At 34.9% G+C, this 72,089-nt stretch overlaps 4 protein-coding genes, 1 long non-coding RNA gene, 1 other non-coding gene and 4 pseudogenes across 11 annotated transcripts; 4 read left to right on the top strand and 6 right to left on the bottom strand.

The window, feature by feature from the left end:
* Positions 1-17,160: 17,160 nt before the first annotated feature.
* Positions 17,161-17,278, top strand: LOC148575328 (U5 spliceosomal RNA). Its single transcript, XR_015906668.1, has one exon. It is a non-coding gene; the product is annotated as a U5 spliceosomal RNA (small nuclear RNA).
* A 41-nt stretch (positions 17,279-17,319) lies between these two features.
* Positions 17,320-21,711, bottom strand: LOC107625946 (disease resistance protein Roq1-like; annotated as a pseudogene). Its single transcript, XR_015904907.1, has 5 exons — positions 21,052-21,711; positions 19,639-20,756; positions 19,234-19,506; positions 18,322-19,125; positions 17,320-18,049 (listed from the first exon to the last, which is right to left on the bottom strand). The product of XR_015904907.1 is annotated as a disease resistance protein Roq1-like (transcript).
* Positions 21,712-24,750: 3,039 nt separating this feature from the next.
* On the bottom strand, positions 24,751-25,113 carry LOC148575329 (uncharacterized). Its single transcript, XM_088506173.1, has one exon. It carries the CDS (start codon positions 25,111-25,113, stop codon positions 24,751-24,753), a length of 363 nt encoding a protein of 120 aa, XP_088362299.1.
* A 1,818-nt stretch (positions 25,114-26,931) lies between these two features.
* Positions 26,932-33,351, top strand: LOC107625947 (uncharacterized). 3 transcript variants are annotated; one of them, XM_088503925.1, is made up of 10 exons: positions 26,932-28,052; positions 29,119-29,176; positions 29,688-30,023; positions 30,295-30,417; positions 30,718-30,865; positions 31,548-31,637; positions 31,823-31,877; positions 32,007-32,129; positions 32,763-32,819; positions 32,921-33,351. In XM_088503925.1, exons 3-10 carry the CDS (start codon positions 29,803-29,805, stop codon positions 33,058-33,060), a joined length of 957 nt encoding a protein of 318 aa, XP_088360051.1. In that variant the 5' UTR covers positions 26,932-28,052; positions 29,119-29,176; positions 29,688-29,802; the 3' UTR covers positions 33,061-33,351. The 3 variants fall into 3 exon arrangements, with proteins under 3 accessions (XP_088360051.1, XP_088360052.1, XP_088360053.1); XM_088503926.1 differs by having other exon boundaries at positions 29,711-30,023; XM_088503927.1 differs by having other exon boundaries at positions 29,826-30,023.
* Positions 33,352-33,522: 171 nt separating this feature from the next.
* Positions 33,523-36,005, bottom strand: LOC107627809 (uncharacterized; annotated as a pseudogene). The gene is made up of 2 exons (XR_015904908.1): positions 34,083-36,005; positions 33,523-34,002 (listed from the first exon to the last, which is right to left on the bottom strand). The product of XR_015904908.1 is annotated as an uncharacterized LOC107627809 (transcript).
* Positions 36,006-38,689: 2,684 nt separating this feature from the next.
* On the bottom strand, positions 38,690-41,702 carry LOC107627810 (uncharacterized). The gene is made up of 2 exons (XM_088503924.1): positions 39,349-41,702; positions 38,690-39,266 (listed from the first exon to the last, which is right to left on the bottom strand). Exons 1-2 carry the CDS (start codon positions 41,525-41,527, stop codon positions 38,917-38,919), a joined length of 2,529 nt encoding a protein of 842 aa, XP_088360050.1. The 5' UTR covers positions 41,528-41,702; the 3' UTR covers positions 38,690-38,916.
* A 1,389-nt stretch (positions 41,703-43,091) lies between these two features.
* On the top strand, positions 43,092-43,549 carry LOC148575330 (uncharacterized). The gene is made up of 2 exons (XR_015904910.1): positions 43,092-43,149; positions 43,251-43,549. It is a non-coding gene; the product is annotated as an uncharacterized LOC148575330 (long non-coding RNA).
* A 3,250-nt stretch (positions 43,550-46,799) lies between these two features.
* LOC148575331 (uncharacterized) lies at positions 46,800-51,671 on the top strand (annotated as a pseudogene).
* A 3,084-nt stretch (positions 51,672-54,755) lies between these two features.
* On the bottom strand, positions 54,756-57,592 carry LOC107627812 (uncharacterized). The gene is made up of 2 exons (XM_016330634.3): positions 55,637-57,592; positions 54,756-55,491 (listed from the first exon to the last, which is right to left on the bottom strand). The coding sequence occupies exons 1-2, from the start codon at positions 57,489-57,491 to the stop codon at positions 55,115-55,117; spliced, it is 2,232 nt and encodes a 743-aa protein (XP_016186120.1). The 5' UTR covers positions 57,492-57,592; the 3' UTR covers positions 54,756-55,114.
* Positions 57,593-68,934: 11,342 nt separating this feature from the next.
* Positions 68,935-71,375, bottom strand: LOC107627813 (uncharacterized; annotated as a pseudogene). The gene is made up of 2 exons (XR_015904909.1): positions 69,404-71,375; positions 68,935-69,321 (listed from the first exon to the last, which is right to left on the bottom strand). The product of XR_015904909.1 is annotated as an uncharacterized LOC107627813 (transcript).
* Between the last annotated feature and the right edge of the window lie 714 nt (positions 71,376-72,089).

The following is a 72,089-nucleotide window of genomic DNA, read 5'->3' on the forward strand; positions in this document are numbered from 1 at the left end:
AAGGATTAAGGAGGAGGCATGAATCATTCATCACAAAAGATCATTGACCACTTTAGGTGTTAGTTACCATTAGTTTTAGTTTTTTAGTTAGTTTCTAGAGAGAGAAGCTCTCCCTTCTCTCTAGGATTAGGATTAGGTTTAGGTTAATCTCTCTTCTTAGATCTAGGTTTAACTCATGCTTTGATTCACTTTTCATTTACCAATTCTTAATCTCCTCCTCTTCCTCTTTCTAGATGTGTACTTTAATAATTGTAATTCTTCATTTTGTTTTGGATATATTGTTGTTCCTTGGTTTTCTTTTAATAATGCAATTTGAGGTAATTCATGATAATTGTGATTTCCTTTATTGTTGTTGTTAATTCCTTTCAATAATTGTTGTTAGATTTCATTCTTGTTGTTGATTTACTATGTTTCTCTTTTGTGCCTTCCAAGTGTTTGATGAAATGCTTGGTTGGATTTTAGTATAGGTTTTGTATCTCTTGGCTTTGGTAGAGTAATTAGTGACACTTGAGTTATCTAACTCCCTTGTTGAATGATAATTGGATAGATTGCTAATTGATTTGAAAACCTCTAAAGCTAGTCATTCCTTTAGGAGTTGATTAGGACTTGAGAAATCAAATCGATTCATCCACTTGACTTTCCTTCAATTAGTGAGGGTTAACTAAGTGGTAGCAATGATCAATTCTCATCACAATTGAGAAGGATAACTATGATAGGACTTCTAGTTCTCACACCTTGCCAAGAGCCTTTTATAGTTGTTAGTTTATTTTCATTGCCATTTACTTTTCATGCTCCTTATCCAAAACCCCAAAATAACTCATAACCAATAACAAGACACTTCATTGTAAGTCCTAGGGGGAACGACCCGAGGTTTAAATACTTCGGTTTATAAATTTTAGGGGTTTGTACTTGTGACAAACAACTTTTTGTATGAAAGGATTAGTGATTGGTTTAGAAACTATACTTTACAACGAGATTTCATTAGTGAAATTCTAAATCGTCAAAAATCCATTCATCAATCACCATTTGAAAAGACTTGAAAAGACATGACCTCATTCAAGAAAGATTTTATTTGATTTTAAATATTAATTTTAAAATTTTGAAAAACAACAATATTAACCTAAAACACTTTTTGGGCCAAGAATAAATCCACTTGAAACCTTTTGGGCCACAAAACATTTATTGAAAACCTTTTATGAAACACAGGTCATCAAAAAATAACAAACAATATTGTAACATTCATGTTGGGACCTTGAAGTGATATGAGATTAATGAAACACATTTGGACCACTCTTGATCTGAATATTGAGGTTGGCCCAGATTGAGGTTCATTTGAAATAAGCCCAGAACACGTTGACTTGATTGAAACGTTCATCACCTGCCCAGAATTGTCTCATACCTGTTTATGAGACAAAAAGCTCTAGCAAATACATCAGCATTTTTCAAACAAGGAATCATAACTCAAAATTCCTAGACAGGTCCTAAGCATGCAGAATCTATCCTCAGCTAATGGTTTTGTAAAAATATCTGCTAATTGCTCCTCTGATTTAACAAATTGAATACTAATATCCCCTTTTTGGACATGTTCTCTTATTGAGTGAAATTTCACTTCAATATGTTTAGTCCTAGAGTGCAAAACTGGATTTTTAGAAATATTAATAGCACTCATATTGTCACACAGCAGGGGAATATTTTCAGCATTTAATTTGTAATCAGCGAGCTGTGTTTTTAACCATAAAAGCTGAGAACAACAAGAAGAAGCAGCTATATACTCAGCCTCTGCAGTGGAAAGGGCCACTGTTGGTTGCTTCTTACTTGACCATACATTTAAGGACTTCCCAAGGAAGCAACATAAACCAGAAGTGCTCCTTCTATCAACTCTATCACCAGCAAAATCTGCATCACAATAACCAACTGCAGAAAAATCATCAATCTTAGGATACCAAAGACCAAAATTGGATGTGCCATGAACATATCTAATGATCCTTTTAACTGCAGAAAGATGTGACTCTTTTGGTTTGGATTGGAACCTAGAACACAATCCAACGCTTTGCACAATATCGGGTCTAGAGGAAGTTAAGTACATAAGAGAGCCAATCATTCCTCTATACCTAGTCTCATCAACATCTTTCTCAGTTTCTCCCTTATCTAATTTAGAATTAGGATGCATGGGAGTTCCCATGGGTTTGGCATTTTTCATACCAAATTTCTTAACTAATTCCTTGGCATACTTCTCTTGATGAATGAAAATACCTTTTTCAGTTTGTTTAATTTGCAGCCCAAGGAAGAAATTAAGTTCACCCATCATACTCATGTCAAATTCACTTGTCATGAGTTTTCCAAATTCAGAACAAAGGGATTCATTTGCTGATCCAAAAATAATGTCATCAACATATATTTGGACTAGAATAAAAGAATCATTAGAGTTCTTAATAAATAGAGTTGTGTCAGTGGTGCCTCTTTGAAAACCATTTTTCAAAAGAAAAGAGCTAAGTCTCTCATACCAAGCTCTAGGAGCTTGTCTTAAACCATAGAGAGCTTTAGACAATTTAAAAACATGATTAGAATGCTCTTTATTTTCAAAACCAGGAGGCTGTTCCACATAAACTTCTCTATCTATCACACCATTCAAAAATGCACATTTCACATCCATTTGGTATAGTTTAAAACCACAAAATGCAGCATAAGCTAAGAGAAGTCTTATGGCTTCCATTCGGGCAACAGGGGCAAAGGATTCATCAAAGTCGATTCCTTCTTCTTGGTCATATCCTTGTGCCACCAGCCTTGCCTTGTTCCTTGCAATGCTACCATCTTCTCCCAACTTGTTCCGGAATATCCACTTGGTGCCGGTCACTTTCTTTCCACTTGGCCTTGGAACCAACGTCCACACTTGGTTCTTTTCAAACTCAAGAAGCTCATCCTCCATAGCTTTAACCCAAGAAGGGTCACTAAGTGCTTCCTTGACGTTTTGAGGCTCTATTTGTGAAAGAAGAGCAATGTTTGAACCTTCATTTGCCTTTCTAGTGGAAGACCTGGTTTGCACTCCATGAGGGACGTCCCCAATGACAAATTCCTCAGGATAATTCTTCAAGAATCTCCATTCACGAGGTCTGGTGGACTTGGAGGCAAATTCAGTCACCAAGGGATTCTGTGTGCTGCTGTCTGCAGAATTTCCTTCAGATTCATGAGACAAAATGGAATTGTCTCTTGAATTTTCAGCATTCGCTGTTTCTGGTTCAGATTGTCCAAAATTTTCTTTTCCATGATTCTGAGCAGTTTCATCCTCATTTTGAGCTTGATTTCCTGCATCACCATCTTCCAAAATGCTTTGCACCAAGTTAGTATCACAGAATGTAACATGTATGGACTCTTCAATAATTCTAGCATCTTGATGATAAACCCTATATGCTTTACTAGTTGTGGAATATCCTACAAACAAACACTCATAAGCCTTTGGATAAAATTTTCCCAAATTTTCTTTGTTATTCAAAACAAAACATTTGCATCCAAAGATGTGCAAGTAATCTAAGTTTGGTGGGTAGCCTTTCCAAAGTTCATAAGGGGTTTTCTTCAAAAATTTCCTTATGATTGTTCTATTTAAAATGTGGCAAGCTGTGTTAACCGCTTCAGCCCAAAGGAATTTTGGAACATTGCTCTCACAAAGCATAGCTCTTGTCATCTCTTGTATGCTTCTATTTCTTCTTTCCACAACACCATTTTGTTGTGGTGTTCTTGGACAAGAGAAGTTGTGAGATATTCCAAATTCCTCACAAAAGGATTCAAACAAATTATTTTCAAATTCAGTTCCATGATTACTCCTTATAGATGAGATTTTCAAATCCTTTTCATTTTGAATTTTCTTGCAAAAAGGTTCAAAGGCCGAAAAGGCTTCATTTTTGTGTGCAAGAAATAAAACCCAACCAAACCTAGTGTAGTCATCCACAATTACTAAACCATAATGTTTACCACCTAGGCTTTGAGTTCTTGTTGGACCAAATAAATCAATGTGTAGCAACTCAAGTGGTCTTTTAGTAGAGATGTCTTCCTTTGGTTTAAAAGAACTTTTTGTTTGTTTTCCCATTTGGCAAGCATCACAAGTGATGTCTTTGTCAAACTTTATCAAAGGAAGACCTCTTACTAATTCTTTCTTTACAAGTTTGTTTATTTGAAACATACTTGCATGGCCCAATCTCTTGTGCCATAACCACTTTTCAGATTCTTTAGAGTGAAGACAAGCTACATTTTGATTCTTTAGTTCATCAAGAGTAAGTCCATACATATTATTGAAACGCTTGGCAACAAACATCACTTCATTTGTTTTTTTTATTGACAACACAGCATTCAAGCCTTTTGAAAACAACTAAATATCCCAAATCACACAGCTGACTTATACTTAAAAGATTGTGCTTTAAACCACAAACCAAAAGTACATCATCAATGAAAGTAGATTTCTCATTACCTACTTTTCCAACAGCAATGATTTTACCTTTACCATCATCTCCAAAGGTCACAAAACCTCCATCATACTTATTTAGTTTGATGAAGTAGGTTGACCTTCCAGTCATGTGCCTTGAACATCCACTATCCATGTACCACATGTCCTTTTTGTTCTTGGATGCTAGGCAAATCTGCATGATGAGTTTCAAGTAGCCTTAGGTATCCAAATTAATTTAGATCCTTTGAAGTTAATCCATCTTGGTTGCCCAAGTGCATTGAAATCACAAACAACATTGTAGACTTTGTTTCCTACAACTCTCTTTTCAATGAAGCATTGTGCATATGAGTGACCAAATTTCTTGCAATTAACACAATGATTTTCTGGTGTGTGTTGCTGAAACTGATGTGAGTTATATTGCTTAAAATGATTAAAACTTTGAAATTTTCTGGTTCTTGGGGGAGATGCATTTCTTTTGACAAACTGATTTTTAGTAAAGTTATTCCTCTTTGCAAAGGCATTTTCACCAGAATTTTTTTGAATATTTTTGCCTTTCGAGAATGAGGTTTTGTTGTAAAAAGTTGGTTTCTTGAAAACAGCCTCATTTTTCGAAATATAACCCAAACCTGGCCGGTTTGAACTCGGTTCAGTTTTTGGTGAAGGGTCAGTTTCACTTGTGTATACTTCCTCAAATTTTTCTTCAATTGTTGGAGCATTTTCAATACCAGATTTGTTTGGTATGGTTTTGGTATTTGATGAAGAAGCCACAAACTTTATAGAGGAAATATTAGAAAATGCATCTTCCTTGGCTATGTAGCCTAAACCAGATTTTTCAAACAATGGTCTTTGACTTGCAAGTAATTTGTCCAAGTTACTAGAACCTTGAGCAAATTTTGCTAAGTCACTATTCAGCCTTTTGACCATATCATTTAATCTTTTATTTTCAGCAATTAACTCATGTGAAGGATCCACAATGTGCTTTCCTTTTAATTTTTCAAGTTCAGATTTTAGAAATCTATTTTCTTCAATGATGTCTAAAGCACATTCAGTTTCCTTCACTTTTTCTTTTAAAAAAATCATTTTCAGCTCTTAACACATCTCTTTCAGATCTGCATTTATTGTATTTATCAAGCAGTTTTGAGGTGTTTAAGGTGAGATCATCAATAATAACATGCAAGTCCTCAATGGTCAAATCATAATAATTTACCTCATCAAGATTGTTGTTTCCAGCCATGAAACAGTCTTTGTCATCTCCTTCAGATTCTTCTTCTTCATTTGAGTCATTCTCAAGATCCTTCCAAGCTGCCATGAGTACTCTCTTCCTTTCCTTCTTGCCTTTGTCCTCCTTTTTGAGCTTTGGACAGTTTGACTTAAAGTGTCCAGCCTCCTTGCAATGATGGCACGTCACTTTGCTCAAGTCTATCTTGTGCTCCTTTGAGCTTGAACTCTTGTATTTGCCTTTGTTCTTCATCATCCTTCTAAATCTCCTAGCAAAAAACAAAAGTTCGTCATCTGAAATACCATCACTAGACTCACTCTCTTTCGGTTCTATTTGTGACTTGAGGGCTATTCCCTTTTTCTTTGAGTCTGTGTTTGTGTGTGTGGCTTCATAGGCAAGGAGTTTTTCTCTCAGCTCATCATAGGTTATGGGACTTATGTTGTTACTCTCGGTTAGGACAGTGGCAGTGTTTTCCCACTCTTTTGTGAGGCTTCTAAGGAGTTTTCTCACCAAGGTTTGTTCTGCATAGTTTGTACCCATAGCATCAAGGTTGTTGATTATGATTGAGAATCTCTCAAATGCTTCATCAATGCTTTCTCCATCCTTCATGCTAAACATCTCATACTCTTTTCGCAGCATATCAATCCTCGTTTCTTTGACTTGTTTAGTGCCTTCGTGTGTAACCTGGAGTTTTTCCCAGATTTCTTTGGCTGTCTTGCATCTAGACACCTTCCGGTACTCTTCAAAGCTGATAGCACAGTGAAGAAGGTTGATTGCTTTAGCGTTCAGCTCTATCTTCTTCTTGTCATCTTCATTCCATTCAGCTTCTTCTTTCGGAGTCACCACTCCATCAGCACTTGTTTTTGTTGGGATCTTGGGACCACTCACAACGATCTTCCATAAGTTGTAGTCAATGGATTGGATGAAGATCCTTATCCTTTCTTTCTAGTAGGAATAGTTCTTTCCGTTAAAGAAAGGTGGCCGGTTGTTTGACTGGCCTTCAGTGAGGGTGTAGGCAATTGTGGTTGTGCCCAGATTGTTCGCCATTGGATCTTTGCTCCAAGCGGTTAAGCTTGATTCTTGAGACCTTCGCTCCTGATACCAATTGAAGGTTGTGGTAGGCTTAGAGAAGGGGGGTTGAATCTATGCCTTCCTTTTAATTACTGTTGTTACCCTTTTAAAACAGATTTGCAATTCTGATTCTGTTTTAACTTAGCAGCGGAAATTTATGAGACAATTTATTTTTGTCTCATGAATATCAGAAAACAGAACACAGCAGAGAAGAGAAAAGCTAACACCAGCATGTATCCTGGTTCGGTTGCCTTGTGCTATGCAACCTACATCCAGTCTCCTCCACAACTGTGGAAGAATTTCACTATAGTAAACAGTATTACATACACCAATAACACAGGATTGACCCAATCCTTTCACACTCAAGTTCTAACCTAACTTGACATTGGCTATGCTAATACCTAACTATACCTCTTAGTGCTAACCCAACTAAGAAAGGGATACCATTCAGATACTAGATACAAGACACTTAAACAACCTAAAGAAATCAGAAAATAACTCTAGGCTTTTCTCTCAAGTGTATCTCTCAGCCTTTTTCCACTCATGGCTTTTTCTCAAGCTTTCTCACAATGCCTTTTCTCTCTAGAAATTACAGAAAGATAAGCTTAGAAAAGTACATTACAATCAGTAAAATATGAAGGAGATTGACTTCATCAACAACCTCTGTGCTATGCGAAAAACCAGATTAGCAAGCCTCTGATTCAGTTCTTCATACTGGCGGAATGCACCTTTGATTAGGTTACACTGTCCAGTTAGATGAACTTCTTCAAAGAGCTCTCTCAGAACAATAACCTCTATTCACTGGTTTTCTCTCCTTGCTTTCTGAATGAACAGCAAGCTTCTTTTATCTCCTTGCATGTGGCTGAGTTCTTCTTCCAAGGTCAACACCTTGAGCCTTGAGCTTCACCAACCCACAAGCACACTTTTTCTTCTCAAGCATCAAAGTAGAACCTTTGCTTCTGACTTCTCCAACTTGACCGAAAGCCACAAAACAGTAACAATAGAAATCTTCTTATGGTCAACTTGATCTTAGCCATTGAAAAACTACTTGGTCCCCAAGTATCACTTGTGACCGTAGATGTGAAGCAGAATAGGGCAGAGACCAACTTTCCCTTGAATGCCATTTTCGGATATAGCAGAGAGTTGGGAAGAAGGGATGAAGATTTGATGCATGCAAGATGAGATGGATTACCTTTCTTAAGCTTGATTTAGCTTGGGATTTCTGTTTTAGCTTCTGTGCTTCAAGCTTCAACTCTCTCTCTCTTGCTTCTTTGGTTATTGGCTTATGGAGAAACCTTTTTCTCTCTTTCTCTTTCTTACTTTTCTGATACCATGGTTTGACTTGATTAGAGAGGAGAGATACGTTGCACTTCAAAAGAGGGAAGACTTCAATCTTACAAGAGAAGCTTTGTGGGATAGATACGGGTTTGGATTTAATTTCCATTAAGCAACCCGATTGGCCCATCAGTTCCTTAGGCTTCTTTCTTTTGGGCTGTTCTTGCTTCTTTATCCATCAGCCTTGCTATATTACTTTCATACCACTTGGGCTGCTTGAATTGAATTAGGCCTGCAACACAAAATAAATAATTAGCAACATATACTTATTAATTAAACAAAATCTAATTATTTATTTTGCCAAAAATAATGTTTGTCATCACTAATTAATTAGTTAATTTCTTAACTCAACAGTGATTCTAAATTATATATTAGACAAAAAAAAACTACTTATAGACATCCAAAATTACAAGAATGCACTCTAAATATTTTATCAACACATCTAAAATTCATGTAAAAAAACTTATATATAGACATGAAAACATAATAAACAACATAAACACATCCAAAATTAGGTATTGATACACCCACATTACGTTAACATTACAACTTCTAAGTCAAACATATGAGTGTAAAAAAAATTATAATAAAAAATACATTAAAAAAAAAAACTCAGACACTTCCAATATTAGGCATAAATAAAAAAACCTTTTATTAAATGAACAAAAAAGGATAACATATCTTCATGAATGAATTCAACAAAAAAAATTTAGAATTGTACAAGTAGAAATACCAGAGACAAAGAAAGAGCGCGACACAGTAGAGGAGACAGGGGAAGGCGTGCATCAATGGAAGAGGCGCGGGAGGAGGGACGGTTGTGCGTGGCGCGAGGGAGGAGACCAGCGATGGGGAGGCGCGCATCGACGGAGGAGGCGCGGGGTGTGTGCGCGGCGTAGGGGAGTTGCGCGTCGCTGAAGGAGGAGATCGTCGTAGAGGAGGTGCGCGACGCGAGAGAATACAAAAGCGGCTACATATGAGGAGGGGGAGGCGCTGCAACTCTGAATCTTTATGGAGGGAAGGTTTTACGAGTGAAAACTGATTTGTTAATCTATTTTTGTAGATTTGTATTTAAATTTAAAAAAAAAACAATAAATCTATTTCAATGTGTTTGTTTTATTTTTTTTAAATTAATGTAATAAAAAGCTGAATAAATGATCACTTTTAAAGGATACCTAGTCGTATTGAAATAAAATAAGACAAAAGATAAATAAAATAAGACAAGAGTGATACGTGTATATCTCGTTTATACAAGACTAAGTGTTTATATATACATGTCGTTCAGATGTTCTGAGCTTTATTTCCAACCTTTCTACCATTTTTTCCTCTCTTCTATCCTTTTCTGACCATATTGAGTAACACTAAGATGGTGCGCAGATGCACACGATCTGGACATCAATAGACTTAACGCGACATGGTATGTCGCCGGGGCAGCCGACTTCGCAGTTAGTTTTGTTATCTTCACGTTTATGTTATAGTATATATGTACAGCCATGGTTAGGATACTTGTCAAGAATTAGAATACAATTTAGAATTTAGGTGGCTGAATATATCGTTAGCAACAGTTGACTGATACGGTATAATTGTAGGAATGTGGTTCTGGTTTTTTTTTTTTGTAGTTAAGTTATTAAGAACATAATTATTAATTTAGATATTAAGTATTGCGATAGATGTTTTCTTTGAAGTTAATTTAAATATTAGCAATGGTTGACTGATATGTGGGAGCTAATCCTAAGCGGATTCATATGTGGGATCCAGTTATTAGAAAAGTCGAAGAGAGGTTGAAGGGTAAATATTTATCTAAAGTTGGAAAACTTGTCTTGATTAAGTCGGTTCTAAATAATCTTCCAAAGTACTATCTAAGTATTTTTAAGATGCTAAGCTCGCGAAGAAGGTTGTTTCTCTTCAAATTTGTTTCTTTTGGAAAAATGGTGAGAGTGACAATGGTTTAGCCACGGTTAGTTGGGAGGTAGTTCAACGTCCGAAATGCTAAGGAGGTTTTGGGGGTACGGGATGTGGTGTTTAAGAACATGGCGTTATTATTTAAATGATGGTGGATGTTTGATAAGAAAAGTTGCCCTTTATGAAAAAGAGTTGTGTGTTCTTGCAACAATCTTAGCCTTGATCAAAGGCTTATAGATCATAATAAAAGGGACTATGGAGGTGTTTGGGGTCAATTGATAGTTTACAGCAATATAATCCTAGATTGACAAACATTTTTGAGGAAGGAATGCAATTGGTGATTGGGAGTGGCACAAAAACCCAGTTTCGGCATGATCTTTGATTATAAGAAGGAAGGTTGCGGGAGATTTTTCCGAAGCTATATAGTATCTCAAGTAATAGAGAGTCTTGCATTTGTGATTGTGATTTTTGGGAAGGCTACAATTGGGTTTGGAGTTTATCTTGGAGAACGTCGTTGCGTGATTGGGAGGAGCAAAAATTGAACAACATGATGCAGTTCCTATCAAAGGTTACCATAAAAGTATATGAAGTGGATAGATTGATGTGGAAATTCGACAAAAATGAGGATTATTCTGTTAAATCCTTCCTTAATGTTCTTTATAAGGACAGGAATAGAGAGATCGGATTCTAACATGTATAATTTTGCTAAAAAGTTGTGAGTTGGCTTTATTCCTCATAGAGTGGAGCTCCTCACTTAGTTTATAATTCTAGGAAGGCTAAATACAAAGGACATGCTGTGAAATTTGAAGATGCTTCGGAGTGAGGATGTGAAGTGTGTGCTTTGTGGTTCTAGACTGGAGTCTGTCCACCACATTTTCTTCGCATGTGACTGGTCTTGGAATTTATGGGGGTGTGATCCTTCAAAGGTGGGACATATCTTGGGTGTGGCCGAATTTATCAAAAGATTACTTTGACTGCTGGATGGATTTAAGGCTTGGTAATATGCAAAAGCGTGAATGGATTATTTGCTTCTTTGCAACGGTGTGGGTTATATGGAAGGAGCGCAACTGCAGAATTTTTTGCAAGAAGGAAAGATCGTTTGAGGCATATGTAAGCAACATTCAATTCCAGGTCAACCAATGGTGTAACTATAGGCACAATAATTATGGTTGAAACTACTTGTTTGAGATTTTTAGTTGTTGTAGGTTTGTTTCTCAGGGACTCGTTGTTCGTAATGTTTTTGTTCTGTTGGCAGTCCTAGGCTTTTTAGTGCCTTCGAAGTTTTTGGCATTCGTGTAATAACCTAGATCATTAGCTTATGTCTTATGTTGTTTTATGTTTGGTTCTTGTTTTGTTTAGTTTAAGTTTCATTTTTTCTTGTTGTCTGTAGTTTGCTCTCACTTTCCTCTATGGGATTTAAGTGAGTTCTAAAACTATTAAAAAAAAGTTATTTTTTAAGTAAATAATTATGTAATTTTTTTTACCGAAATTAATTTATTGACTAAAAGTTTCTTAACTAGATTATTAATTATTGTAAATTTTTTTTAATTAAAGTATTGAAGAGATGTTTGTTAATTAATTTAGTAATTATTAACATAAAATCTTTTATTTAAATGAATTTAGTTAGTATATATTTTTAAATTTTTGTTAAATAAATGTATATAATAGTTAAATCAGTTTGTTATGTTAATGTTCATTGGGAGGTTATTTTCCTAGTTCCGATCATTTATTTTTTGTCAGAGGCCTCGCCTACTTCTTCTTCGGCGAGTAAGTCACACATTTTTACCACCGGACGCCATCGTCCTGTATTTGAGGGAGGTTGACTTCGGCGACACGGTGCCTCTCAGAGACTTTGTCTTTGACAACTCCCTGATCACGGAATTCGTGGAGTATTGACGTCCGACCTAGACGTTCCACCTGCCATGGGGTGAGTGCACCATCACCCTGCAAGACGTTGCATATCACCTTGGGTTACATGCGTACATGAAGCCAATGTGGGGTTGCTTCTGTGATTTCCACAGATGGTATGACACTGAGACATGGGAGTTAGTGGAGCAACTACTTGGTGCTAGGCCTCCAGTGGTTCAGCAGCAGAGAGTGCAGAGGTAGGAGTCTTTCTCCTTGAAGCTGACATAGCTCCGGGAGCAAGTCCGACATATGCCCGGCACCATTGATCCAAGCACCCTCCGACAGTATGCAAGGTGTTACATCATGTTACTGATTGGAGGTTACCTGATGACGGACAAGTTGAATAATCTGGTCCATCTCCGATGGCTGCCACTACTTGCCGACTTTCAAATGTGTTGTGGTCTGTCTTGGGGTTCGATGGTGCTTGTATAGACCTATTATTCCCTGTGCTCTGTAGCACACCGAGGCACAACAGACATAGTTAGATGTACTCCACTGTTGATGTCTTGGATATACTAGAGATGTCCGCAGTGGTGTCCACCTGACTGACAGGTTTACATGTATCCTATCATCAACCCTTAGTGCAGCCTTGATCGCCTAGGATCTATCAGAAATAATCAACAGGCATTCTTGTGGTGTGACATATCGTCTCAAATTAATTAGGAAGAAAGACAATGACTCCGTACTCTCAAACTCCACAATTGCAAAAGCAACAGGAAGGATATTGCTGTTGTCATCTTGTGCCACTGCAATAAGCAACACATCACCATATTTGCCATACAAATGCGTGCCATCAACAGAAACAAACGGCTTACAATGCTTGAAGGCCTCAACACAGGAGGAAAAGGCTCAGAATACTTTGTCGAACATGCTACAGTCGCGGACCATAAGGTTCCCATCATAGTAAGGTAAGGCCCTGAGCTCACATATTGTTCCGGGACAACAACTTTGTAGTGCTTGTAGTAGTTTCAGTATCTTGTTGTATGACTCCTCCCAGTCTCCGTATATTTGCGTGATTACCTTTTGCTTTTCCATCCAGACCTTTCTATACGAGGATTTGAAGTGATAGCTTTGCCAAATTCCACCCTGTAGGATTGAGATGCTAACGGATGGGTTGGACTGTATCAACGGTAGGATGATCAATGAGGTTGCTGTCCAATTGTCGATGGTCTTAGGACATGGTGGATGCTACACACGTATGCGCTCCACCAACCCTCCAGACCTCCCTGACAAAATAAAACATTCATGGTTGGTAACTACACCAGATATATCAATCTTAAATGAGTAAATACACCACAATTAAACTTGACCTCACCAGTATCTGATATTTTGTCGAAGGACTACATAGAGACTCTAAAGACATCCAGTTGCAGCTTGGCGACAATGCACATGGTACTTTAATTGGTTCGAATCGACCACTCGATACCCAGCATTTCTATGAATGTTATAGTTCTTCACACCTTGCATTACTGCATCACTTCTTTTGAATTTGTGGCCGATGCGAAACTCTACCCCACCGTCTAGGTTGTAATCATCTTCTTCGGTGTTGGAAAATGGAGATTTCTCATGCATTGTGTCCAGATCCAATACATGATAGTGATTTGGTACATCTGATAGCGCTGGAACCGGGTGGAGGGAGGAGGCAAAACATAGCGCACCGCTGCCTCGGTCGGCGTCTCTGGTACAAATTCCTCCTCCTCATCATCTTCAGAAGAACCACTATCGTTGCTATCTGTAACATACTCTTCATCAAAGTTTTCATCATCCACGTCCATGTCTTCCACTGGACTTGAAACATGAATTGGTGGTGGTGCAAGAGGTGGATCATCTTGCACAAAGGTCGAGTGGACGAATCCACCGCTGCCAACAATACCAACATCCGTAGAAAGCTCCATCACTTGTTCTGCCATGATTCTCCCATGAATATCAAACATGAGGCGTACATATAGGGATGTCAACAGAGCAGGGCGGGGGCGGGGGATACCGACCTGCTCCCCATCCCCGCCCTCAGATTTGCCCCCAATCTCCGTCCCATTTTCCGCCGTGGGGGAATATTGCTCTCCATCCCCATTCCCCACGGGGACCTATTCTCTGCGGGGATTCCATTCCTCATCTACATAATAATTCTAACTAATTATTAATTTCCATATGAATAGAGTTGCAAGTATCTATCTTATACAAAAACTGCAAGATTTTATACAAAAAGTCTAAATGACACGATGGTGACTTCTTTTGAAATGACGCAATGGGGGACGCAACGACGAGTCAAAGGACAAAGCAGTGGACGAGGTGGGAGACACGGCAACAGAGAGGAGAATGGACACGACGGCAGAGTTACAAAAAGGAATGCCGCAAATAGAAATTACGACGCGGTAAGGGTGATGGCATGGTGAGGTGTGACGATGCGATGAGAAGGGTGGCGAGGGGGTGGCTGCAGAGATGTTGGATGGAGTATGGACAGCGTTAGGGATCTCTGAATTGAAGAAGGGTTATGCAAATAAAGATTAGGAGTTTTGGTTTCTATATATATATGTGTGTGTGAGAAATGACTAAAAAACATAGATGAGAAATAAACTATTAAGGATTATTCAGGAAATTTATAAATTTTGGGAAATAGCGGAGACGGTGCGGGGATCCTCGCTCGGGTCCCCGCGCCTACTTCGGGAGAATTTTGTCCCCCATTTCTATCCCCGCGAAAAAATTCTCCACAATCAGATCTCCATTCGGGATAGTCCCTGCAGGGATCCCCGTGTCTCGAGGAGTTTTGCCATCCCTACGTACATGCTCGTCGCCATGGAGTCGAAACAGATGAAACTGAAAAACTCTGTTTTCCAACGATGCTAGCAACCAGTGACGTATCCAGAAAATTTTGATAGTGGAGACAAAATATATATAACATAATAATAATTTGGGTTTAGCTAACATGTTCCCTAAGGGCACATGACAAGCTTATCATTAGTGAAAGGTTTTAAAATTTTTATTTAATAACTGCAAAATAAATACATTAAAAACTTAAATTTTTTGTATTTTTAATAAAAATATTTTCAATGTGTAATCTTAATATGAGCCTTTAGGACACAAGATAGATAAACTCTAATAATTTTTATAATAAAAATATTATATGTGCATGAAAATCAACTATCAAATTATTCATTAAGGGTAAAGTATATTTTTTGTCCCTGAAGTTTAGCAAAAGTTTCAAAAATATCCCTAAGTTTTATTTTGTTTCAATTTTATCATAGAAGTTTTTGATTTGCATCAAATATACCCTAAACGGCTAAATTTTCAAAAAATTTAAGACTAATCTAACAATAATACATAAAAATTATACTTGATTTGCTTGTGTTGAGTGTTGTTCTTATGATATTGTTGTTGAATTGATCTTAAATTTTTTGAAAAATTAGCTGTCAGTGGTATATTTGATGCAAATCGAAAACTTTTGGAACAAAATTGAAACAAAATAAAACTTAGGGGTATTTTTGAAATTTTTGTCAAACTTCAGGGACAAAAAGTATATTTTACCCATTCATTAACTACTATGTATTTGTGTATAAATATATTTATTATTTAATTTATTTTTAATGTATAGTTTGTATTTCAATATGTATTCTATACGGATAGTTACTTTTTATATACATATAGCGTAATTATTGTTATAATTATATTTTATTATTGTAAAATATGATTTGTCTTCAAAATATATAATTTATAAATTAAAATACTAAAATAGTAATTTAAATAATAATATATAATTTAGAATTCTATTTTTTAAGGTTTCATATTTAAAAAAAAAATTGAGTAATCTTTTTTTTAACAATACAATCGAAATATTTTTCTTTCTATATATCACTAAATAATTATTTAAAAATTTACTTCTCATACAATCAAAGTCTAATTTTCAGTAATATTTATAGTTGAAATTTTTTTTTCAATTAATGTAGTGTTACTACAGAAAAAACTAAAACTAATTTTAAAAAAGGATTAATATTTTGAGTTTGTTTATAAGAAAGAACACCGATCTCATTTAAATTGAGAATTGATCATTCTAATAAACATCTAATATGAAATTTTTAAATTGACTATTAAGTACCAAAATTTGAGTAAAAAATTATTGTGGAGTCAAATTCAATAATTTAATAGAGACAAATAAATATTATTATCATATACTACTCAAAAAATTTCAAATTGTAGTTCACTATAATGTGTATATATCCGTCCCTGCTAGCAACCTAAACCACCAAAGTTACTCAATATCAGACTCTTTAACTCGAACAAGGAACTTACCCACTGAGTGCGGAACAGTAACAGATTATCACACTCAAATATCACCCCATTGTCACTATTTCTCATACGACAATTGGGTTACACAGACAACCACGTATCTGCTACTATTGACCATTTTTGCCTTTTTTTTTGGAAAAAAAACAGAGGAGAAGAAGATATGAAATGTATGTGGAGAATACCAAGGGTTGCGCATCCTTTTATAACTATTAAAAATTTGTCTTACTGTATCTCGTTATACTGTAAATGAGATATACACTTGTCATTTGCTCTTACTTATCTCATTTACAATGTAAACAAGATACGTGTAAACTTATATCGTTTACACTTTAAACGAGATAAGACATGCTATATTTTTTTATAATTATTTTTAAAATTATTTATTTTAGTAAATAAAATATTTTTTAGTTTATTTAAATAAAAAATTCTTGGTTGCATAGTAAATAATTTTTTTATTTTTTTAATTCATTTAAAATAAAAATCCTATGGTAAAGCTAGTTTTGTTACGCTTGAAATTTTAAATATACGTGCTTTTTTGAATTCACCCTTTTTTGGGTTTAACTAGAATTGTTAATCAAAGAACAATTTGACTTGAATTCCAGAAATCTTTGCTTTGCTTATCACATAACTTCCATTTTCCAGAGAAATAGAAGAGTTAGATTAATACTTAGATTATTCAGTGTTAACTAACATCTAGTATGAACAATTCAATAAGGAGGACAGTTTGTCAGTTTAGCAAATGAATGTCTCATGGCTGCGATGTCAAAGAATTTTTTTGTTTTTTAATCAATTAGAGGTGGTTTTCCTGGGTGAGCGATCTTGAAATTTGTTACATGTGATTCAAGATGGTAAGAGAGGATATTGTATGTCAAAAGAAACTAATTTCAAGAACCTTTGACACGAATGATGAATGTGTTTGCCTATGAAAAATGTCTGACATCGGAGAAACTGCCTATGGTTCCGGTGTGACAGATGCTATATAAACTGGTATGGGTTAAAATGAAATCCACGCAGCCATGCGATGTTCACAAAGCGAACTATTCTTTCGCCTTTTACTAAAGAATACCGTGTGAACGATGCTTAAAGTGGCATACGCCAATTTTTGAAGGATCCCCTATTTTTTAAGGAGTGGTTCCTGTAATTTAAGTCACAAGGTTTGATTCTTATGCTCTTAGTTGAGTTAATTCTACCTTGTATTATTCATGCGAAAGAAAAATACCTTTGATTCGGTCACATAAATTGGATAAGAACCTTGAAAGGGAAAAGCTTTGAGCATTAGTTCAACTTCCATTTCCATCCTCTCCCTCAAGACTCTTACCATTTTCACTAGTCATGCCAATGGTTCTCATCACCATTGCATTGGAATCTGAGGTCTCATTTGTGAGAACAAACTGGTTCTTGATCCACGGATAGCGAGCTACCAAATCATATGTTCTGTGTTGAGGATTACAAAATGAAACATCATCCATGTTATTTCCCTGCTTGTACACATGAACACCACTCCATTTCACAATGGCCATATCAAGGGATGATTCTAACACTGTTGGACTAGGCAAACAATGAATCTCAACATGATTCCATTCATTTTCAAGAACTACTTGGTCAAGTTGGTAAGAAGGAAGCTCCACTTCCTTCTGCAGATCGAATAGGAACACGTGATCCGTCAGCATTTTGAAGCTGTTGCCCTGGAATGATGGCTTGCCATTGATGAACACATGGAACTTGACCTCAAATTTCCTAGGTTCCTTGTCCAAGCCTCCGAAAACAAAACAAAGTGCGATTTCCGGGAATTTCTTTCGAAACCAGAAAGACAGTGAGGCTCCCTCCTTGTGTTGGTCAAACCAACCTGGAATATTTGTTCCTGGAAACATAAAGTGTGTCCCCCCAACTTCATGTATTTCCTATAAATTGTGAATGATTGGAAACACAAAATTTAGATATTGGAAGTCAACATATATTAATAATGAAACACAAGTTCATGCAGGTTTTTCAATTGTTTTTAGTGATGATTTTGTTTGTGCTTTTATGTAGTAAGAAAGTATTGCTCTCTACTATTCTACATTGGTCCTAACATTAGAAATACGATTAAGGTATGAGACAATAATTTAGCAAAATAAAGAACATAAGAGTTATGCTTACATGAAAGTTAAGCAATTCTTAGAAAGAGTAGCACCTGACTCAATAACATGCTTGTAGAGTGTGAAGTCAAGGATATGCAATTCCTTGCTGATAAAGTTTTGATGTTTGGTGGAAGTGCTGTGATGTGTTGAAGTTGCTTGCAATCGTCCAAGTAGACGCTCGTTAAAAAGCGACAGTCTTTGATGCAGGAAGGAAGGGTTGTGAAGTTATTTGCGCCCAAATGTAACATTTCTATGTTGGGAAAGCAAGTGAAATAAATAGGAAGAAATTCATCGGATACATTGCAAGATCTAAAGTGAAGATCCTTCACTTTTGAAGAGACTATGCTGCCCATATTTTCTTGTCCTTCATAATTGATTAATATTTGACACCCTTTACAGTATTCAGCTTCCAATGACTCGAGTTTCGGCAACAAGAAAATGCTACTTGGCAATTGACTAAGCCAGTTGCAACTGATCAAGTCGAGCCGTCGAAGGCCTACTAGATTTTGAATTGAATGAGGAAGCGCTTCAATCGCACTTGATCCCAAATCAACATCTTCTAGAAACTCCATCTTTCCTAAAATTTCTGGAAAGTTTCTAAGGCTTGAGCAGCCCCACAAAGAGAGAGTTTCAAGAGATGTCAAGTTGATGCTATGAGGAAATGTGCTGAGGCTAGTGCATCCTTTAACACTCAACTTCCTGAGTTTATGAAGAAATCCAATTGAATCATGGACTTCAACCAAACTTGTGCAATCATCAAGGCAAAGTTCTGTCAAATTTGGGACTCCAGATATGTCAGGTAGTTGTACTAATGTTTCACAACCTTCAAAATTCATGTGACTCAAACTCCTAAAGTTCTGCAAGAACACAGCAAAAGCAGTTGGTACAAACAAATTAAAGCTAGCTTCATTGGTAATTTGGTACCAAATATATTAAGGAAGAATGGGATAATTATGCTTGAAAACCTTCAGGGGATTATCCAACTTGAGGGAACTGTTAGGCAAGTTCATCATGCTGAGTTTCCGTGGACGAAAATCCGGTGGTAAGCATGGTGATGGATATCCTTCCCAATCGAGCACTCTTAAGGTATTTGGGAGATGCTTGGGACCTGTGGAGAACTTTGCATTTGTGACTTTAAGTATTTTGAGGTTTTTCATCTTCTTAAATTCTTCTCCTGTCCAATACACTTCTTCATCTTCAGGCAAATCTATGATCATGATTTCTGTTTTCTCAGATCCCTGCAAAACACAAGTGAAAATAGTGTGTTAGAGTATGTATAACGTGATGTAAGAGTTTCTTTTAAGATTCAAACATTGAAGAAGTAGAGCAAAAGAAAAATGTGAAAGAACATGTTCATGCATATTACATACCATGTCTTCTTCTAAAACATGAATAATGTCATCATAGAACCATAGCCTACTGCGGTTGCCAGGCTCTACCTCTGATTCTTTCCTCACAATTTCTCTCCCCATTTCTGTTACCAAGTCATGCATTGCTGCATGACCATGTTTGTCCATTAAGAGAGATTTCTGAATCAAAACTCCTATACCATACTCGGGGTTGAAGCCGCGGCCGTGCATTAACATGTTGTTCACATATTCCAACTTCTCACCAACAAAGAAACAAGCAATGTCAAGGAAAATTTCCTTCTGGATATCCTCCAAACCTTCATAGCTGACAGTAAGCATTTCCTGAATACTTCTGTTTGGCCTTTGCTCATAATTTTCCAATGCCGATTCCCATTCATCTAGGCTTTTCCCTAACAAGTTTGAACCGATTATTGTCAATGCCAATGGAAGCCCATTTGCATAGCGTATAGCACGATTCAAAAGGGCTGCATAACTTGGATCAACTTTGTTTCCTTTAAAAGCATTCCAACTTAACAGTTCAAGAGCTTCTACCTTATTTAACTCCTTGACCCCATATGATTTTACTTTCACATCTATATGTGAACGTAGCAAATGTTTATCCCTTGTTGTTATGATGACTCTGCTACCAGAACCAAACCAATCAGTCCCTCCGGCTATAGCTCGTAACTGCTGCAAGTTGTCAACATCATCAAGAACCAGCAACACTTTCTTTTGGTTGAGCCTCCTTTTTATAATTGGAATTCCATGATTCACACCTCCCAACTTAACATCCTCCCCAACCAATTCAAGAAGTAGTGACTCTTGGAGTGATACCAAACCATTCTTGCTTGCTTTTTCTCTAACATTAGACAGGAAGCAGGAGGCTTCAAACCGATCAGCAATGGAGTTATATAAAGCACAAGCAATTGTTGTTTTGCCTATTCCACCAATCCCATGAATGCCAACCATCTTGACCTTGTCATCATCAACCCCAATGCGTAGAAGTTTAGTCACTTCTTTGAACCCGAGGTTGCAGCCCAACAGGGTAATCTGCAATGTGTAGAGGAACTCGTTTGAGATTATTGGAGACTTCTTCAACAATCTTGTTGATAAACACATATTCATATTCAGAGTCAGGCCTGCAAAATAGTAAGCAACAAAAGAAGGGTCCAAGAGAATCAATACTAGATTTTTGAGATAATAACTTACAAGTTACAACTTCAATTAACTCCCAAAACACATCAAAATGTTTATTGATTACTTTTACTAACATGATCACAGTTGAGGGCATTCAAATATCTTATTTATAGAACTAATCAATAGACTGATGGGGATAAGTATCTAAATTCTAAAGAGTATATAAAGTTTTCCTCTGAGAAAATAAAAATTTCGAAAAACAAACAACTTTAAAAAGAGTGGTAGTGTGGGTAGTACCCTTGTTTGAAATGCCAACCAGACAAGTTTGCAGCTTTACTCAAAGCTTTTCTCCATTCTTCCACATTGTGCCTCTTTTCATGCTTAGCCAAAGCTACTCCATAGCTACCATTTTGATGTCTCACATCAGAAGGATCCACATCATAGAAAACAGGCAAAACTAGGCGACCCTTTGAATCCGCACAGTCAAGGATCTTCACAAGTTCTTTGAGACAAAAACTTGAGGAAGCATAATCCTTTGAGAACACAACAATGGCAATCCTAGAGTCATCAATCACATTTAGAAGTGATGGGGTTATCTCTTCCCCTACTCTGAGGCCCTCATCATCAATGAAGGTGTGGATTCCCCTTTGACGCAATGCATTGTAGAGGCTTCCGGTGAAGCCTTTTCTTGTATCTTTACCTCTGAAACTTAGGAAAACATCATAAGTATAGCTGTAGAAGAATGAAGATGATGATGTTGATGGTGAAACATGTGCCATAAAATTAAAGATGATAGAAAAATCATGAACTAATGTTTATAGGTTGATGCAAGAAATTTTGAGGTTTGAGTACTGATGAGGAGAGATATTATTGAAAGAAGAAAGACTTTGAAGGTTGAGTTTTGTGCTGCATTGTGGAATTGGTAAAGGTGGTGTGGACATGAAAATTTTTGTGGTAGCAAGAGGTCCACAAATTCAACCGTGTGTACTGTGCAGTGCAAATGGGACCTGCTATGTATTTGAATTTTCTGCATGCAGAGAGTTTATTTCATGAAATCATTTTACCACTATTCAATTTTATGGATATGGAAGGGTAGGGTGTGTTCTTCTCAAATATGGAGCTATGGTGTATAAGACAAAAATGTGGGATAACTTTTTCTGAGTCTAAAGTAGAACAATTCGGACCGTGCGAGTTCTTCTGACATACAAATTTGCTGCACAAATCGCATGGTACGATTTGCAGCCGGAGGAAATTTGGTATCTAAAGGAGGAATTCGGACCCTCCGTTTTGCTTGTAATGGAAAATTTTTTTGAACGTTATAGGGGATGAAATCGGATGATACGAGTTGGTTTTTTTTATTATTTTTTGAATCCGGATAACCTAATCGAATGGTCCGATTTTGTTATATGGACATATATAAAAGTGTGTAACTGAGGGAAGAGATCTAGTCGCGTTTTCTTCTCCTTCTTCGTGTTTCTGGTTTTTTTTGCTGTGTTTCATGAAACCAAGATATTTATTAGTGAAGTTCATGTTTTTTAAGTGACTGATTTTTTTAAGTTCATATTTTTTTAAGTGACTGATAGTTATTAGTGAAGTTCATATTTTTTTTAAGTTCATGTTATTTTTATGAAGCTCAAGCCGATCTACATCTTTAATTTTCTTTTTCTTTGGCATTTTTACTGAACTTCCACCATGCAAAGCTTGGAATATTGGAGAAATGAAGAAGAAGAATGGTGAAAGTGAAACTTCAGAATGAATGAGTGAAAGTGTGTAACTCAGATGGTGAGTGTGGGGCTATGTTGGATGCTTCCTCTGCGCGACACGTGTCCTCCCTGTCACTAATCGGACCGTGCGTTTTGAGGGATGCAACTCGGACCGTTCGTTTTGAGAGATGCAAGTCGCAGGGTCCGAGTTCTGCTTCCTCTGATCCCACAACGAGGCGAAACACCTCTTCTCCCCGTATGCGAGTTCAACACATACTTTGCTTCCATATACAAATTAAAAAGCGTTTTCTTATAACTCGACTAATAATTCAGGTCGGCGTATAGGTAATTCCTCACGTGTATATCTTGTACGTGAAATTTGGATTCTCTAAATTTTAAATTTTTATTTTACAGGATAAAGTGTGATTTTTGATCATTATTTTATAGGTGGAACCAAAAAAAAATATGAAAGAAAAATCATTTAAAGGTGAGAGATCACACTTTATCTTCTAAAGTGAAATTTAAAATTTAGAAGATCCAAATCCTTGTAAGTATACAGAGATATAGTATGAAAAAAAAAAATTCACCATGTGAGTTCTTTTTATTATTATTTTCTTTTCTTTGTTCCTTTTTTTTTTCTTAAACAATGAGTACATGTATGTGAGTGTCTTCCTGAAATATAAGATAAAACAAAAAGTAAACAACTCATCTGAGCTCTCCTAGTTAAATTGTGCAAAGAAATGCAAAGAATTTCTGAGATTAAAAAGTTAGTAAAATAGAAAAGTAATATTTTAATTATTTTTAAATTTATAATTTTTATTACTTGTAATTTTATTATCTTGATTTTAGAATAATTGAAGTTTTATTTTATTATTTTATCAAATTTTTAATTTAAAAAAATTGATCTGAATCAAAAAATAATTTTAAACAAAAAGATGTGTATTATCATTTATTTGAAAATATTAAAAAAATAAATTATTATTTTTTATGTGTCTGACATCAATTTAAATATTTAAATAATGGTGACCATTTAAAAAATGTAACACTTATTTGATTATATTATTATGTCATAATAAAATAATCAAAGTCTACTATAGACCAATAATTAAATCTGTTTATAGTAGTATAATAAAAAAATTATAAAATATCAAATATATATTTTTATACACGATGATTAATTTTTTTTCGTACAGATTTCCATTATAAAATATTTAATAATAAATTTTAATTTAATTTATAATTTTTTAAATATTTTTTATTATATTTAAAATAAAACTATAAAATAAACTAATTTCTCAAAATATAAAAATTTTTAAAAGACTGTTGTATTTGAAAAAATAAAAAATAAAAATAAGGGTAAAATTAGAGCAGTTAATATGGGTTAAGTTTGTTCAATCAATCTGTTTATTCAATTAAAGGAGACTCAATCTACCAGATTTAATCAATCCCTAGCAAATCCATTTTCAACCCAAAAAAATTGCAGATAGGGGTAACGGATTTTTTTAAATAAATAAAATAAATATTTATTTATAAATATAGATAATTTGAAGTGTTTTTATTGATTTGCATCGCATTAATGTGTACACTGTAAATGAGATAAAAAATATTTATCGTTTTATATATCACATTTGCATACGTGTTATAATACGTAATTTATTTCGTTTACAGTATAGACAAGATATACACACATTTCATTTATAGTGTGTAACACGCATCTTGGGGATTCTCTCCCTGTTCTTCTTAACAGCAGCTAGCAGCCATTGAGAAAACCAATTATCGACTGTCATTTGTGCCTATACCTCTCTGCCTTTTCTGATGAACAACTGCTGCAGCCTATCGTAAGTGTATCGAATGATGGCTGAAATTGGTAAATACTGCGTACCCTTCAGAACTGCATTCATGCATATAAAGAGGTTAGTTGTCATGTGTCCAAACCTTTGTCCGCTATCATAATGTTGTAACCATATTTTTTTTTTGTTGAATCTACCGACCTAATCTGCCATCTTACGCGACAAATCTCTCAAAGCACCCATGTAGTCATTTACTACTCATACCCAACCTTACTTGAACTATAAGCAACATTGATGAGATATCACTTTTCCTCGACAGATTTGAAACAAGACATAAAGTTCGCGGCCATATGCTTGACACAATAAGTATGGTACATGTTAGGAGGCTTCCAACCACTATCATCGACTCTAAGTGTGGCCTTAATCGCTTGGGATCTATCAGATATGATCAAAAGTCCTTCTTGTGGTGTCACATATCGTCTCAAGTTGGTAAGGAAGAAGGATCAGGACTCCATAGTCTTAGATTCGACAATTACAAATACCACAAGAATGATGTTACTGTTACTGTCTTGTGCCATTGTAATTAACAACACACTGCTGTATTTGCCATACAGATGCATGCCATCGACGAAGATGAAGGGCTTGCAATGCTTGAAAGCCTCCACACAGGGAGAAAAAGTCCAGAATACCTTATCAAATTGGTCGTAGTCATGTATCATCAAGTTCCCATCATAGTACGGTATCGTTCTGAGATCACATATTATTCTGGGACAACAAATCTGCAATGCTTGAAGCAACTTCGCCACCTTATTATATGACTCCTCCCAATCACTGTATTTTTGCGCAATTTCCTTTTGCTTCGCCATCCAGACCTTTTTGTATGAGGGTTTGAAGTGATATCTTTGCCTAACTACACATTGTACTATATGAAGGACAGGATGACACTACAAATGAGGTTACTATCCAACTGTCGATGGTCCTGGGATATAGTGGGGCTAAACAGGTGTGCATACAGCCAAATTTACGCACCTCCTTAACGAAATAAAATATAATCGGTAGGCATTTATAACAAAAATAATCATGATAAATAAGAATATACACTATAATTAAACTTGACCATACTAATATCCGAGATTCTGTCGTAGGGCAACACGGAGACTTCAAGGACATTCTGCTGCAAATTGCCTGCAATGCACATGGTATTTTGATCTATCCAACTCCACGACTTGGTACTTAACATTTTTCTGAATGCTATAATTCTTCATCCCTTGCATGACTGTCTTTCCGCTTTTGAATCTGTGACCAATACGAAACTCCACACCACTGTCTATGTTATAATCGTCCTTACCCATATTGAAAAATGGGGTTTCCTTGTACACCGCGTCCAGATCCAATGTATGATAGTAACTGGGTACAGCCAATAAGGCCGGAATTGGTTCCGGGGCATGCAAAAGATACCAAACTGAAGAGCCGACCGGAGTCTTTGGTACAAACTCCTCCTCCTCCTCCTCCTCATCATCATCATCAGAAGAAGAATCACTATTATTGCTATCGGTAATATACTCCTCATCGGACTTCTCACCGTCCACGTCTATGTCTACCGCTGGACTAGCACAGTAAAGCGGCGGTGGTGCAAGAGGTGAGTCATCTTAGACAAAATTTGAGTGGTCAGATCCACCACCACTACCACCACCAATCTCCGCAGAAAATTCCATAATTTGTTCTGGCATGATTCTCCTGTGGATATCAAACATGAGGCGCACATACTCATCGCCATAGAGGCAAAATAGACAAAACCGAAAAATTCTATTTTTATCGGTACTAGCAACCTATACTCAACTCTTCCAACCTCTTTTGTCCCATTAACACCGAAGTGAGTCAATATTAAACTCTTTAGTTCAGATAAAGAATTTACTCTTTGAGTACGTAAAATAATAGGATTATCACACTCAAATATAACTCCAGTGTCACTGTTTTTCATATGACAATTGGGATACACACTTACAACCACATATTCACTACCACTAGACATTTTTACTTAATTTTTGGAAGAAAAACAGAGGAGAAGAAGAAGTGAAATGTTTGTGAAAAATATAAATGGTTGCAAATTCTTTTATAGTTGCTCGAAATTTGTCGAACTTTATTTCATTTACAGTACGAACGTCTCCTACATCTTATTTACAGTATAAACGAAATAAGTGTGTGTATATCTCGTTTATACTGTAAATGCAAATGTGATACATGGGAGAGAACAATGAATACGTATCTGTAAATGAGATATATACTCATTTATTTCGTTTACACTGTAAATAAGATAATTAGATAAGTAATGCGATACAAATGGATAAAAATACTCCAAATTAGTTATATCCATAAATAAAATATTTATTTTATTTATTTAAAAAAAATTGCAGGGACAGCCTGTCTTCTTTTTTTTATTTTTCGCTTTTTCTTAAAAAATATGCAAGAGTTTTTTTTTTTTTTTTTGGTAACATGCAAGAGTTTCAAATTGCAGTTTAACCCAACCCAATAGCTAGTCGGACTCGCACAGATTAACCCATAAACCCAATAACCCGTATCCAACAAAAAAAAAGATTTACCCAACCCAAATAATGACCCGACATGGTTTAATTATACATTACTGAGTGCTGACTTCATTTAATTAATTCCCAATTTGACAAGAACTGCGCTGTGTACACGACTGAAACAGAGCTGCGCCTGAGTGAGGTCCGCTGGCCCGCCGTCGCTCGCCGTCGTCCGGTACTCTTCTTCCTCATTGGCTCATCGCTCACTCTGCCGTGAATCCTCCTCGTTGTTGCTGCGTTTTCGTCTCCACCGTCATTGCTCCCTGTCGCCGCCGCTTACTCCTTCTCTCGCCGCTGGCTGAGTTTCTTGCTGCTGGCCTGCTGCTGACTCCTTCCCTCCGCCGCGCAGTGCTCACTGCCGACTGTAATCACTGCTTCTTCCTCGTCCTCCAGGAAAGTTTTTCCTTTTTTTTTTTATATTTTCCTTCGATGGATGAAAGACTTCGGGATTGCATTGCTTGCTTGCTGCTTTTGTGATCTATTTGCATGCTTTTTGTAATCTCTTTAAACGTTTACTTTTCACTTTGGTATTGCTTCTTGAGAGAATTGTGAATCTGTGATGTGATTTGACCAATGTTCTGAAAACCGGACCTACCGGCCGGTCGAACCGGTTAAACCGGGAAACCGGTAGAAAAAACGGTCCGGTCCAGCATGCAAAACCGCAAAATTAAAAACCGTTCAAGAACCGATGAATCGGCCGGTTACCGGTAGGTCGGACCGGACCGGAACCCGGCCGGTTTACATAAAACGACCTCGTTTCCTTCCTTAAAAGAGAAAAACTTGCACGCGTTATCTCCCATTCCCCCTTCTCCAACTCCTTCCTTCAGCAAACCCTAGCCTCCACCAAAGAAAGCAAACCTAGTCTCCACCAATAGTTGTCGCCGTCTGTCGGAGTGAGAGACTGCTGCCTCCGTCCATCGCACTCAAGAACTTCCGTCTTCGTGCTCTCGGGCCTCTCGCCGGATCCTCCACGTCGGGTGCTCGCATCTCGCCGTTCTCCTCTGTGCTCGGCTGCTCGCGCCTCCCTCCGCCAGTGAGTGCTCGAGCTGTGCGTGTTGGTTGCTGCTCGATTCTGCCTCCCAGTCTCACTCGAGTCTCGTCTCAGTCACTGGCATCTCGTGGTTCGTCTGTCTCGTCGCCGGCGGCAGAAGCAACTCGTGGGGTTGTCTCTTGCTTCTTCGCCTTCCGTGGGGTGGTCGCCGACTCGCCGTCGACCGTTGGTGAGTCCCAGCACCATCGCTTCCCTGTTCTTTCTTTTCAGATTTCCCTTCTCCCTGTATTCTTGCATGTTGCTGAATTGCTAATCAAATTTGCCTTGTTGCTAATCTAAATGTTGCTGTAAATCGGGACTTTACTTGGATTTGTTAAATTTGTTGCTGTAACTTGAATTTGTTGCCGAATTTGTTGCTTCCCAGTCACAGAATCAGAACAGAATACTCAGTCAGTGCTTGGTTGATTGGTTTTGCTCACTGATTGTATTTGATGATAAATTTTAAATCGATAACTTTTAAATTTTAAATTTGCACTGCGTGTTACTGATTCACTGTTGCTTCAGTACTTTTTGTTGTTGTTAATCATTGTGATGAGCTTTATTAAAATTGGGTTGAAAACTGTTGAATCTTTTTTCATTTTTAATTGTTCTTAACTTCTGTAATTATTTAGTTGAATAACTGATGTAATTATTGAGTTCAAGAGATTGAGTTTTTGATTTGCAAGGTTATTTTTGGTTGATTTTTTATTTAATTTGATAATGGTGTTTATGATTGGGGTTATCTGGTTTTCATTCTTTTTGAATTTGAAAATTCCTCCTACTTCAAACTGCTTATGCTGCTTTTCACTATTTCTGGTGTGTAACTTGTATACTTCTGCATGATTCTCTTTTGATTCCACACAAAGTTGATGAAAAAAACTGATTTTGTTATCTGGGGTAATCTTATTCTGTTTCTATCTATGTTTTCTTGCTAATGGAACATTCTAGTCTAGTTGTTTAGTGATCAGAATGTTATTCCTTCTTAGCTTCATGGAATGAAAGAGAAACTACATTGCATCCTCAGAGTCAGAGGAATCAAAAACCATTAATTAATTTATATATTATTCATTTTAGTTTTATGATTCTATCAATTTGGTTGTGTACTTATTCTTCTTATTCAGCATAGGAATTTAGCTGTGTACTTATTCTTCTACATTGGCATGTTCATCTTCACTTTGCAATAACAAAAAGCTTCTCATTTGATGATCTATTAACTACCTCATTTTCTCGTACCATTCCTTTTGTTATGGCTTTAGCTGAAAAAATTGGAGGGGCTGGATGAGGAGACATTGATGCCTCAGAAGACATCTTGAGGTTTTGATGATTGATAACTCTTTATGTTGACATTTAATATTTGATATTTCTTTATACTATTTAACTTGAGTTTGTATATTAATAAGATTATATGAATTTGATTGATGATATTAAATGTAGTTTTTTAAATTTGAAAACTATTTTAATATTTATATTATACTATAATATTATACTATAATTATATTTTAGGATGTTTATTTATAATTTTATTATTTTATTTTAAAACGGTTTTTTCGGTTGAATCACTGGTTAGACTGGTTGGATCAGTGAACCAGTAGTTAGAGCGGTTTGATGACCGGTCCGGTTTTCCGAACCTTGGATTTGACTGATTTCTAACATTTTGTTAAAAGAGTGGGGTTTTTATAGTGAGTTAATATGATGACTTTGCCATTATGGTTTGAGTCTTTGAGAGCAGAATGGAATCGAAATATGGAATCAGGTTATGTTTAAAATTTTGGTCCAAAAGTGGTTTTGTTTAAAGTTTAAACGAATGTCAGCGCTCCATTTATAGTTCATTTTTGGCAATTTGAGAAGCCAGCTCGGCTCGGCTCAGTTCCGCTCAGCTCAGCTCATATTCCTATATCGCTCTTCGTTTTGTTTCTGCTGCATCAATTAAATATCCATCCATGTTTGCTTCGGTGAGCGACAGCACTATCCTTGTTTTGCGCCACTGCCGCTTCTTACTTCCACGTCTCACCGCTTCCGTTTCCATTACCGTTACCGTTACCTCACCGTCTCCTCTCTTATTCTCTCCGTCTTCCTCCTCTTACTTTCCTCCAACAATGAACAACAAAAACAGAAACCCCAATACCTCTTCCTTCTCCTCCTACGCTCACTCCTCTTCCAGGTTCTCTCTCTCTCTCTCTCTCTCTCTCTCCAACAAACAATTATCCTTCTTTATAGCTATTATCGAATTAAAATTCGTTTCTTTTTCGTCTTGCTGTTGAAGCTTGCTCAGAATCATTGCGTTTAGCTCAAATTTCCCAATTTTTGCTTCTTTGTTGTTTTTTAATTCCTCTTCCTTTTACTTTTGTATGATAATGGTAGGTTTTTCTAGTGAATGAAGCAGAAAGTTTTATGCTTTTAACTGATGCCATTTTTGGGGTTTTGAGTGGCAGTGGTGGAAGAGGAAGTTCTTTTGATATGAGGAACGACAGGGAAAGAACAAGAGGACGTGGCAGTGGCCGTGGTGGTGGTGGCAGCTCCGGGAAGGATAAAATTGATGCTCTTGGTAGGCTCCTGTAAGCACTAATTTGCTCTTTGCTCATTATTTTCTCTCAATTTTTGTTTTTCTGGGATAGTTCTTGATTTCTTGTAATTGTAGTCCATCAAAACAAGTTTCGGAGAAAATTTTATGTACTTTGTTTGTCTTTCTAATAAAATGAACTATTTTATAAAGTGTAAACTATCTTGTGTAGAGCAACTGCTCATAGGAAATTAGTACGTATGGTTTATGCAATGTACTAATATTATATATCACCCTTTTTCTTTCTAAGGTCAAAGTTAGTGATTTTTGTATGTTTCTCTGGTAATACCTGCAGGACGAGGATTTTGCGTCATATGGCATCTGAATTGAACTTAGATATGCGAAGTGATGGTTATGTCAAAGTTAATGATCTGCTAAAGCTGAATATGAAGACATTTGCTAATATTCCATTAAGATCCCACAATGTTGATGATGTTAGGGAGGTCAGTTTAATTATTCATATATTTTTTTATTTCTTGTTTGTTCTTTGTTATCATTGCCATTTCTATTGTAATTTGGATTATTGTGTTGCATTTTGGAGAAGCATTTATTTGGCTTGGGGAAAATAGCAAAATAGAAAATAGTCACATTATAGATACAAGACAAAAACTCCGGTACCACTTCTATTGTTGTTTAGCATACAAGATAATTACATTGTATTGTATTGTGACTATTGGCATTTTCAACTTGTTATTCTATTTAGCTTTTTATTCCTGTATCTTCTGCATAGAATTTCCTTTTCTAAATCTTTTGTTGCAGAGTCATACTAGTTTGATCTTGTAAAAGCAGTCAGAATATGGTTTTCGGAATTTCTTGATCCATCCCTTCTGCAACTAACAACAGTATAAATCAATAGTTGAATGAATCGGATAGGATTGACATGTTGATTGTAGCTGGTCAAGTGTATCCCACTCTTAATTCTTTACTTACTGCTACATAATATCTGTGGCTTATCTTTTTTTATGAATTGTTATTGTATTTACAACGACTTTTTTTTTTCTGTAAACTGTATTTATTTGTGTTTATTTAGTCACTGAAGTTAAGATTTTAATGTATTCCATTTTCATATGAATTAAGTATTAACTGAAGACCTTTTATTCTAAATGATCTCATGCTTATTCTCAGGCCGTTCGAAAGGATAATAAGCAACGCTTCAGCCTTATAGAAGAGGATGGGGAGCTACTTATACGAGCTAACCAAGGCCATACAATAACGGTAAACTATTCTGTTTTAGTTGAATGTTGAGACATTTAAATTGCTTTTGAAGTTTTTTAAGAAAACCTTCAAACCTTAAGTAACTGGATCTGTACTCTGAAATGAATATATGTTCTCATGTCATTTTATGTTTAATTGATTGTTTGTGGAGTAACTAAAATACATGATTGACTTTTGATCTGCAGACTGTTGAAACTGAAAGCTTGTTGAAACCAATCCTTTCAGCTGAAGAAGTTCCAGGTGAATAATCAATGGAGCTGTATTTCTGTTAACTTTGCTGTCCTTGCGAGTCATATTCTCCAAATGGTTATTTTTCTTCACCCCCACTTTCTATTTTTTGTTTTTTCTTGATTTTGCTACCATATGCAGTTTGTGTGCACGGAACCTACAGAAAAAACTTGGATTCAATTCTAGAATCCGGCCTCAAGCGCATGAAGAGATTGCATGTTCATTTCTCTTGTGGTTTGCCAACAGATGGAGAAATAATAAGTGGTAATGTGATTAGCTATCAAAAATGCATTTAGATTTTTTTTCCCCCTATTTGTTTAGGCATGGTCATTTTCCTTCTGCAGTATTAAGGCTGGCAGTTATGTTATACAGTAGCAAAGGAATACTGATGTCTTGTCTATTGTCATTAACCACTTAATTATTTTAACTTTCGAATTTGAAACATGTTAATATGAAAGTAATTCAAATAATAATTAGTCAATGATCCAAAGTCTGAATAAACTGGTTACTTGGAACAAAATGCCTGTAAACTTCACTTCTTTATTAGTAAATCAATAATGCAATTATGCCATTCAATATTGCCCTCATAAGTACCATAACTAATAATGGTTTGCATTTTTAAGCATTTATTTACCCTTTATCATTTGGTGGGTGTGGTGGTGGCAATTGATTGGAAATCTCTTCTTAGCAATCAGTGTAACATGAGATATTTTTATGGATATTAAAGTACTTGCTTGGACTATTTTACTCAATTTCTTGAGGATATCTTTTCTATCGAATAACTACATCTAGCATCCCTTTAGTTTTAGTTATTCCCTTGTATGCAACCATTTCTAGTTAAGTTTGATTACTTGGTTTTTGTCCTTGATTTCTTACCTAGTTTTCTATTTTGCCCAGGTATGAGGCGAGATGTAAATGTTCTGATCTTTTTAGATGTTAGAAAAGCATTGGAGGGTATGATAATATTCCAATCAAAATTCTTGAAATGCTGAACTTCTTAGTAGTTTGTTGATGATAGTAACTAAACATATATTCCTTTTGCAATCTTATTGCAGAAGGTATGAAGCTTTTCATTTCTGACAACAAGGTTATCTTGACAGAAGGTTTTGATGGAGTTGTACCCCCCAAGTATTTCCAAAAGATAGAATCTTGGCCCGGTAGACAACCTATTCCTCTCCAAAATAATTTGTTGTAGTTGTTTATTGCTGGTTTAGGATTACAGTGTGTGGATTACTGCTTGCCTGATTGGTTGTGTAAACAATGGCAGTTTTTTCAGTCTTTACCACCGTTATTTGGACTTTCTTATTAGAAATTCAATTAGTCCGGCTTGAGAAACTGTCATTGTTTCTTCAGCATGGATGTTTTATACACTTGTTAAATTTAAAACAAAATGGTTAGGACTCTGGACTTGAAATGGTTAAGTCTAACTTATCCTATGAATTGTTAATAAAGTTTTTCCGAAGTTTCAAGTTTTTTGCATGTTCTATATATTAGACCCAAAAAAAAATGTAATGTATGATTTCAGGTAGGTTGATGATCCATAAATTTTCTATTTGAAATCCCTACATGATATTGGTTACCATTAAGATTTAGTTATTTGAGTGAGCAAACTGCATAATTTGAAAGGGAATGCTATAAGTGATAATACAAGGCGAGAAATACATTAAAAAAAATTTTGAACTGGAAGTTGAAAACAAAACAGAAGATGGCTTTCATACATAAAATTAGGGCAATCACATAAGAAAATATGATTAAAAAACCTCCTAATTTTTACCTATTGCGTATATTTCTTGATTCACAAGTTGGTGAATTGAAATACCATCAAAATGCCAAAGCAATGGCGACTTTGAAAACAAAAGCTCATTAGCTATGTCCTGTATTGAAGGTCTTGATTTTGGGTTGGGATGCAAGCATGCCAATGTTAATGTTAGAACAAGTACAATATCCCGCATGTCTTTTCGAAGAAAGGGCAATGGGATACGTGAATCCAATACATCTTTGATCATGATCTTTGGAGATGGTTTTGACATATTGGAAAGTAGTTCCTTAGGATGTTCTCCCATTATTGTTTCCAAAGTCACCACTCCAAAGCTATAAACATCACATTTTGTTGTCACGTTGATGCTGTAAGCCAGTTCTACAATATATCCAAACATTAAATAGGTTACTAATGATATTTCAATAATAAATAAATAAGAGAATAAAACTACCTTTTACCTGGAGCAACGTATCCGGGAGTGCCAGCTAATAGAGTTTGATTAGATGAATCAGAAGAAAGTAGTTTAGCTGTACCAAAATCTAATAGACAAGCTTCTAAATTTGAAGTCAACAAAACATTGGTACTAGTTACATCTCGATGGACAATGGGTGGAGTGCAATGATGGTGCATATGAGTGAGAGCAAATGCAGTCCCATTGATAATGTTTACTCTCTTACTCCAATTCAACTCTTGAGCTTCTTCATCAATGGCTAGGTTATAGAACAAGCTTCCCTTTTCCATATACTCATACATCAAAAACATACAGCTGTTGTGCAAACAAAAACCATAAAGCCTAATGATGTTGCGGTGGCGAATTTCTGTCAAGACCTTGACCTCATTGCTAAAACTCTTGTAAAATGATGGATTTTCAGACTCTGTATTGTGAAGTTTCTTTAGTGCAACATTTCTGCCACTAGGAAGCTGTGCTTTGTAGACACTTCCATAAGCACCTGTTCCAATGCAATACCTTATATCAAAGTCTTCTGTGGCTTTGATTATGTCTTTAAATGCAATTTTACCATCATAGTTCCAAATTGAGAAGATATCCCCATTCTTGCTTCTTTCCTCAAATCCGTACTCTCTTTGGAGGGGACAGAAGACACTGATTCCAAGCCATATGAACACTGTTGTAATGAAGAGGTAATTCAAGGCAGCAAGGGAAACTAGTGCTATGGTACTATATGGAGAAGAGCAAGAGGGTGACTGCTTATTACCAATCAGTGCTTCACTTGGAAAACCACAAAAGTGTGTATCTGGAACAAAGGAATTGTAAGATATATTGAGATATGGAACGGAATGGAGTCCCTCTGGTATGCTTCCTGAGAGGCTATTATTACTGAGGTCTAGGTAAGAAAGATTGCCAATTTGAGAAGGAATATGTCCACTTAAAAGGTTGTTACTTAGCTGCACATAACTGCAATGATTTAGAATACCAAATGGAATTGGTCCCTTAAGGCTATTGTTGGAAATATCTAAAGTTGAAAGCCTAGAGAGTTGTCCAATCCCAGATGGTATAACACCAGAAATATTGTTATTGGAAAGGTCTAAAGCTTTCAAATGGAACAGGTTCTCAAATTCTACAGGGATGGGACCTTCAATATGGTTTGAATCAAGGGACAAAGATTCCAAATCCTCAAGTTGTCAAAAGGTAGAAGGGATTGAACAATTCAGTGAGTTATTTGACAGAGTTAACTGCTCTAAATGCTTTAAGTACCCTAGCCTTTCGGGAATGTGGCCTTCAAGATTGTTTGAGTGAAGAGAAAGTTGAGCCAAACACTTCAACTGGCCAAAAGTGGAAGGAATAACACCTCTAAGAAAATTGCTAGCAACATTAATTAACTTAAGTTGAGTGAGATTTGAAATTGAAGTAGGCAACTCACCTTCAAGATAGTTAGAAGAGAGATCAAGATACATAAGCTTTGTAAGAGTGCTTATTTCACTGGGAATGGTTCCCTTGAGTTCCAAACCAGTAAGTTCTAGACGGATCAAATTGGGGAATGCAGTAAAATTGAAGTTCCTCAATTCAGATGGAGGGATAAAAAAATAAAGCCTTGTTGAAATCTCTATGACACTTCCAGCGTCATTGCACACAATACCAGTCCAGTTACAATGTTTTGAGATGTCGCGACCTTCTGTCCACCCACTATGGAGCAAGGCCTTTTGTTCCTCGTTCGAGGAATTTGATGCTGCCACCATGGTGTTGGCACTCATAACGGTTAGGACTTAGGAGGACTAAGGCAAACAAAGTGTCAACAAAGATAAGCTTCATTAATGCAAGTAAAATGCAACCTGAGTTTGTCATGTGTGTATCTAAATTTCACTCTATTCTCTTAATTGTTGTTGCACATATATAATAAGGAGTAAATGAACAAAAATATATATGAAAGAGTTTGGAGTGGACAGAAGTACATGTAAAAGAGCGTAAATATCAAAGTATACTCGAATATTGTTTTTGATGAATAAAAGTGTCTATTGCTGAATTTGTAAGATTTGGAGTATATTTTTGTAAGTGCCATGCTGTAAGTGGGTTTCAGGAATTGTTTTCGTCCCGAATATGTCTAAAAGATAAGAAAAGATGACATGTGTGTACCATTTCATTATTTGTCGTTAAACTTGTATTAGTTTTTTTTTTTTTTGGTTTACCCAAACGGTATTCCCCAACCCGACAGGTTAAAGACATCTAAGCTCCATTTAAGGGTCTGCCGCTGGCCAATGAGTTGCTGTATGCACAAGAGCGGACGAGTGAGCTGACCACTCGACCAACCCAAGTTGGTTATTAAACTTGTATTAGTTGATTGAAAGAAACGGTGAGAATGTGACACATATAGAAAATATGGTTGGAGAAGTTGCTAGGTTCCTTCGCAACCACTTAAGAGAATGACTAATAATTAATACTAGCTTTAGACTCAGGCATTCCCGGGAATAAAATGGATATACATTTTATAAAATATATAAATTAATTTAAAATTTAATTATTATAAAATTAAAAAATGTATATATAAATTGGACTTTAAATGAAATTACAAAAATATTTAATTTAAATTTATTTATTTAATTTTATATTATTATTATTTTTATTTTTAAACAGTCAGTTTTGTTTTTTAGATTATATTTAAATACTATAGTACAAATATAAAATTATTAGATAAAATACAAGTTTGAGTATAATGTTTTAATAGTTAAAATTAACATTCAATTTTTTTATTTTGTTTTTCATGTTTCACAATAATATGATGTATTTTCATAAATATTATAATTAAATGATATTAAAAAATATAAATTATTGAAAAGAAAAAAAAAACGATATATAGATGATATAACTAATGAATATAATTAGACCAAAAATAAAAAACTATAATAAAATTATAAAGGACATGATATATAGTTGAAATTAATATTAAATGTTCTAATTTTATTTTTTATGACTTGCGATAATACCATGTATTTTCAACAATATTACAACTAAATAATATAGAAAATATAAATTGTTAAAAACAAAAAAAGAATGATATATGAACGATATAATTAATGAACGCAATCAAACCAAAAATGAAAAAACTAAAAAGAAATTGTAAAAGTCTAGTGTTTTAGTAATTTATCAAATGAATACAATTAAACTAAAAATGAAAAAACTAAAAAGAAATTATAAAAGTCTAGTATTTTAGAAATTTATCACCTAATACACATATTTAGCAAATTAAAAAAAAAGAGTTGTAGTCATCAACCAAATTCTTCAAATACTCGTGTAAAATATTAGTAAGAATAGAGAAAAAAATAATAAGAGGCATGATATTATGTGAAAAAAGGAGATAAAAAAGATGTGTGAAGTGAATATTGATTTATATAATAAACATAAGAAAGAGTGAGTATGAAAGAAGATGATGAATTATGTTTATTACTCAATTTATGTCTATTAAAAAAAAATAACATTAACATTGAAACCATATAGAATCCTATATAAAAATAAAAAGTAAGAGAATATGAAAAATATATAGTAACCTAAAAAAATGTTATAAGAGTGAGAAGGAAAATGAAGAAGAATTTTAAGTTATAATTTTATATAATAAACATAAGAATGAGTGAATAGAAAAGAAGAAAATAAATTATGTTTATGCATATTAAAGAGAAATAATATTAGCATTGAAGGCATATAACATTATTTTTTATAAAAGTAAGGAGTAAGAGAATATAAAAATTATAGAGTAACTTGAAGAAAATAAATATTATAAAAGTGAGAAGGAAAATAAAAAAAAATTTAAGTTATAATAATGAGACACATAAAAAATAAAAAAAATAATTAAAAAATAATTCAATTAAATAAATAATAAATAAATTATGTCCATTAATTATTTAAATTAACGTGGCATAATATTAAAAAGTTAGAAGTCTAAGAATATATTGAAAAATATAAAGGCTTGTAATGAATGGTTAACTATTATCCTTCCATCATTTTCTTGAAGAGTTCTTGGTCACCTAATAAGGTATAATGAATGGTTAACTATCATCATCTTTCACTATATATCATTTTGGAAAATATTGTTGAAAACTATGACGATTGACGACCCATTAAGCACGAAATGTGGTCTCCCAAGGAAGGAGTTCAAGATCTTAACCTCAGTGTACGTCTAGTGAAGCTATGTAAGTTGCATCTAAATAATGATGTTCTATATTATATTTTTTTAAACGACGTTTTAATGCTCCAAATATTTAGTTTGACTTAGTATTTTTATATTATATTATTAAATAAATAAGAAGGAATATTTGTACAAGAGCGAAGATAGTTTTGGTGTACGAATGTAATTAGAGGTAATTACATATTATATAATACTATAGAACTAAAAAGGGTTAATATGACTTTAAATAATGCTTTCCATAATAGAAAATATTTTTGTTTTGTAAAACTAAGGAAATTCAATTAAGTTATACGTTGGGGGGAATGTTGAGGCTCTCTCAATTGTTGAACTCTTTCGGCTCTTTTAAGTTGGGTCAACGGGTCAAAAACTAGTTAGTTAGTCAAGAAAATTTCCAAATAGGATTGCAAAATACCTCACGATAGTAATAATAAAAAACAAAAGAAATTTGCTTAGCTTTTGAAATAATATAAATCAAACAATTTGACCAATATAAACTAAATTGAAACGATACTGCTCAACCTGTAGATTAGAACATTGAGGGATGTCATATTTAGTTATATGCCCAAAAGTTCAAGTGTTGCATTATTTTGTGACTCACTAAAACATACAACTTGCAATGCTGCGTATATATGCTACTAAAATACAATCATATGACATGCTAATGCATCAATTGGTAGATTGAGACATCAAAAAAAGAAGAATTCATTGAAGCCTTGGAAGCTGAAAGCTCATTAGCCACATCCTGCATTGATGGTCTGGATTTTGGGTCAGAGGAGAGGCATGCTAATGCTAGCTTTACAACATGCACAACATCTTGCATATCTTTCCGAGATTTCGGAAGTGGAATCCGCGGATCCAACACATCTTTCACCAATAATTGTTGAGTAGATGGCTTTGTCAGAGTGGACATGAATTCTCCTGGGTGATGACCCATCATTGTTTCTAATGCCACCACTCCGAAACTATAAACATCACATTTTGTAGTCACACTCATGGTGTATGCCAGTTCTACAACAAAAACAACCATAGAGAGTTACATAAATGATGATGAGGACAGTGATTTATTCGGATAATTAGAATTAGAAATTACCTGGAGCAATATATCCATAAGTGCCAACTAGAAGAGTTTGGTTAGATGAATCAGGATCAAGAAGTCTTGCTGTGCCGAAATCTGAGACACAAGCTTCTAACTCTGAATTCAGCAGAACATTATTGCTGCTGACATCTCGATGAACAATAGGAGAAGGACAGTGATGATGCATGTGAGCAAGAGCATAAGCTGTCCCTTTGATGATATTCACCCTCTTGCTCCACTTCAACTCTTGTGCTTCCATCTCGTTGGCCAAGTTACAGAACAAGCTTCCTCTTTCCAAGTATTCGTACACCAAAAACATGCATCTGTTATGCAAACAATAGCCATAAAGCCTAATGATGTTGCGGTGGCGAATCTCTGTCAAGACCTCAACTTCATTGCAGAAGCTCTTGTAATAGGATGGATTTTCTGATTCTGTTTTGTGAAGCTTCTTCAATGCAACAGTTTTGCCACTTGGAAGTCGCGCTTCGTAGACGCTACCATAAGCACCGGTTCCAATGCAATATCTGATATCAAAGTCCTCTGTGGCTTGAATGATGTCCTCAAATGCAATTTTGCCATCATAGTTCCAAATGGAGAACAAGTCTCCATTTTTTGTGGCCTTATTTTCAAGCTTGCCATGATGCCTGGCACGGAAAATGCATATTCCAATCCCAACAGAACCCAATGAAATGGTAACGCAGACCACGATTATGACCAAAACCAGTGATCGGCGAAAATGCTTATTATGATGGTCGTTTAAATGACCATCGCAGTCATAATATTCGTTGTCAAGAAAGGAATTGTAATCCAGATAACAGAATGGAATAACAAACTCAAGTTCCTTTCTATTTTTGATACAAAGATTATTGTAACGAACGTCTAAATATGAAAGGTTTCCAAATTGAGAAGGAATGCTTCCACTTAAATTGTTATGGCTGAGATCCACATAACTAGAGTGAATAAAGATAGAAGATGGGATAACACCAGAAATAGCATTATAAGAAAGATTTAAACCTTCTAGATGCAACAAAAGCTCTATTTCTTTGGGGATACAACCATCTATCCTGTTGGATCCGATGGTGAGCACTTCCAAACGGGTCAAGTACCCGATTTGCTCAGGAATTGGACCAGACAAGAAATTTGAACTCAGGTCTAAGGTTAATAAATTTGTTAATTTCCCTATTTCATGAGGAATGGAACCACTAAGCAAATTTGAATCAAGGTGGAGACTTGTCAAACGGTTCAAGTACCCAATTTGCTCAGGAATTGGACCAGACAGGGAATTTGACCTCAGGTCTAAGATTAATAAATTTGTTAATTTTCCTATTTCATGAGGAATGAAACCACTAAGCAAATTTGAATGAAGGTGGAGACTTGTCAAACGGTTCAAGTACCCAATTTGCTCAGGAATTGGACCAGACAGGGAATTTGAACTCAGGTCTAAGGTTAATAAATTTGTTAATTTCCCTATTTCATGAGGAATGAAGCCACTAAGTTTGTTTTGGGAAAGGTCCAACACAAGAAGTTGAGTTAGATTTGCCAGTGTGAAAGGAAGATCCCCATACAGGAGATTATTGGAAAGTTTCATGTGTGTGAGGCTGTTCATTTGACCCAAGATCAATGGAATGCCTTCGCTGAACGCGTTGGCACTCAAGTCCAACGTGACAAGTCTCTCCAGTTTGATTAGTTCTTGTGGAATTGTACCACTAATAATATAATTGTTAGAAATGTCCAACACAAGAAGTTGAGTTAGATTTTCCAATAATGTAAAAGGAAGCTCACCTCCTAAATAGTTGTATGATAGGTTGAGATGTTGTAGCTTCTTGAGACCACTTAGTTTAGGGAACTCACATAACCCCATTTCACTGAGATCTAGATGGACTAGATTTTGAAACACTGAAAAGTTTAGTTTCAAAAAGCAGAGTTGTGTCATGAACTCGAGGGTGAAATTACTTGGAGTTGGAGGTGAAAGCAATGTTATACTTCCAGCTTTGTTGCAGTTGACTCCGGGCCAGTTGCAACGGTTTGAGACATTCTTATGTTGGTTACTCCACAACTCTTTACTAATTGAAAGCATAGCATTGGCTTCTTGATCCAAGGGTGACAATTTGTGAGTTCCAGCATTGGTGGTGATGCCAACAAAGACAAGTGGCACTAACATCAAAATAATAATGCAAGTGCATGATATAGCCATTGGAGTTACAAGGTGTTTGATGAATTAATGATCAAGGTATGTATTCTTCAATTATTATTCCACAACTTAAAGCCTCAGGGAAAGTGGAACAAGGCTACTAATTAGTGTCATTTTCTACAACTTGAAAGCCACGACAATCAAAGTGGAACATAGAACTTTGGTCTTTCCACAATGGAATTCTCAAGTCGTTAGTGGAACATAGAATGAACGTGTAAGTCGGGCAAATCAAGTTCTGCCAAATATATAGTCATACTAAAATAGAGTTCAAGAGGATGGAATGTATACATATATAAATGTCCGTTGATTCTTCCATCATTTTCTTGATGAGTGTTCTTGGTCACCTAATGAGCCTTATAAATCAAGGAATGGTTAAAAAGATTGCCACCATTCGCTATAAATCAATTTTGGAAAATATTATTGAAAACTACGACGACCCATTAAGCACGAAATGAGGGTCTTGCAAGCATATCAAGATCTTAATGCTTCCAAATATTTAATTTGGCTTAGTATTGATGTATTAGTAAGTAAATAACAAACAATATTTGATATAAGCTTAGGCAATTTTGGTTTACGAATATACAATTAGAGGTAGTTATTATATGAGAGTCTAAAATTAAAAGTGCTAATAAATAAAAATCCAGATAGGCAGATAGACTACCGTAAGGCGTATACCTCCAAATGGTTAAGAAAAAAAAGAAAGAAAAATCTAAATTATATATGTTAATCAAACAATTTGACCAATTTAAACTAAATTTGTGTTGAAAGTTGAAACCATACCGTTAAAGGGTGTTACCCTTAATTTATTGCCACAATATTTTTCATTTCTATATAATAAGATTAAGAACATTGAGGAATGTTACCCTTAATTTTAGTCTTAAAATTTTCAATCTTGTATTATTTTGTGACCGGCTAAAACTTAAGTTTAAAACAATAGAACTAAGATGGAAATACATTTGTAAAATGCATGTTATAGTATTGGATTTATTAATTGTAGAAAAATACATTCATATATACAAATATATTAGCTTCAATATCCCCATTGGTGAGGAAACATTGAGGATCCTTGGTCATCAAGTGAGAAGCTGAAGCAAAGGAAGAAGAACTTCAGTTACTCTTTCATCTACAAAGAAGTTGGTTTCAACACATTCCTCAACTAACTCATAATTTTGCTAACTATGATTTCCCAATTCACCCCTCTTCTACACCAACAAATTAATTAAGGTTATGATGCCATTTATTTAGTGATAATGTAAGATTAATTTTCTTAAAAGTTTAATATAATTTCCATGTACTCAAAAAAATAAGTCACTAAATTATTATTTTGATAGTAAATATTTTTATGGAAATCTCTTAGCAATCAGGGTAACATGAGATATTTTTATGGATATTAAAGTACTTGCTTGGACTATTTTACTCAATTTCTTGAGGATATCTTTTCTATTGAATAACTACATCTAGCATCCCTTTAGTTTTAGTTATTCCCTTGTATTCAACCATTTCTAGTTAAGTTTGATTTACTTAGTTTTGTCCTTGTTTCTTACCTAGTTTTCCATTTTGATTCCCAGGTATGAGGCGAGATGTAAATGTTCTGATCTTTTTAGATGTTAGAAAAGCATTGGAGGGTATGATAATATTCCAAACATAATTCTTAAAATGCTGAACTTCTTAGTTGTTTGTTATTAATAGTAACTAAAGATATATTCCTTTTGCAATCTTATTGCAGAAGGTATGAAGCTTTTCATTTCTGACAACAAGGTGATCTTGACAGAAGGTTTTGATGGAGTTGTTCCCCCCAAGTATTTCAAAAAGATAGAATCATGGCCTGGTAGACAACCTATTCCTCTCCAAAATAATTAGTCGTAGTTGTTTATTACTGGTTTAGGATTGCAGTGTGTGGATTACTGCTTGCCTGATTGGTTGTGTAAACAATGGCAGTCTTTTCAGTCTTCACCACCATTATTTGCACTTTCTTATTAGAAATTCAATAGTCCGGCTCGAGAAACTGTCATTGTTTCTTCAGCATGGATGTTTTATACACTTAATTGAATTTAAAACAAAACTAGAATGAGACTCGCGCGATGCGCGGCACGGTAAATTAATGATAGTATATAATAAATATTAAAAATTGTTATGTTTTGTAGAAATAAATTAAATACGTATAAATTGAAGTTAAATTTAAAAAGTATTTTATTTTAAATAATTTGTAGTACAAAAGATTTGGATGTTGGAGTTGTACAAAGTAACATTTTTATTTGGTGGTTTGATTTTTGCATTTGTTTTAGTTGATGGACTTAGTCATCTTATGTGACGCTCGTCCTCCTTTTTTTGTTGGTTGTTAGAGTTGGTGCTTTCTTCTTTTTGTCGTAGGTTCTTGTGAAGATATGTTCTTTATGAATTGTTGAATTTGATGCTTATTTGGTTCCATCTTTGTATGTATGTTCTTCTTCTAAAGATGTGTCTTGAATTTGTATGGTTTTCTTTCTCCTTAATCTCTTGATGGGGTGGTGCTTCAATGTCATTATTTTTCTGAAATGTTATTAGATTTAAAGCAGTTGTGCCCAATAAATTTTTTGCGTCGCCATCAAATAGTACAAAAAATGTTGTAACACTTTGATCTAAAACCTTTAATTGAATTCTGAACCTAAAATAAGTATTGGGCTAACAACTAATAATTTGATAGATGAGATTATGAAAAGTATATAGAGTTACCTTATTGTTGGATATTGTGGTGTTTAATTTGATTACATGTGCCACAAATGTAGTTGTTTCTTTTTTTATATATGCTTTCTTCTGACACTTTTTACATTTAATACAGTTTCATCCTAATTTGTCATCAATTTCGTCTATAGTTGCTAAAATTGTGAAGATCTTTTTCTATTCCAATATTCAATTTAGGTTATCATTAGGTATATGGTATTTGAGGAAGTATGAATGTATGATGCATGTTGTGATTTTTTTTTTGTCATACCTGATCATTAGATTCTCATTGCATGGCCATTATATCTAATCGTTCTGCTCTAAAAGAATGATGCTCTATTGAGTAAGTTTAAGATGTGCAGTTCGAAAATAAATTTTTTGTGCTAAATTTGATGTTATGTGAAGGAATAGTGATAAGAGACTTATATATGTAGTTTAAATGGTATGTGTTATAACCGAAGAGAGAGGAAAAAAAAAGGGATGGAAAGCACGTGGGGGGCACATGCCCCCACTTAAATTTTCTTCCCTTCTCCCCCCATCTGTCGATGACTCCCGTCCCCCTTTCCTTCTTTCACTTTCTTTTATTTCCTTCCAACAAAACCTAAAACCCTCTTCTCCTCTTCCCTTCCTTCTCATTCATCTCTCCCATCTTCTCATCTCTTCTTTTTGCAATCACACACTATCATTAAACCCACTTCTTTCATCTTAATTCCTTCTCCTTCTCTTCTCTATTTTATTCATTCAAATTTCTTTTATCACAACCCTAAATCATGGAGCTTCAACCTACTTAGTGAAGAAAGTATTCAACTTTTGAGTTTCGATTATTATTGAGACTTCAAGGTAACTCTTTGACTCAATAATTAGCCATATTCCTAATTTTTGTCATCTCTATATTTATGGGTATGTATAAATCCGAATTAGGGTTATTAGGGTTAGAAAATTTGGGGCTTTTGTCAAAGTGAGTAAGATTATGTTAATTGACAATATTAGTAGCTCACAAATATCATTATTGTCATATTTCTAGAGTTGTAGAATTATTGGACATCATTTGGTAGCTCGTTGACGCGCTCAGAGTTGCTTCTGGTTCCTTGAAATCAAGTTGTGAGTGGATATTATATCTATAATTGTTTTTAAATATATTATTATCAATATCTATGTTGAATCATTAATTTTGAAGTTTGAAAATATTTTATTATTGTGATTTCTGAATTTTTGAAAATAAATATTGATTTGTGAAACTTATAATTTTATAAAAATACACACGAGACGATATTTATATATTTTGTAAAGTATAAATGTTTTCTTATTTGACCTTATGTAAATTTTAATTAAATTTTAGTATGCAATCCTATATATATTGATTTGCTATGAAATTTAGTAGTATGTTACAAGCACTAGAGATTTTTATAAGTGATTTGGTTTGGATTGGTTTGGGAGACTCTGACTAGAAAACCGTAGTTAACGGCGGTTATGACGTTAACCTAGATGCATCTGGCTCAGACCTCAGCTAGCAGGGGCGTTGCTAGCCTAACGTGTAGGCCACACGTTGGATCTGTTATACCGTACGGGCACACTAGAGGAAAGGGCTACCCTTAGAGGTGGAGCCGCCCTAGGTGTGTAATATTTGATTTGATTTGACTTCTAGAATGAGAACTACCATTTCAGTTCATCCGCTTAACTATTTATCTAATGTTTGTATAATTAATTAATATGAATTTCTCATCTCTGAAAAGAAATATAATTTTCAAGGTAAACTCTGTATTGTCTCGTGTGGGTTATAGATGTAATGTCTGCTCACTGAGTTGCAAAACTCACCCTATTATATTCCCATGTTTTTCAGATACAGGAGTCATTCCAGGTTCCATTCCACCTGCCCCTCAGTAGATCTTAGTCATTTTGGTGAGCCCTTCTTCTTTCTAAGGGCTAAGTAATTATGTAATGGAACTTTTGCTCAAAATCTAGATTATGTCAATGCTCCATATGTCACAGGCAGGATCCTCGTGTGGGTTATGTTATTTTGAATCTTGAACTGTTTAGGTAGTGATTATGATTTGGTTATGTAAGACTTATGGTTTTAACTATATACTCTAGTTATCAACTTGATATATATATGATGCGTATTTTGGATATATTTAGTTGTGGATATAATTTGGAGTATGTTGTTGTTGTTGTCTTGGAAATGGAGGTTTATTATTAATACAGGGAGTTAATATTTACGTTGGTAAGGTCCTAGAAACAGAGGAGATTCTGTCCGTTTTTCTGAAAATTTGGTCGTTTGGCTTGCTGAGGGACTTGTCCCTTGAGCGCCGGTCATGGCTTGGTTCGGGTCATGACAAAGTGGTATTAGAGCCTTAGGTTTTCCTGTGTAATATGGAGCAAGTGTCCTTTAGTAAGATCACAATTGTGCAAATGGAAGCCGGCCCATTTTCACAAAGTGTGATGTTACTAGAGGCCTATAGGAAGTCGTCCTCAATCTTTTGGTCTCATAATTCTTTCTATCTGTCCTATTGTCTTTGAAATCCATATACATATGTCGTTGGTTATCCAATCGCTTTATTTACTCAATAGGTGGAAGATGCCACCTAAGAAAAGACGTGGTGGAGCTGTTAATGCTCCTGATACTGCTGAATCCAATAGGGCAGTTTCTCCGCCACTTGGAGCGCTTCGACAAAGGCCAAGAAGCCAAAGGATAGCTGATAGGCGCGAAGGAGAGATACCCCACGAGAGAGTTCAAGAGAACCCTGCAGTAAGAGAGGCTCAACCAGACTTAGCAGCTGAATTGAGGGGAATGAATCAAACTCTTAATGCGGTGTTACAGGTTCTAACAAATCAAAATAGGGGTGAAGCGAGACTTCCTAATGCGCCAAATCCTCAGCCTCATAGGGTTCATCAATTGTTTGGGGATCAAGAGCCGCCAATTGAAAAGTATTTGAAGTTGAATTCGTCCACTTTCAATGGAGATTCATTGGATGAAGATCCACAACAATATCTAGAGGATGCAAAGAAAGCTATTCGAGCTCTCAAGTGCACCAAAGAATGGGCTGTTGAGTTAGTATCCTACAACTTGCGTGGTTCAGCAAGATATTGGTATGAGTCTCTTCTTGAGAGCAAAGAAGCAGCTGGACTTCCTCCTCCTTCTTGGGAAGAGTTTACTGAAGAGTTTCTTGCTCGATTTTATCCAGCTAATAAGCAAGCAGAAGATGCAATTGCCTTTGAAAGATTAAGGCAAGAGAATATGACAGTGACTGAGTATGCTAAGGAGTTTACTAGACTTTCTAAGAGTGCTCCGTACTTGGTGAATTCAGAAGAGATGAAAGTTCGTCGTTTCGTTCGTGGATTGGCAGAACCTATGTTCACTACTCTTATGCCTGAAGTCGGACGCATATCTTTTAAGGATGTCCTAAACTCTGCCTATGGAATTGAAGCTGGGATAGCGGAGAGAAATGCTTTTAAGGATGTTGGTAAGAAGCCCAAGATGAAGGGACAATTTTCTGGTGGATCTAGTTTAGGAGGATTTCAGTCTCATCATGGTCAAACTAATCAGCAAGGTTATTCGGGGTATCGAGCTCGTCCTCAAGCATCTTTTGGTGGGGTTGCTTCTTCTGGATCTGCTCCCATGAGTGTTTCGAATCCCAGACCTTTTGTTAAGAGCACCTCTCAATCTAGTGCACAGGGTTCAAATCAGACAAGGCCAGCTCAGCCCTATTGTCTTCAGTGTGGGAGTTACCATTCCGATATATGTTTCAAGGCTACTGGTGCATGTTTTGGTTGTGGTCAATCTGGTCATATTAGGAGGGATTGTCCAAATCCTAGAGGAGGCTTTGCTCCAGGTATTGCACGTCCTACAACACTAATGCCATCATCTTCATCTATGTCTATTCGAAATTCTTCTGGTCCTAGTGGCAGAGGAGCAGGTGGCAGGGGTCAGACTTATAACAGAGGAGGGAGCCAAAGAGGAAGAGGTCAGACACGTGTGTATGCTTTAACACGTCAAGATGCTCAAGCTTCTAATGCTGTGGTGGCAGGTACTTTACAAGTTTGTTCTTTAGATGCTCGAGTGTTATTTGATACCGGTTCTCATTATTCATATGTATCTCCACATCTTTCATCTCGTTTCGATAAACAACCTGAACTGTTATCCCACCCATTTCATGTTGGCACTCCACTTGGAGTATCCACGATGGTTCGAGTTGTATTTCGGTCTTGTGTTGTTAGAATTAATACCGTTGAAACCTTAGCTGATTTGATCCTTTTAGAACCAATGGAAGATATTGATGTCATCTTAGGCATGGATTGGTTAGCAGCTTGTCATGCTGATGTGGGCTGTTACTCTAAAACTGTGAAGTTTGACATACCGGATATCTCACCTTTTGTTTTTAAGGGTGATGACTGTCCCACTTTAGCTAGCATCATCTCATCTATGAGTGCTATGCAATTGATGGATAAGGGAAACCAAGGATTTCTGGCAGTTGTTAGAGATGTTGATGCCGAAGTGCCTAGTCTTGATCAGGTTCCGATTGTTAGAGAATTCCCTGACGTGTTCCCTGATGAGCTACTGGGAATGCCGCCTGACCGTGAAGTTGAGTTTTCCATAGAATTGGCTCCGGGAGTCCAACCTGTGTCCATTCCTCCCTATCGTATGGCTCCAACTGAGTTACGAGAATTAAAAGTTCAATTGGAAGACATGCTAGAGAAAGGATTCATTCGTCCTAGCACTTCTCCGTGGGGAGCTCCTGTTCTATTCGTAAAGAAGAAGGATGGAACGATGCGACTATGTGTGGATTATCGTCAGCTCAATAAGATAACTGTTCGCAACAAGTATCCATTGCCAAGGATTGATGATTTGTTCGATCAACTTCAAGGAGCTACCTGTTTCTCAAAAATTGACTTGCGTTCAGGGTACCATCAATTGAAGATAAAAGAGGAAGACATTCCGAAAACTGCTTTTCGTACTCGCTATGGCCATTATGAGTTCTTAGTAATGTCCTTTGGTCTGACAAATGCGCCTGCAGCTTTCATGGATCTGATGAACCGAGTTTTCAAACCTTTCTTAGATCGTTTTGTTATCGTCTTCATTGATGACATCTTGGTGTATTCGAAAAGTGCTGCGGAGCATGAGTATCATTTGAGGATTGTGTTACAAACCTTAAAGGATCACAAGCTGTATGCTAAGTTTTCTAAATGTGAGTTTTGGCTTGATCAAGTGACATTCTTGGGGCATGTGGTATCAAAAGATGGAATCATGGTGGATCCAAAGAAGGTTGAAGCCGTTCAAAAGTGGCCAAGGCCTACTACAGTGACAGAAATTCGTAGCTTTCTAGGGTTGGCCGGTTACTATCGGCGATTCATCAAGGACTTCTCGAGAATTTCGGCACCATTAACCAAGTTAACTCAGAAGAATGTGAAGTTTCAATGGTCAGAAGCTTGTGAGGAAAGTTTTCAGACACTTAAGGCTTGTCTAACCTCAGCACCAGTTCTTGTTTTACCTTCTGGGTCCGGAGGATTCTCAGTCTTTTGCGATGCATCTCGGATAGGACTCGGTTGTGTATTAATGTAGCATGGCCGCGTTATTGCCTATGCCTCGCGACAACCCAAGAAGCATGAGCAGAATTATCCAACTCATGACCTAGAAATGGCAGCGGTTGTCTTTGCTTTAAAGATTTGGAGACACTACCTTTATGGTGAGACCTGTGAGATCTATACGGATCACAAGAGTTTGAAGTATATATTTCAACAGAAGGATTTAAATTTGAGGCAACGGAGATGGATGGAGTTGCTAAAAGATTACGATTGTACCATTTTGTATCATCCTGGAAAGGCAAATATTGTAGCAGATGCCCTCAGTAGAAAATCTATGGGTAGCTTGGCCCATATCACTTTTGGAAGGAGACCAATTGTTGAAGAAGTCCATCAATTGGAGGCCGGTGGAATTCAATTTGACCTTGGAGAATCAGGAGTTTTCTTAGCACATGTTCAAGCTCAATCTTCCCTAATAGAACAGATCAAGGTTGCACAAGGTGATGATCCAAAACTAAGAAAGCTTATGGAAGATGTTCGCAATGGGAGGAACTCAGACTTTTCTCTTGATCAAGATGTTTTGCGTTGTGGTCAACGCTTATGTGTGCCAGATAACCCCGACTTGAAGAAAGCTATTTTGGAGGAGGCTCACAATTCTAAGTATACCGTTCATCCAGGCTCTAATAAGATGTATCAAGATTTGAAACAATTGTTTTGGTGGGAAGGCATGAAGAAAGACATAGGAGTTTTTGTTTCTCATTGCTTAACTTGCCAACAAGTTAAAGCTGAACATCAAAGACCTGCTGGGTTATTACAACAGATTGAGATACCTGAATGGAAGTGGGAAAGGATTACAATGGATTTTGTAACAGGTTTACCTCGTAGTTTTAAAGGTTTTGATTCAATTTGGGTAATTGTGGATAGAATGACGAAGTCAGCTCACTTTCTTCCGGTGAAAACAACTTTCAGTGCAGCTCGGTATGCTCAACTTTATGTTGATGAGATAGTTAAGCTACATGGAATTCCAGTGTCCATTATTTCAGATCGCGGGCCCCAGTTCACCTCTCATTTTTGGAAATCTTTTCAAAAAGCGTTAGGAACTCGTCTAGATCTTAGCACAGCTTTTCACCCTCAAACCGATGGGCAATCAGAGAGGACGATCCAGATATTGGAAGACATGTTAAGGTGTTGTGTTCTAGATTTTGGTGGGAATTGGGACAGCTATCTACCTTTGATCGAGTTCTCTTATAATAATAGTTATCAAACCAGCATTCAAATGGCACCATTTGAGGCTCTTTATGGGAGAAGATGCAGGTCACCTATTGGGTGGTTTGAGGTTGGTGAGGTTAAGCTTTTGGGGCCAAATTTGGTACAAGATGCGGTTGAGAAGGTTTGCATAATAAGAGAACGTTTATTAGCAGCTCAAAGTAGGCAGAAGGCTTATGTTGATAACAGAAGGCGTAACTTAGAGTTTTCAGTGGGCGATCAGGTATTTCTAAGAGTGTCGCCTATGAAGGGAGTGATGAGGTTTGGGAAAAGAGGCAAGCTTAGTCCTCGATACATTGGTCCATTTGAGATACTGGACAGAATAGGTGCAGTTGCTTACCGCTTGGCATTGCCGCCTGAGTTGTATATGATTCATCCAGTCTTTCATGTATCAATGTTGCGCAAATACCTTCGCGACCCATCACATGTGCTTGCACCACAAGCCATAGAGCTAAAGGAAGATTTATCATTTGAAGAGGAACCGGTGACTATAATTGATCGCCAAGTAAAGAAACTACGTTCTAAAGAGATAGCATCTGTGAAAGTTGTTTGGAAGAATCATTCAATAGAAGAAGCAACTTGGGAAGTGGAGGACGCTATGCGCGACAAATATCCGTATTTGTTTGAGTCTGAAGGTAACTATCACACTTATCACCGTATATGAATTCAAAATTCGGGGACTGAATTTCTTAAGGGGGAGAGAATGTTATAACCGAAGAGAGAGGAAAAAAAAAGGGGATGGAAAGCACGTGGGGGGCACATGCCCCCACTTAAATTTTCTTCCCTTCTCCCCCCATCTGTCGCTGACTCCCGTCCCCCCTTTCCTTCTTTCACTTTCTTTTATTTCCTTCCAACAAAACCTAAAACCCTCTTCTCCTCTTCCCTTCCTTCTCATTCATCTCTCCCATCTTCTCATCTCTTCTTTTTGCAATCACACACTATCATTAAACCCACTTCTTTCATCTTAATTCCTTCTCCTTCTCTTCTCTATTTTATTCATTCAAATTTTTTTTATCACAACCCTAAATCATGGAGCTTCAACCTACTTAGTGAAGAAAGTATTCAACTTTTGAGTTTCGATTATTATTGAGGCTTCAAGGTAACTCTTTGACTCAATAATTAGCCATATTCCTAATTTTTGTCATCTCTATATTTATGGGTATGTATAAATCCGAATTAGGGTTATTAGGGTTAGAAAATTTGGGGCTTTTGTCAAGGTGAGTAAGATTATGTTAATTGACAATATTAGTAGCTCACAAATATCATTATTGTCATATTTCTAGAGTTGTAGAATTATTGGACATCATTTGGTAGCTCGTTGACACGCTCAGAGTTGCTTCTGGTTCCTTGAAATCAAGTTGTGAGTGGATATTATATCTATAATTATTTTTAAATATATTATTATCAATATCTATGTTGAATCATTAATTTTGAAGTTTGAAAATATTTTATTATTGTGATTTCTGAATTTTTGAAAATAAATATTGATTTGTGAAACTTATAATTTTATAAAAATACACACGAGACGATATTTATATATTTTGTAAAGTATAAATGTTTTCTTATTTGACCTTATGTAAATTTTAATTAAATTTTAGTATGCAATCCTATATATATTGATTTGCTATGAAATTTAGTAGTATGTTACAAGCACTAGAGATTTTTATAAGTGATTTGGTTTGGATTGGTTTGGGAGACTCTGACTAGAAAACCGTAGTTAACGGTGGTTATGACGTTAACCTAGATGCATCTGGCTCAGACCTCAGCTAGCAGGGGCGTTGCTAGCCTAACGTGTAGGCCACACGTTGGATCTGTTATACCGTACGGGCACACTAGAGGAAAGGGCTACCCTTAGAGGTGGAGCCGCCCTAGGTGTGTAATATTTGATTTGATTTGACTTCTGGAATGAGAACTCCCATTTCAGTTCATCCGCTTAACTATTTATCTAATGTTTGTATAATTAATTAATATGAATTTCTCATCTCTGAAAAGAAATATAATTTTCAAGGTAAACTCTGTATTGTCTCGTGTGGGTTATAGATGTAATGTCTGCTCACTGAGTTGCAAAACTCACCCTATTATATTCCCATATTTTTCAGATACAGGAGTCATTCCAGGTTCCATTCCACCTGCCCCTCAGTAGATCTTAGTCATTTTGGTGAGCCCTTCTTCTTTCTAAGGGCTAAGTAATTATGTAATGGAACTTTTGCTCAAAATCTAGATTATGTCAATGCTCCATATGTTACAGGCAGGATCCTCGTGTGGGTTATGTTATTTTGAATCTTGAACTGTTTAGGTAGTGATTATGATTTGGTTATGTAAGACTTATGGTTTTAACTATATACTCTAGTTATCAACTTGATATATATATGATGCGTATTTTGGATATATTTGGTTGTGGATATAATTTGGAGTATGTTGTTGTTGTTGTCTTAGAAATGGAGGTTTATTATTAATACATGGAGTTAATATTTACGTTGGTAAGGTCCTAGAAACAGAGGAGGTTCTGTCTGTTTTTCTGAAAATTTGGTCGTTTGGCTTGCTGAGGGACTTGTCCCTTGAGCGCCGGTCATGACTTGGTTCGGGTCATGACAGTATGAAATTTAAATACTTATAATGTAAAATTTATTATGATTAATAATATTATTATGACATTTGTAATATGGATGTTTATTACCTTTAGTGAGTTATTTATAAAAATTAATAAATTAATTGTTACGGTTATAAATTTATTGTATTGTTTATAACGGTAAGATATAATAAATATAGGAATATAAATTTAATGTATTTGGAGGTTACAAATTTATTGGATTCTATTTTTTAGTTTTTTATTTGTATATTTTATTTTTTTGCTGATTTAGAAATAATAGTTGATTTGGCAAGAATTGAGTAGTTGAATCTAAAGTTGTGCCAAATAATAATTATTCTAAAGTTGGCAATGTAATTGACGTAGTCAATGGCCTAAACTTATGGAGTTGCGGTCAACATAATTATTGTAATAATTATATATTTAGATTTGTATCCATGCATGATGCATCTTATATGTACAAATATACCCAACAAAAGGTAAAAGTTAAACATTTTTAGTAAAAAAAAAAATAGTTAATTAGTATTTTGAGGTAAACATTTATGCATGATGCATCTTATATACTACAAATGTATCTAATATGAAAATGTATGTCTAATATCATATATTTTTTGGTTTCGTTTTGATACTCTTTTAATAAATTTGTTTTTTTTTTTAGTTTTTAAATATTCTTTTCAAAATTTATATTGGTAAAATAAAATAGAATTTGTTTTTAATAATAAGTAAAAACTACAATAATAGTTCTTTGTACCTAGTGTTACTTCTAAAAATTAAAATAATTATTTTTTTTACCAAAGATACAGAGATTCGAACTCGCGACCAATATGGGAGACTATGCTATTTGAGGTATAATTCATTGGCAAAAATTAAAATGATTATAATAAACGGTAAGATATAATAAATATAGGAATATGAATTTAATGTATTTGAAGGTTACAAATTTATTGGATTCTATTTTTTAGTTTTTTATTTGTATATTTTATTTTTGTACTGATTTGGAAATAGTAGTTGATTTGGCAAGAATTGAGTGGTTGATTCTAAAATTGTGCCAAGTAAGCAATATTGCTGACATGACATTAGTAGGAAGAAAGAAATGTGTCAAAAGTAATGTGGTGCATGTTTATATATCTACTTTTATATATTAAGAATAGATAGATGGTTTTTCCGAAGTCTAACTCATCCTGTGAATTGTTAACAAAGTTTTTCCGAAGTTTCAAGTTTTTTTGCATGTTCTATATATTAGACCAAGAAAAATGTCTAACGAATGATTTCAGGTAGGTTGATGGTCCATAAACTTTCTATTTGAAAGCCCTACATGATGTTGGTTACCATTAAGATTTAGTTATTCGAGTGAGAAAACTGCATAATTTGAAAGGCAATGCTATAAGTGATAAAAAAACATAATACATACATAAAAATATTTGAACTGGAAGACATACTGAGTTGAAAACAAAACAGAAGATGACTTTCATACAAAAAATTAGGGCAATCACATAAGAAAATATGATTAAAAAAACATCCTAATTTTTACCTATTGCATACATTTCCTGATTCACAAGTTGGTGAATTGAAATACCATCAAAATGCCAAAGCAATGGCGACTTTGAAAACAAAAGCTCTTTAGCTATGTCCTGCATTGAAGGTCTTGATTTTGGGTTGGGATGCAAGCATGCTAGTGCTAATGTTACAACAAGTACAATATCCCGCATGTCTTTTCGAAGAAAGGGCAATGGGATACGTGAATCCAATATATCTTTGAGCATGATCTTAGGAGCAGATGGTTTTGACATATTGGAAAGCAGTTCCTTAGGATGTTCCCCCATTATTGTTTCCAACGTCACTACTCCGAAGCTATAAACATCACATTTTGTTGTCACATTGATGCTATAAGCCAACTCTACAATATGTCCAAACATTAAAAGATTATCAGTAAATTTCAATAAATAAACCAAAATTGAATACAAGACTTCAGTAATAAATCATATGGAAATTAGCATTGGAACTAATCATTTTTATGGGAAGGAAAAAGTTCACACTTTTACCTGGTGCAACATATCCACAAGTGCCAACTAGTAGAGTTTGATTAGATGAATCAGGATTAAGGAGTTTAGCTGTACCAAAATCTGATAGACAAGCCTCTAAATTTGAACTCAACAAAACATTGGAACTAGTTACATCTCGATGGACAATGGCTGGGGAACAGTGATGGTGCATATGAGTGAGAGCAAATGCAGTCCCTTTGATGATGTTTACTCTTTTGTTCCAATTCAACTCTTGAGCTTCTTCATCAATGGCTAGGTTATAGAACAGGCTTCCTTTTTCCATATACTCATATATCAAAAACATGCACTTATTGTGCAAACAATAACCGTAAAGCCTAATGATGTTCCGGTGGCGTATTTCACTTAAGATCTTGACCTCGTTTTTGAAACACTCGTAAAATAATGGGTTTTCAGATTCTGTTCTGTGAAGTTTCTTTAGTGCCACACTTTTGCCACTAGGAAGTTTTGCTTTGTAGACACTTCCATAAGCACCTGTTCCAATGCAATACCTCATACCAAAGTCTTCTGTTGCTTTGATTATGTCTTCAAATGCAATTTTACCATCATAGTTCCAAATTGAGAAGATATCTCCATTCCTTCTTCTTTCCTCGTATTTGACCTCGTATGGACAAAAAACATGAATTCCCCAACATACAAAAACGAGTGAAATCCATGTGCCATTAATGATTGACCCTAAGATTAGTACAGGTAAAGGAAGATAATTATAATCATGAGTAGAAGGGCAAGGGGGACCTGGTATCTTATTACCGATCAATGAGTCTTTTGGAAAGCCACAATAGTTGTGATCCACAACAAAGGAATTGTAAGACATATTGAGGTAAGGTACAGAATGGAGTCCCTTGGGTATCTTTCCAGAGAGGTTATTATAACTGAGGTCTAGAGAAAAAAGATTGCCAATTTGAGAAGGAATGCCACCACATAAAGAGTTGTTACTTAGTTGCACAACTCTGCAATGGTTTAGAATATCAAATGGAATTGGTCCCTCAAGGTTATTGTTGGAAATATCTAAAGTTGAAAGCCTAGAGAGTTGTCCAATCTCATATGGTATGACACCAGAAATCTTGTTGTCAGAGAGGTCTAAAACTTCCAGATGGATCAAGTGCCCTAGTTCAATAGGGATGGGACCTTCTATATGGTTTGAACCAAAGGAGAGACATTTCAAGTTCTCCAGTTGTCCCAGAGTGGGTGGTATTGAACCATTGAATGAATTATTTGAAAGAGTTAACTGCTTCAAACCTTTTAAATTCTTCAATTCTACAGGAATGGGGCCTTTAAAGTTGTTCGAGTCAAGGGAGAGATGAAACAAATACTTAAAGTGATTAAAAGAGGAAGGGATCATACCACTAAGAAAATTGTTTGAAACATTAAAAATCCTAAGTTGAGTGAGCCTTGAAAGTGAAGCAGGCAACTCACCTTCAAGATAGTTAGAGGAGAGATCAAGATACATAAGCTTTGTAAGAGAGCTTATTTCAGTTGGAATGATACCCTTGAGTCCCAAACCACTAAGTTCGAGACGAATTAAATTGGGGAATGCAGTAAAATTGAAGTTCCTCAATTCAGATGAAGGAATAAAAAAATAACGCCTTGTTGAAATGTCAGTGACACTACCAGCTTCATTGCACACAATCCCAGTCCAATCGCAATGTTTTGAGATGTTGCGACCTTCCGTCCAGCTGCTATGAAGCAGGGCCTTTTGTTCCTCGTTCAAGGACGAGGAATTTGATGCTGCCACCATTATGTTGGCACTCATAACAGTTAGGAGGACTAATGGAAACAAAGTTTCAACAAACATAAGCCTCAATAATGCTAATGAACTGCAACCTGAGTTTGCCATGTGTGTATCTTAATTTCACTGAATTGTGTTGTATAAGAATTTATAAGAATTTAATCTTTATGTTTTGGTCTTCCTTGTGTGTACCACTTCATTATTTGCCGTTAAACTTACATTTGATTGATTGAAAGAAAGTGTGAGAATGTGACGTATATAGAATCACTATGGTTAGAGAAGTTGCTAGGTTCCTTCAGCAATCACTTAAGAGAATGACTATGACTATTAACTAATAATAAATGCCATTTTCTACTTGTTCAAAGTCTCTCTTTTGGAGATGACTTATAGGCCACGGGAATCAATCATGGAATCAAGTTTTCTCTATAACTGAATCTATCAACATAGAAACATGGTCATGAACTTCAGCTCCATTACTAGGCCTAGAGATTGATGAATACATAGCAATGTTAGTTAATTATACTAGCTTTTGCGACATCATTAAGGATGTGTTTAGAGTTTTGATCTTGGAAGAGAAAAATGAGAAGGAAAAACTCTGGTTTAAATTGATGAGCACGCTTGCACAAAATGTAAAAAATTTATAGTTTGAGGTAACTACACTCACTATAACTCCAATTTGGGTAGTAAAAGAGCAAAATATACCAGAAGTTATAATAGGTTATAGCACTACATTGGAAATAGAATAAACAATAAAAGTTAAGAACTATCCTTTTCCTTTTCACTAATCCAACAAAACCTTAAGGACTATAATCGTAGAAAGGAAATAAAGTGGAACATGGAATTATAGTCTTTCCACAATGAAATTCTCAAGTCGTTGGTGGAACATAAAATAAACGTGTAAGTAGCGCAAATCAAATTCTGGCAAATATATAGTCATTATTGCCTAAGGTAAAATTAAAATTTAAAATAGAATTCAAGAAGATGACTTTTTATCCTTCCATCATTTTCTTGAAGTGTTCTTGGTCACCTTATGCGGCTTATAATGAATGCTTAACTATTATCACCTTTCTCTATATATCATTTGAAAAATATTATTGAAAACTATGACTATTAAGTATTAACGATCCATCTATTTCTACTATATAAAATATGATACTAACTCTTTGTGCGTTAGATTTAAGCCATATTTTTTTTCTCTAATAATGTCACATCATCAATTTTAATTACTTAGCAAAACTTAAAAATTAATCAATCAATTTTTAGTAAAATATTAAAAAAAATAAAACTATAACTCCCATAATTAATTATTTTATTACATATTATTATTTAATGAAAATATAAAGAATTAATTAAATATAATAGACATCTACATTAAAAGTGTCATAATAATATTATCATAATAAATTTTAAATTATAAATTATTCAAATTTCATACTATTTGATATACTTATATATCATACATAAGTCTATTTACTTAAAAATAATTCTATTAGATGATTAGGTACAAAATAAAAATATTTATTATATTTTTAAAACAAATTTACAAAACAAACATTCTTATTAATTTTGTTATTTATATTTTTTTCTATTATTTTGTAATAGTTTACTTATAATTATATTTTAATATCTTTATAATTATACTTATTTCAATATGCTATTTAAATTAAGGTTTAATTACTCTATTGGTCCCTATAGTTTCGCGAAATTTTTAATTAGATCCCTATACTTTTTTTCCTTTCAATTGGGTCCCTATACATTATTTTTTTTTTCAATTTAGTCCCTACCGTCAAAAAAGTTTGAAATAACAGAATATTCCATCAAAAAATCGAATATTTTCATAATTTGGTTAAAAAACCTAATTAAAAACATCTCTATTTTTTGAAATACCAAAAATACCCTTTATATTTTATTCCCCAAAATCAGAGAACTCTAACTACCCCTAAGTTATTCTCCAAAGTTTCCAATTGGATTTCTCCACCGTCGCACTCTGCTGCCGTCTTCCATGGCGGCGGCGTCGTCGGTCGCTGGGTGGTCGTCGTTTCTCTGCGTTGCCCACGGGTGCTCTGTTCTGTTCCGCTCGTCCGCCTTGCCTATTGCATCCCCTCGGCCCGCCTTGCCTCACCGCGCCTCGGGTGCCTTGTTTCGAATTGCCGCTCCTCGACTCCGTTTTGCTGTCTGGACTGGTTCTGCAACAACAGGTGATGATTGAATCTTGTTTTAGTTTTTCAACTGTTGGATCGGAGGAGATGAAGGGACCAGGTAGCATGTGGGAAGGAAACCAATCAGATGGCTTTCATTTGTTTGAATTGCAAAGATCGGGAGTAGAATGAACATGTGGGTTCTGTCAGCGTTGGGTAATAATTCTTCTCAATAATGTCTTCCTCCCACTACACTAAGAACGGGAGAAATGTTATGCTTAAAACAACTAGTAGTCAAACGGCATCCTCTCCCGATTCTAATGCTTCAGGTACAATGTTGAGAAATCTTGATTGTTAAATACCTCTAATTTTTCTTATGCTTATTTTTGGTTGCTGCTCGTATGTAATTTGACTTTATTTGATTAGGTAACCAGCATCCTGAATGACAAGGAGAACCAATTGATCTAGTTGTGAAGCTTAGTTTGCTAAAATTAGTTTTGATTGTGTTAAAAAATTTTGATTATGAGTTCTGATTATGTATTTTATCTATAATTAATTATGTTAGAAATAATAAAAGAGGTGAGATTGGAGATAAGGTGTTTGATTAAATGCCTTTGAGAGAGTTGAATTGATTATGAGTTCTGATTATGTATTTTATTTATTATTAATTGATTATGAGTTTAATTGATCATTGTCATAGAGGCATACAGGACTCTCAGAGATCGTGGTCCCTATCCTGCTGCCCAGGTCGTGAGAGATTTTCAAAGCAAATTTGCGGTTTATTCCGTTTGACAATGGTTCTAAAACCGCGTTTATTGCTGCAGTGAGTAATCCTTGGTCTATCTATTTCTAAGGCAAACTTGCGGGTGCAGTGGCTTGTTCCGATTGACTTGTTGCAATTGAAGGGAATTTTGGATTCGGATTTAGTGCCATTGAAGTTGAGGTATATAGTGCTGAACACATACTTATGTTTATCTATTTAATTGCCCTTCCATTGTGTTTATGTGAATTGATGTCCTTATCTTTAGTTATATTTTCATCATCATATAATAGAATGGTTTTTATTTTAGTCTATACATTATTGTTAACTAACAACTAGAATTAAGATCTTATATGAGTGTCTTGTCATGCCGGAGTGTTATTTCACTATGAGTGTCTTGTCAGGATTTATCCAAAGGAGGTGGAACTTGTGGATTTGATATATAGACAGAGAGTTTCATGTGCCTTTGTGAGAATAGAAATTTCACTACTCATTGCAAAGGTATCTTACAACCTCAATAATATAATTCTGCCCTTTTAGTAAAGTAATGATCATGAATTGGATTTTGTATATTATTTTACAGATTATAATATTGTACATCACAATACGAGGGCACATGTAATTGCAGGTTGTTACTGCCAATTGAAGTGGTGTATTGATTATTGTTTATAGCAAACTTTTTCAAGTTGAAAATGAGGGTAATGTGTTGTGTCTGCAGGAACAATAACTGGCATTTTGATTGCTGGAGCATTTGGAATTGGAGCAGGTATCTAGTACTTGAAGAAAGTGAGAGCTAAAGCATTAGTAACATGTGGAGTCCAAAGCAATGAGAACATACTCTTCTGTCTAATATATAATTCTTTCTTTAGAAAAAGTTACGTTAATAAATTCTTTATCTTGTTGTATTGTATAAAATTTGATTTGTTATATTTTTGGGGATAATTTTGACAATTCATTTTATATATATTTATTACTAGGGTAAAGTATACTTTTTGTCCCTAAAGTTTGACAAAAGTTTCAAAAACGCCCCTAAGTTTTATTTTGTTTCAATTTTGTTTCAAAAGTTTTCGATTTGCATCAAATATATCCCTGACAGCTAATTTTTCAAAAAATTTAAGATCAATTCAACAACAATATCATAAGAACAACCCTCAATACAAGCAAATCAAGCATAATTTTCATGTATTATTATTAGATTAGTTTTAAATTTTTTGAAAATTTAGCTGTTTAAGGTATATTTGATACAAATCGAAAATGTCTAGGACAAAATTGAAACAAAATAAAACTTAGAAGTATTTTTAAAACTTTTGCCAAACTTTAGGGATAAAAAATATACTTTACCCTTATTACTATTATTTCTGTTTCATTTTATCCAATCTCTTTTTTTAGTATGTTCTTAAGATAAGATATTTTGTAAGTTAAAAAAAAAAAGTATTTTTAGTATAATTTATATATAAATAAGCAAAAGAATGATAGTGATAAAATAAAAAAGATTATAGGAATATCTTTTTTGTTGGAGAATCATTGAATAGGGATTATAGGAATATCTTTCATTGAATATTTATAGTTTTATCGAATTTTTAATTAGGTCCTATACTTTTTTTTCTTTGCAATTGGGTCCCTAAGGGTATACAAGTAATTTCACAATTCACTAACATATTTTTGACGTTTAATGTTAATAAGGACTAAATTGAAAAAAAAATTAACGTATAGGGACCCAATTGAAAGGAAAAAAAGTATAGGGACCTAAATAGTAATTAAACCTTAAATTAAAGAATCAATTTTAATTATTTTTCAATATTATTTGAGTTTATATCACTTAAGACATTGTCTGACAGAGTAAATTACAAAAAATGTTAACATATATTTTTATGTTATGCTATTTAAATTATTCTTTTTTAAAAATAACTTATTCAATATATATATATAATAAATATTGTAAAAAAAATTATTATTACTATTATAGATATCATTGAAAAGTTATATGTAATAAAAAAAAGAATAAATAGATGTCAAAGAAAAATTCACAAAAAATACAAAAAGTAAAATTTTTGTGCTACAACATAACAATTATTACGAATTCAAATTATAAAAAATTTCATCAAACTTCATCAAATTATACTTTATCGTAAAAAAAAAAAAAAATTCTATCAAACTATAAATTACTACTTCAATAATTATTATAAATTCAAAATTAAATTAAAGATTTTAGATCAAAGTGTTACAACAACTTTTGTGTTATTTGATAGAGGAAGAAAAAATTATTAGGCACAACTATTTTAAATCTAATTACACTCCAAGACACTAATGATACTGAAGTACCATTCCAATTGAAAAATTTATACAATCTCATATTTATATTTGAAGTCAAAGTAAATAATTTTAACTATGTTTTCAACAATACATTATTACTAAGATATTTGTCCCAACAAAAAATACTGAAACTCAACCCCTGTTACAACAACTAAAACAAGTAATACTACCAAAATTTTATTTATTTAAAATATCATTTATATTGCTCATCTATATTTTCATTAATTATAGAAAATTAGGAACCAACTTCACCAACACTAATATCATCAGACCTAGATGGACATGCAAATCAAGATATTAAGTAGAAAGAAAAATAAACGAATCTAAAACACATCTTCAGATGAAGAATATATATATAAATATAGAACAAAAAAATAATAGAAAATATATACAAGTCAAGAATTCAGAAAGAACATGTCTTCACAATAACATATAACAGGAATAAGAAAAAAATAACTCCAATACACAATCAAAAATAAAAAAAGAGAACAAATACCGCATAAAAAGATTAAGTCGGTCAATTAAAACAAATACAAAAATAAAAAGAATAAATGAAGATATTGTTAGGAAATTATTTGATTTCCTAACTTATTTGTGGGCAATACATATATTAATCATAATCACAAATTATGCTATTTCAAATTAAATGACTTATATAATGGTGATCTCATTTATTGTTATAAATGCTAAATTGAATAAGTCATTATTACTTTTCGATATAGTTCTTTTGTGATAATCTAAGAATACCTTGAGAACGATCTCTTAGTATCTCGATTCCTAATACAAAAGAGGTATCACCAAGATCTTTCATTTCGAATTTGTTCGATAGAAATTTCTTAGTTTCATGCAACAAGCCTATATCGTTGCTGGCAAGTAGAATGTCATCAACATATAAGACCAAAAAGATATATTTACTCCCACTGAACTTGCGGTATACACACTCATCTATGATATTCACCTCAAAACCGTATGAGGTAATGACTTGATGAAACTTGTGATACCATTGACGGGAAGCTTGTTTGAGACCATAAATGGATTTCTTTAACTTACAAACCATAGATTTTGAATCACCTAATACAAAATTTTCTGGTTGTACCATATACATCGTTTTATCAATGTCACCATTGAGAAACGCTGTCTTTACATCCATCTGATGTAGCTCCAAGTCAAAATGAGCTACTAGTGCCATTGTGGTTCTAAAAGAGTCTTTCGATGATACTGGAGAGAAAGTCTCTTTATAGTCTATGCCTTCTTTTTGAGTAAAGCCTTTAGCGACTAGGCGAGCTTTATATCTCTCGACATTACCCTTGGAATCCCTTTTGGTTTTAAATATCCATTTACAACCAATTGGTTTCACACCCTCAGGTAATTCCATGAGATCCCAAACGTCATTGTCTTTCATAGACTTCATCTCTTCTTTCATGGCATCGATCCACTTTTCAGAGTTAGAACTTTGCATGGCTTGAAGAAAATTGATTGGATCATTTTCTGTCAAACCAATGCCATCCTCATGTTCTTGGAGATAGACAACATATTCATCCGAAATTGTACTTCTCCTTTCTCTTATGGATCTCCTTAATGACACTTCTTGAGGTTGTTGAGCTTACTGTATGGGTTGGGTTTGAGGAGGATTCTCATTATTTTCCTGTACTGTAGCAGTATCTTGAGCAACAACAATATTCTCATTGTTCTCTTGTACTGTAGCTGGATTTACAACAGGATTCTCATTGTGCTTTTGTACTATAACTGTATCTTGAACAATAATAGGCACAAGGTCCTGATCATTGTCAGTTATAGAATCCTCATCAAAAGCAACATTCCTAATATTTCCTTCCCCCCCAAATTCAACATCCTCAAGAAATCTCACATTTTCCGTCTCAAAAATAGACCTTGATGCAGGATTGTAAAACTTGTACCCCCGTGAACGCTCAGCGTAACCAACAAAGTAGCAACTAATTGTCCTTGAGTCCAATTTTCTTTCATGCGGCCTATAAGGTCGCGCCTCAGTTGGACATCCCCAAATATGCATATGCTTTATACTAGGTCTTTTCCCAATCCAAATTTCATATGGGGTTTTGTTAACTGCTTTGCTTGGCACCCTATTAAGGATGTACACTGTGGTCTTTAAGGCTTCTCCCCAGAGTGATTTAGGCAAGGAAGAATGACTAATCATACTTCTCACCATGTCCTTAAGAGTTCGGTTCCTTTGCTCTACAACACCATTCATGCTAGGTTTGCCTGGCATAGTGTATTGCGGAACAATACCACACTCCTCTAAGAAAAGAGCAAAAGGCCCAGGACGTTGCTCTCCTGAACTGTCATATCTTCCGTAGTATTCACCACCACGATCAAATTTGACAGTTTTAATTTTCTTTCCAAGTTGAAGTTCAACTTCAGCTTTGAAAGACTTGAAAACATCCAAGGCTTGGGACTTTTCATGAATTAAATATAGATACCCGTAACGAGAGTAATCATCTATGAACGTAATAAAGTACCGTTGTCCATTCCAAGAGACAGTAGGGAATTGGCCACATATATCGGTATGTATTAGTTCTAAGACATCTTTAGCTCTCTCGGCACCTAATTTCCTTTCGTTTGTCCTTTTCTCCTTTATGCACTCAATGCAGACTTCAAAGTCCGCCAAATTTAGGGGTCCGAGAATTTCATCCGACACGAGCCTCTGAATTCTCTGTTTAGAGATGTGGCCTAGGCGTTTGTGCCATAATGATGCCGAATTCTCATTCAGTTTTTGTTTTGTACCCGTTTGCAGTATTTCATTATTATAGGAATTTAAGTTAAGCTTATATAGATTATCCACCAAATGACCAGAGCAAATATTATTCGAATTGTAAAAGAGACTGATTTTATTGTCTCCGAATGAACAAAAATAACTTGATTTGTCCAAACGAAAAACAGAAACTAAATTTCGTCTAAATGACGGTACATAAAATGTCTCTAATAAATCCAAGTAAAATCCACTCGTGGAACATAATCTAAAGGTTCCTATAACTTCGACTGCAACTATATTGCCGTCTGCCACATAGATGTATCTTTCAGCATCACTTGGCGGTCGGCTCCACAGGCAACCCTGCATAGTGACACTTACATGAGTAGTAGCAGCAGAATCTACCCACCAAGTATCAACAGGTGCATAACTTAAACTAGCCTCAGAACAAACGAAAGTAAGAATTATACCCTTCTTTATACGCCCAAGTGGCATATTTGGTACAATCCTTCTTCATGTGTTCCACCTTCTTACAGAAGAAACAGGTTGAAACTTGATCCTGTTTCTTAGCCTTTTTCTGCTGAGAAGGCGCATCCGCAGTAGTATCACGCTTTCTTTTATACTGAGAAGATAAAGCCATGTGAGCACTAAATTTCTTAGTAAAGAATTTCTCAACATCCTTTAGAAACTGTTTGGCATCTTTATCCTCAGTAATTGAGCCCCGAAATGCCTCAGGAATTGAGCGTTTCATGATCATAATGCTCATTCGATTGGATCTCTCTCACTTCTCTATTTTAACCTCATTGAGGTTTTCCGGAGTGGAAGTGGGTTTCTCCTCTCGAAGAGCTATATCTAGATTGATACAACCGAGGACAATCTTCACGGTATCTTTCAAAACTTTAAAGTTTGAACCATTCAGCATAGGAATACTGCTAATTTGCGCAGAAACATTGGTAGCTAAAGCCATAGTTTCTGGATTAGAACAAAATAACATGCAGTAAATATTAGTTAATTAATGGGTAAAAAAAATCCATATTGAGATATCCAGCACAACATTAATTTTCAATCTTTGGATAGAAAAATTAACTGTAAGTGATACTCTCATTGCAGTAATCAAATATTGTCAAAATTTCTGTCACACATTAAGCCTTTCTTTAGACCGACTTAATGCGCACATGGAGACTTAAACTTCGCAACCTATTTATTACCGCATATATTTTCTATTAATTGGCTAAACAATAACCTTCCTTTGGGCCGATTATTGATCGCATAATTAATAGGAAATAAACAAAAGTGTGCAATGCTTATTATTTGGCCAAACAATAAACTTCCTTTGAGCCGATTATTGTTCGCATAAATAATAAGTATTACTTTATTCTTAGTTAGTTACCCAAATATATATTTACCATCAATATGTGTATGTAATTCGGCCAAATACAGACCTTCCTTTGGGCCGACCAATATTCGCATGAATTACATATCACCATATTCCTAATGTTTTGAATAAATTGATTTTTACAAAAGGGGCTACTTTAGCAGCATAATATTCAATCAATTTATTCTAAAACCAAATCTTTATTAAATAGATGGGTATAATAATCCTTATATCCCAAAAGGATAATCTATTAATTTTGTATTAAATTAATAGCATATAGAATTAGATTCGAAAAGATCAAAGTGTAACAATGCTTTATCAATATTTTAAAATAAATCAATTTAAAAAAAATTCTGCCAAACTAAATAAAATAACAGGCCGTCTCATATAGAATATATACATGCGTCTTTATGTATAACCAAATAGTATATGTATACCAAAGGCAACCGAAACATCTCATATAGAATATATACATGCGTCTTTGTGTATAACCAAATAGTATATGTATACCAAAGGCAACCGAAACAACGACACATTATATATATGTGGAACGATACTTAAAAGGTATATATACTAACGCACATAGTCGCATGTATACGATACATATATATGTATATTCCTATAATATCATACTGTAATAGGGAACGTACATATATATATTAATCCAGTAAAATAAAACTGAATATGTTGATGATTAAATTATGGATGGCTCTGGTACCACTTGTTGGAATAAATTAATTTCAATAACCCAGATTATCCATATTGAATCACCAAAAATATATATATCATAATGCGGAAGCGTACCTGAATTCATAAACATGAATCATACGATTGAAAGAGTTTGGATCTTGTGGTTCTTTCGATCTTCCTCAACCAAAGTCTTCTGTATTCCTAGGAGGCTGAACTGCAACTCTTTTGATGGGGAAAGAGCAACAAAGGCGGCTTTGGTATATTGGGACCGAAACCCTGAAGGTCTATTTATATTTGAGCATGGCACCCATTAAACCCTTAAGCCCAAATAAAATAGTATCTAAAGCCCAAAAGATAATATATCTAAAATCCAAAAATATAATTATCTAAGGAACAAAAGATAATATCCGGTTTTATTCTCATTTAATTCCAAATCAAAAGTAATAATGACTTATTCAATTTAGCATTTATAACAATAAATGAGATCACCATTATATAAGTCATTTAATTTGAAATAGCATAATTTGTGATTATGATTAATATATGTATTGTCCACAAATAAGTTAGGAAATCAAATAATTTCCTAACAGATATAACTTTGTATAACTTCAATATCAAAAAATTTTGTATTATAAAATATTTTAAATAAAAAATCACATCAAATTTAATATTAGTTTAATTTGTATGTATTTTAAATAATATAATACTTATTAAAACATACTATATACTACGGTTAATTTATCACCCCATGTATGGTTTGGTCTCACTCAGTTAAGAACGAAATGTGGTCGCCAATGAGTAATAGCTCAAATGGCATAATTTTTCCATACTCAATTAAGAGAGGTTGCGGGTTCGAGTCTCATATCTTTGGTAAAAAAAAAAGAACGAAATGTGGTCCCCAAGCAGCTCAAGTTGACAAGATCTTAACCTCGGTGTACGTCCAGAGAGTAGAGAAGCTATGTAAGTTTCCCTATTACAATTTTTCTTTTTTCTTTTTTCAAGATACATTTAAATGACGTTTTAATGCTCCAAATATTTAGTTTGGCTTAGTAAGTTAGTATAGATATATTAGTAAATAAATAAGAAGGAATATTTGTACATGAGCGAAGAGAATTTTGGTGTACAAGGTAGTTATTATGAGACTATAGAATTAAGAAGTGTTAATATGACTTTAAATAATGCTTTTCGAAATGAAAAAAAAAAATTGTTTTGTAAAACTGAGGACATCCAACTAAGCTGGGAGAAATGTTGAGGCTCCTTCAGTTGTTGAACTCTTTGGGTCTTTTAGTTGGGTCAACGGTTCAGGAGTCTAATCTGATAGCCAAAAGAAATTTTTTTGCCTTAAAAAATAATGTAATCAAACAATTTGATTAATTTAAACTAAATTTGTTTTGAAACCATAGCGTTACCGTTAAAGGAATCTACACACACAATATTTTTCCTTTCTATATAATTAGAACATTAAGGGATGTCATAGTTATATGCTTAAAACTTTCAGTCATGCATTGTTTTGTGATTCACTAAAAGTTACAACCTTCAATCTTGCATTTATATGCTGATAAAATTCAATCATATGACATGTACTTGATATTGCATCAGTTGGTAGATTGAGACATCATAAAAAGACAAATTCGTGGAAGCCTTGGAAGCTGAAAGCTCATTAGCCACATCCTGCATTGATGGTCTGGATTTTGGGTCAGAGGAGAGGCATGCTAATGCTAGCTTTACAACATGCACAACATCTTGCATATCTTTCCGAGATTTCGGAAGTGGAATCCGCGGATCCAACACATCTTTCACCAATAATTGTTGAGTAGATGGCTTTGACATAGTGGACATGAATTCTCCTGGGTGATGACCCATCATTGTTTCTAATGCCACCACTCCGAAACTATAAACATCACATTTTGTAGTCACACTCATGGTGTATGCCAATTCTACATCAAAAACAACCATAGAGAGTTACATAAATGATGATGAGGACAGTGATTTATTCGGATAATTAGAATTAGAAATTACCTGGAGCAATATATCCATAAGTGCCAACTAAAAGAGTTTGGTTAGATGAATCAGGATCAAGAAGTCTCGCTGTGCCGAAATCTGAGACACAAGCTTCTAACTCTGAATTCAGCAGAACATTGTTGCTGCTGACATCTCGATGAACAATAGGAGAAGGGCAGTGATGATGCATGTGAGCAAGAGCATAAGCTGTCCCTTTGATGATATTCACCCTCTTGCTCCAATTCAACTCTTGTGCTTCGATCTCGTTGGCCAAGTTACAGAACAAGCTTCCTCTTTCCAAGTATTCATACACCAAAAACATGCATCGGTTATGCAAACAATAGCCATAAAGCTTAATGATGTTGCAGTGGCGAATCTCTGTCAAGACCTCAACTTCATTGCAGAAGCTCTTGTAATAGGATGGATTTTCTGATTCTGTTTTGTGAAGCTTCTTCAATGCAACAGTTTTGCCACTTGGAAGTCGCGCTTCGTAGACGCTACCATAAGCACCGGTTCCAATGCAATATCTGATATCAAAGTCCTCTGTGGCTTGAATGATGTCCTCAAATGCAATTTTGCCATCATAGTTCCAAATTGAGAACAAGTCTCCATTTTTTGTGGCCTTATTTTCAAGCTTGCCATGATGCCTGGCACGGAAAATGCATATTCCAATCCCAACAGAACCCAATGAAATGGTAACGCAGACCACGATTATGACCAAAACCAGTGATCGGCCAAAATGCTTATTATGATGGTCGTTTAAATGATCATCGCAGTCATAATATTCGTTGTCAAGAAAGGGATTGTAATCCAGATAACAGTGGAATAACAGACTCAAGTTCCTGTCTATTTTTGATACAAAGATGATTGTAACGAAGGTCTAAATATGAAAGGTTTCCAATTTGAGAAGGGATGCTTCCACTTAAACTGTTATGGCTGAGATCCACATAACTAGAGAGAATAAAGATAGAAGATGGGATAACACCAGAAATAGCATTATAAGAAAGATTTAAAACTTCTAGATGCAACAAATGCTCTATTTCTTTGGGGATACAACCATCTATCCTGTTGGATCCGATGCTGAGCACTTCCAAACGGGTCAAGTACCCTATTTGCTCAGGAATTGGACCAGACAAGAAATTTGAACTCAGGTCTAAGGTTAATAAATTTGTTAATTTCCCTATTTCATGAGGAATGAAACCACTAAGCAAATTTGAATGAAGGTGGAGACTTGTCAAACGGTTCAAGTACCCAATTTGCTCAGGAATTGGACCAGACAGGGAATTTGAACTGAGGTCTAAGGTTAATAAATTTGTCAATTTCCCTATTTCATGAGGAATGAAGCCACTAAGTTCGTTTTGGGAAAGGTCCAACACAAGAAGTTGAGTTAGATTTGGCAATGTGAAAGGAACCTCACCAAATAGTAGATTGTTGGAAAGGTTCATGTGTGTGAGACTGCTCATTTGACCAAAAATCAATGGAATGCTTCCACGGAAGCTGTTGGCACTCAAGTCCAACACAAGAAGTTGAGTTAGATTTTCCAATAATGTAAAAGGAACCTCACCTCCTAAATAGTTGTATGATAGGTTGAGATGTTGTAGCTTCTTGAGACCCCTTAGTTTGGGGAACTCACATAACCCCATTTCACTGAGATCTAGATGGACTAGATTTTGAAACACTGAAAAGTTTAGTTTCAAAGAGCAGAGTTGTGTCCTGAACTCGTCGGTGAAATTACTTGGAGTTGGAGGTGAAAGCAATGTTATACTTCCAGCTTTGTTGCAGTTGACTCCGGGCCAGTTGCAACGGTTTGAGACATTATTATGTTGGTTACTCCACAACTCTTTACTAATTGAAAGCATAGCATTGGCTTCTTGATCCAAGGGTGACAATTTGTGAGTTCCAGCATTGGTGGTGATGCCAACAAAGAGAAGTGGCACTAACATCAAAATAATAATGCAAGTGCATGATATAACCATTGGAGTTACAAGTGTTTGATGAATTAATGATCAAGGTATGTATTCTTCAATTATTATTCCACAACTTAAAGCCTCAGGGAAAGTGGAACAAGGCTACTAATTAGTGTCATTTTCTACAACTTGAAAGCCACGACAATCAAAGTGGAACATAGAACTTTGGTCTTTCCACAATGGAATTCTCAAGTCGTTGGTGGAACATAGAATGAACGTGTAAGTCGGGCAAATCAAGTTCTGCCAAATATATAGTCATACTAAAATAGAGTTCAAGAGGATGGAATGTATACATATATAAATGTCCGTTGATTCTTCCATCGTTTTCTTGATGAGTGTTCTTGGTCACCTAATGAGCCTTATAAATCAATTTTGGAAAATATTATTGAAAACTACGACGACCCATTAAGCACGAAATGAGGGTCTTGCAAGTTGCAAGCATATCAAGATCTTAATGCTTCCAAATATTTAGTTTGGCTTAGTATTGATGTATTAGTAAGTAAATAACAAGCAATATTTGTATATAAGCTTAGGCAATTTTAGTTTACGAATATACAATTAGAGGTAGTTATTATATGAGACTCTAAAATTATAAGTGCTAATAAATAAAAATCCAGATAGGCAGATAGACTACCGTAAGGTGTATACCTCCAAATGGTTAAGAAAAGAACAGAAAGAAAAATCTAAATTATATATGTTAAGGATCCTGCTAGGGAGACAATGGACTATTTGTACAA

The sequence above is a fragment of the Arachis ipaensis genome, chromosome B2 (genome assembly GCF_059453495.1).
Source record: "Arachis ipaensis isolate K30076 ecotype BB chromosome B2, ASM5945349v1, whole genome shotgun sequence".
Lineage (NCBI taxonomy): Eukaryota > Viridiplantae > Streptophyta > Magnoliopsida > Fabales > Fabaceae > Arachis > Arachis ipaensis.

Coding starts and splice junctions, on each gene's coding strand:
- LOC148575329 (XM_088506173.1), bottom strand. CDS start 25,113: ATGGCGAAGCAAAAGGAAATTGCGCAAAAATACAGTGATTGGGAGGAG.
- LOC107625947 (XM_088503925.1), top strand. CDS start 29,803: ATGTTTGCTTCGGTGAGCGACAGCACTATCCTTGTTTTGCGCCACTGC. Junction 30,024..30,294: donor TACGCTCACTCCTCTTCCAG/GTTCTCTCTCTC, acceptor TTTGAGTGGCAG/TGGTGGAAGAGGAAGTTCTT. Junction 31,638..31,822: donor ACCAAGGCCATACAATAACG/GTAAACTATTCT, acceptor TTTGATCTGCAG/ACTGTTGAAACTGAAAGCTT.
- LOC107627810 (XM_088503924.1), bottom strand. CDS start 41,527: ATGGCTATATCATGCACTTGCATTATTATTTTGATGTTAGTGCCACTT. Junction 39,267..39,348: donor TTATGGATATATTGCTCCAG/GTAATTTCTAAT, acceptor TTTTTGTTGTAG/AACTGGCATACACCATGAGT.
- LOC107627812 (XM_016330634.3), bottom strand. CDS start 57,491: ATGGCAAACTCAGGTTGCAGTTCATTAGCATTATTGAGGCTTATGTTT. Junction 55,492..55,636: donor TTGTGGATATGTTGCACCAG/GTAAAAGTGTGA, acceptor GACATATTGTAG/AGTTGGCTTATAGCATCAAT.